The sequence below is a fragment of the Pan paniscus genome, chromosome 16, assembly GCF_029289425.2.
Source record: "Pan paniscus chromosome 16, NHGRI_mPanPan1-v2.0_pri, whole genome shotgun sequence".
NCBI lineage: Eukaryota > Metazoa > Chordata > Mammalia > Primates > Hominidae > Pan > Pan paniscus.
Genome location: NC_073265.2, coordinates 82,105,398 through 82,167,520, shown reverse-complemented (window position 1 = coordinate 82,167,520; position 62,123 = coordinate 82,105,398). Strand labels below are relative to the sequence as shown.

The window sequence follows — 62,123 nt, the reverse complement described above, 5'->3', positions numbered from 1 at the left end:
TCCTCCCTGAGGAGCTACTGCTGTGCTCTGTCTTCTCTACAACTGTAGCAGTGACTAAGGTTCTCCAGGGTAGCTCTTTCTCCAAACAGCTGCGTGGGAAGCCAGCCCTGGAGAGTGGGTTTCCCCATCATCTCAGGCTTCTCAGAGAGTGTCCTCCGCTGAGCACCCATCCTGTCAGGTTGGCTCGTTCAGATGCCCGGGGACAAGCCAGCCTGATGGGGAGGAGGGTGTTTAGGCGTCCGCGGCAGTCTCTGCGTGGCGGAGGGTCAGCGGGTACCGCAACTTGCCTTTTGGTTTTGAAGATTCTGTTGAGGCGCCATCCTCACCTTGACCTCTACAAAATCTGTCTCCCCTTCTGTGCCGTGGAGCACCTACGGGAAGCCAGGAAGTTAAAGTCCGAAGATCAAAGCCCCTCCCTCTACTGCCTGCATCTCCTGTCATAAAAGCCTGAATTGTATGGTTATTCTTACACCCTGTGGGGTTGGGGGATGCTTTATACGGACATGGCACATTATCCTCAAAGGGCCCTGGATGCAGCCGTAAGTTTGTGTCCCGTGCTTGCCCCCTTTGGTGAAATTCTTGGGTGTCGGTGTCATTTTAAGGAAATCAGGGGAAATTACCCAGAAGATCAGGGTCTGTAGGAGAAGGAGGGGTAGGGGATGCATCAGTGACCCAAACTTGCTGGTGAGATTTGGCAGCTGAAGCCATTTAAAGAGATTGGCGGTTGGGCGTGGTGGCTCATGCCTGTAATCCAGCACTTTGGGAGGCGGGTAGATCACCTGAGGTCAGGAGTTCAAGACCAGCCTGGCCAACATGGCGAAACCCCCTTCTCTACTAACAATATAAAAATTAGCCTGGTGTGGTGGCAGGTGCCTGTAATCCCAGCTACTCGGGGAACTGAGGCAGAAGAATCACCTGAACCTGGGAGGCGAAGGTTGCAGTGAGCTGAGATCATGCCACTGCACTCCACCCTGGGCAACAAGAGTGAAATTCCGTCTCAAAAAAAAAAAAAAGATTGGCACCTTGGTGTTGCCAGTTTCTGAAGAGAGGAGAGGAGGGTTATGTTACAAGCATCACCAACAAAGAGCATTGTGACTCAGCAGAGGGGAGAGCAGTAGTAAAGACTTTGGGGATGATGCTGGGCTGCCTCCCCAGCCACCCACCTTCCTTGCACACGCTTCTTGTGGCAGCATCATGAGTTTGCAGGTCCAGATGTTGCTTGCATTGTAACCACGGCTCCCTGTGCCCCCCAGTGCCTGCTGTATTTGGGTTAGATATTTTCTTATAAATAAATGATTTAATCTTTTCAGGGTGAGGGGCGAGCCCTGGGGATCTGGAAGGTGTTCACTCCAGCACCACTAGTTCAGGAAAAGGGTCTGCCCCATAAGGCCCCCAGGCTGCTCGTATTGACACGTGCGAGCCGGCGCTTCCCTCCAGCCCCGTGGTGCCACAGTTGCTTGTGGTTTTTATTTATCAGAGAATTCAAGAACACCTGATGTGGACTCAGTGTACACAGCATACCACTTGCGAAAACCGAGTTTGTTTTCCATTATTTTCGAGAACTAAATAGACGTGACTCTTCTGGGCGGCTGTCATGAGCCACTCCCTGCCTTGCTACCTGAGTCTTCTTGGGTCCAACAAGTACCTGGGTGTGACTCTCCTGGTAAAGTGCCTCAAAATTTGCTGTTATTTCTTGTTACGCTTAGTTAGTTGGTTTATCAGCAAGCTCGTTTTCCCTGGGATGGGTTTTTGATGAGCTGAGTTGATGTGGACGGGAACACAAGGTGCTCTTGTGTGTCTGTTGGCATAGCAGGTGGCCCACAGTCTCTAGTATAAATGTCTCAATGGCTGATCTGGCCTGGGGTGCTGTGAACAGGCTTCCTGCTGTGAGCAGGTAAGAGTGTTGTGAATGAATCATCCCCAGAGTCTGCAAGACAACTGGCGAGGTGGTGCTGAGTGTGGCAGGAAGAGGAATCGGATGCAGACAGACAGGCATGTGTTTCCTGGCCTCACTGCTCACTCATGAAGCCTGTGACCTTGGTCCCACTTTTTCCATCTGCGCTATAGGAACGCACCTCTTTGGTTACTGTGATCATTAAATTACGTAATTTAGCCAAATACCTGCTGCAGGTGCCTGGCACCACCAGCACCACCAGGAATGGTCGCCACCAGCACCACCACCTCCACCATGAATAGTTTTTGCGGTCTTCCTGGGTGCCAGGTGCCTTTGCACACACACACACTTATTCAGTGCTTAACAGCATCCTTTAGGTAGGTATTATTCCTGGAACAGACTGATCATTTCCATAGGCCCAGGGCTGTTTCCCCTGAATCATATTTACCTCCCTGGCTCTCCATAAGAAAACAGCCATTTGCTTGGCACTTTGTCATCCTTTGAGTCCTGCCAACAAGGTGGCGAGGTAGGTATTTGTCTTCATTTTGTACACACAGGGCCGGGTCTAGGAAGGTCAGTCACGGCACAGGGTCACATGGTTTCTAAGGGGTAGGTCTCAAACCACCAGTCTCCTGCCCTCTTCAGCACTTTTCCCTGAAAGGAAGACGAGGGGACTTTTCTTCTGAGACCAAAACGGCTCACACTTGGGATAGCAGAAGATGTCATCTCTGGGCCAAAGAGATAAGGTCACATGTTCCAAGAGGCACCCACTCTGGCTGTGGCTCCCTAAAGGGGAAAGAGGTCTGCAGGGCAAAGGGACATGTCCCCTGGACCCCCAGATCCTTCCTTTTCTATAATTCTCTGCCCAAATGCTCCTTTGCTAGCTGCCAGGGCCTGCACTGAGTTCATCTTCCCTAGGGCCACTTGTGTGCCCATGCCTTGGCTGAGAATGGCCAGCTGTGGCTGAGAATGGCCAGCTGTGGCTGAGATGTGGACAAGGTTGGAGCTCAGACTTGCAGCCCCGGGTGTCCACACTCATGTGTGAGGCCCCTTGTTACAATGACCAGATGGGGATGGCAAGAGAAGGGGAATGGGCCGCAGACCAGGGGCCTCCACCGATATTCTGGCCTGAGCCCAGCAGGCATTAGGAGCAGGTCAGCTAACCTGGGACCTGACTGGGGCTGTGTGTTTGATTTCCATTTCCATTTTCAGTTCTGCTCTCATCACCAAAGAGCCCACTCCTGGTGCCTGTGATGTTATGACAGACCATAAGCCAAACTGGAGTCTGGTTCTGGGGGATTTTCTACGTCTCCTCTTTTTTCTTATCAAGATGTAGAGATGTGCTTTGAGGTCACCGCTGTTCCAAGATCACATTGTTTTTTTTTTTTGATGATTCTGTTTCCTACATTGTACGGTTTTGAGGCCGTTTCTTGATTGGGCCAGCCTTGACGTCAGCTCTCATTATGTGATGCTCTCACTTTCCCTCTTAGTCCCCTCAAGGTCTTGGTCAACGTCAGTGTACTTTTCTCTCTTTCCTTTAGTTGGAATCACCATCCATGGAAAATACTTCCTGGAAACGTTTTGGAATAGAAGGTGAAGAAGACCACAGTTATGTAAGCACCACATAAAGTAACCAATGACATGGAATAAATAATCTCTGTTTCATTTGAAGTCCGCTCCAGGGCAGTCTCTACTGCCTGGCAAATCAATCTCTTTTTATCCACTGTTCACCCCACACTGGTGGAGTGGCAGTGTCCCTTTGCCGAGATGCTGAAACACCCAGCTTGCCCATGAGGCAGTGGGAGGGTTGAATGAGATAAGGCACACACAGTGGGTGCTGGATAAATGGGTGTCATCTTATTATACATCCAGCAGGTTTTCAGAGATCCACAAGGCATGATGCTGGGCCCTGCTGGACTGCAAAGGTGGACGAGACAGGCACACTCCTGACTCATAAAGGAGGGAGATGAGGTTTGTGCACAGCACAGGGTGGCCGCCATCTGCTTTACTGAGGCATCCCAGCAACCAAGAGCATCAGCTACTATTTACTGAGCTTTTAATATGTTCCTGGCATTGCGCTGAGAACTTCACATGCTTTGTAAAGACACTCATTTGCATGGTAAGACTAGCTTGGACTCTGGAGCCAGACTGCCTGGGCTGGAATCCTGGTTCTACCATTTACCACTTGTGTGGCCTTAGGCACATCTGTTAACCTCTCTATGATATCCTCTCTCTATCTGTAAAAGAGAAATAACAGCAGTACCTACCTCATCTGGATATTATGAATTGGATGTTTTAATGTCTTTAAAGCACTGCCAGGCGCATAGCACTAATGCGTTAATGTGACCAGCAACACTACAAAGTAGCTTCTCTGTTGGGATGTTTACTTGTCAAGCTAGGAAACCAAGGCTTTGGTAATAAACGCATCCAGATCCCTTGCCAGCAGTGGTCTCTCTGCTGCTTGGAGGCCTGGGTGCTACCCACAGTGCTACATTGCCACCCAGTGCTGGGACTTGGCCTAAGGTCAGGGCCAGCCTTGCAGAAGGGTGGGCACTGATCCCAACCAGGTCCCTCAGCTCTAGGCCCTGTGAGAGCTACAAAGTTGTGTGAGATTGCAGAGGCCCAGAGAGAGTGCTAAGGCATGGGGGTCCCCTGAGGCTGTTCTCTTGCTTAGGGGTAAGAGGTTGGTGGTGACTGGTGCTTGGGGGAGTGGGGCCCATGGATGTATCTCTGGCTAGAGGAGAGGAGGAGGATAAAGGTGGAGAGGAGGCCGCAGAAGGGCTTTTCTGTTTACCTGCATAGTCCAGTCCCTCCATTTCTTTTCTTTTTAATTGGGAGAAAAGATCTTGCTCTGCCACCCAGTGGCATGATCATGGCTCACTGCAGCCTCAACCTGCTGGGCTCAAGCGATCCTCCCGCCTCAGCCTCCCAAGTAGCTGGGGCTACAGTCTCGTGTCACTACATCCAGCTAATTTTTTAATTTTTTTTAGAGACAGGATCTTACTGTGTTACCCAGGCAGGCCTCACAGTCCTGGGCTCAAGTGATCCTCTCTCTTGCCTCAGCTTCCCAAAGTGTTGGGGTTACAGGTGTGAGCCCCAAGGCCGGTGACAATATCCATTTCTTAAAAGCAGAATGAATTCAGCTTCAGGGAAGCAAAGTCGGGCTGGATGGAATATTATACTCAGTAGAACGTCTGAGATCTCCCTCTGAGATGTCCCTCTTGCCACCTTTATTATGGGCACTTTAGAGGTGGCAACTTTGGGTGACACAGGCCACCATCTTAAGGGTTACTGTCCACGTCCCCAATGCAGCTGTCATCTTCCCTAAGGGCAGGACCTGTGCTCCCCTTTGTCCTTAGATGTGGGGGTCTTGTTTAGATTTGTGGGGCACCTTGATTCCAAATAGTCCCATTTCTTTAATGAGCATTTAGGAAACTGTCAGATCATGTGTCCCAATGTTGGTTCAAGACTTGACACTTTGATAGACATGAACTAATTCCAGTGTCTTCTAGATTCATTAGTTAAAAATAGGACTTGGAGTTATGATAAACCATTTCAGATGGATTTAAATCAAATAGCAGAGTTTTGATAAAAAGTATATTTATTATAAAAGTGATCTTTTAACTGGTGAAAACTTGGAAGACAGGTAATTATAAAGAAGATAAAATAAGGTATCTAGATCATAACCCTGATTAGCATTTTGGTAGGTTTCTCTCTGAACTTTTCCCCTCCCTCCCTCCCTCCCTTTGTCTCTTCCTCCCTCCCTCCCTTCCTCCCTCCCTTTGTCTCTTCCTCCCTCCCTTCCTCCCTCCCTTCCTCCCTTTGTCTCTTCCTCCCTCCCTCCCTTCCTCCCTCCCTTCCTCCCTCCCTCCCTTTGTCTCTTCCTCCCTCCCTTCCTCCCTCCCTCCCTTTGTCTCTTCCTCCCTCCCTTCCTCCCTCCCTCCCTTTGTCTCTTCCTCCCTCCCTCCCTTTGTCTCTTCCTCCCTCCCTTCCTCCCTCCCTCCCTTTGTCTCTTCCTCCCTCCCTTCCTCCCTCCCTCCCTTTGTCTCTTCCTCCCTTCCTCCTTCCCTTCCTCCCTCCCTCCCTTTGTCTCTTCCTCCCTTCCTCCCTCCCTTTGTCTCTTCCTCCCTTCCTCCCTCCCTCCCTCCCTTTGTCTCTTCCTCCCTTCCTCCCTCCCTCCCTTCCCTCCTTTCTTCCTTCTCCCCTTTCCCCACTTCCCTCCCTCACTCTCTCCCTCCCGCTTCCCTCCCTCCCTTCCTTCCTTCTCCTCTCTCCTCACCTTCCCTCTCTCCCTCTCCCTCCCTCTCCCTTCCTCCTCCCTCCTTCCTCCCTTCTCCCCTCTTCCTCTTTCTCTCCCTCCCTCTCTCCCTCTCCATTCTCTCTCTCCTCCCCTCCTTCCCACCCACCCACCCATCCATCCTTCACTCACTCATTTGCAAACATGTATTGAACTCCTATTGTACCAGGCACTGTGCTAATTGGAAGGCTCAATAAAGTGAATCTGGGGAGGACCAGGATACATCACTGCCAGGGATGACAGAGAATAAAGTGCTGTGATAGGGACATGGGGCATCCGATGCCTGACAAGAGAGGGACCGACTCTACCTGGACAAAGAGTGACCTCTGGCCTTGTGTGTGCCTTGCCATTGTTTCCTCTACAAAAGTGGGTCATCTGACCTGATTTTTTCAGTTAATTTTATGAGCATTTCCCCATGACCATTAATATTTAAAATGGCCTTTTAAGAGACAGCCTTCCCATTGTCTTTTGTGGGATCGCACTACTGAGCGACCCGTCTCCAACCTGTATTGGCAAAAGCTATGGACGAGAGAGGCCTCATGGAAAAGTACAAAGGGAGAGGCCTTGGGGTCTGACCTGGCTCCCAAGAGCTCAGATTCCGGGTAGTCTCCTTTCCTCCCCCTTGTTCCTCGCCTTGGACCCCCTTTCACTCTTTCAGTCTGAACCTTAAGAGAAGGATTCAGCCCACCTAGGTGCTGGGCCCCACTTGCTGTGACCCATCATTGTTTCTGCATGGCGACCAGGGAGCACCTGCTCCCTGCCAAGCCCAGCGATCAGGACCAGAGTATGTGCAGTTCTGACCTGTGTTCTCCCCTCCCCTGGCAGAGAGAAGCTCAGTGACTGTCCTTGCGTCATTTGAGCAGAGCCCACAAAAGGCAGCTGCTGCCCACGGGGAGCCTGTCAAACGAGGGCCCAGTGGGCAATGTGAGCTGAAGTTCCTTGACCACAACAAGCCTACCAAACCCCACTGGCTTTCCCCCAACCACTGCAGGCTACAAGTCCCCCAGTGACCCTGATGTGCAATGAGTCTTCCTGAACCCTGTCCCTGAAGCAGCCATCACGTGGGGTATGGATTCAATTTTATTTGCTCGCAGGTGTCTGTTTAATTGGCCCAGCACCACTGCCTTTGGATGCCGCTTGTGTCTGAGTCTACATCATTTGTCAGAGTTTTATCTATCTTTTTTCTGAGGTAGTAATAGTCATCCTCTGGACGAGATCCTAGAGCCTGGAAAGTTCCAACCTGAAAGTCTGTACCCAGGGACAGGACCCTGTTGGGCAGGATGACAACGAGGAAGTTTCTAGAGTGGGCGTTCACCCTGGAGGGGCCCTTGGAGATCAAGGAGTTCAGCGTCCTTTTTCCATACCCAAGGACACATGGGCTTGGAGAGTTCATATGAATTGCAACCATTTTCTCCACGGGAGGGAACACCGTCTCTGAGGCTGCTCATCTGTCCTGGAGCCCTAAGCAAGTGTCTGTGGGAGGGCACTGGCTTCTTCTCCCTGCAGTTCTTCCTTCTATACCTGTGTCTCGTGGCTTTCCTGCCCGCCTCAGAGGAGGATATCTGGGGCATATCAGGTATACACAGTCACCCACATTCAGACTATGAAGGGCGTGGCCACTGCATGCAGGACCAGAGAACGGATTTGGACACGTCTGTAAATAAGCCGCAGGTTCACAGCACAGTGCCTTTCAAGGGAAGCACTGTAAGCTCACTGAGCAAGGGACCCAAGAGTCAAACCCTGAAACGTCACCCTGAGGGGGACCGGGAAACATTGTGTAGGGCGGTGACCCCAACTGGATGGTCAGACCCAGTGTGGCCTCTGCCATGGGGGTTCAGCTGCGTGTTTCTCGGTCTGGAGGCCCCAGCAGGGCCTACCCAAGCTGCGGGGAGGAGGCTCCCCTGCTGGGGGTTCTTTGACAGGGTGTTGGGTGTCAGAGGCCCAGGGCCAGAGCACCAGGGGCCCCAGTGGGAGGAGCCAGGTGTAGGGATGCCACCAACCAGCCCAGCAGCGACTGCAGGAGGCCCGCGGAGCCTAAGTTAAGGTAGTGTGGAAACGTCTGGGAAGTCACCTCGGGAGCCTGGATGGAACATGCCATGTTCTGATTCAGTGGATCTGCTGTCTGAGACGCTGCATTTCCAACAAGTTCCCAGGAGTTGCTGGTGCCACTGCGCTAGGAAGCACATCTTAAAGAGTGACACTTTTAGGCTACTTTTTTTTTCTACACCCTACTTCCAGCTTCTGATTTCTAGCCCTGGAGGTGTAGGCCACAGCCCTGAGTAGCCCCTGCCCTACCTGCTTCTCTCCAGGGTTCCCCAGCCCTCCACTCTTCTCCCAGGGTCATTCACATCATCTTTGATTCGGGGTTTTGTCTGTCCCCCAATCCCCCTCTCTTCTGCAGCACCTCTCAGATAACCCCTGTATTAAAATCACAGTGACCAGACACACATGCCCTGGCTGGGGGATCACACATGCGAACCTGCAGACAATTCCAGATACCCAAGGCCAGGAAGGCCCACGTGAGGATGTCACCCACCCTGGAGGAGACTTGGATGGGGTGGCAAATTTCTATTTGGAGGAAGAGGGTTTCCAGGATGGCAGATGCCAGAAGATGGTCCTGATGTCTGAGGAAGGGCCACCTAGTTTGATAGGATGGTAAGTCGTAAGCCCACTCAGATATTTGGCTGGGTCTTTCTGATGAGTGGAAGAGACTTCAAAAAGTACTACAGAGTGTCCTTTCTTTCTCAGCAGCCAACAGGTGAAAAAACAGCTTTATTCCGAAAGAAAATGGTCTAGCCATTGAGGAGGACGGAGTGTATCCTGCAGGGCCTGCCTGGTCTTGCAGGACAGATTGGCAGAGAGGAAGTCTTGCCATGATGTCCTGCCTGTCAAGTGTGATGGGTAGGTCCCAGGGAAAACAGGCACTGCTGGGCTCCCCAGCAGCCAGTGCATCAAGGAAAGACCAGGGCCCAGGGGGAAGTTAACACACATAGAAAGATGCTGCATGTACTCATGTGTGAGATTGGGGTTCACTCTCGGCTATAGAAAGATGAGCTTTAGGCCAAATAATCACTCTCTATACAGGGGAATGATGGCAGTGGCGCACTGTATTTGGAAACTAGCTGGGCAGTGACAGAAATTGGCCCAAGAGAGGTATAGATGCAGAGGAGAGGAAGAAAAGTATTCTGAAACCCTCGAGTGCAATGTCCACAAAGCAACAAGTTCAAACTTTCCAAGTCGATGCAAAGAGTCCTGAGACGGGTGCATGAGAACAGTAGACCTGCAGTTGGGGGATTGCAGATGCCATGAGGAATTGCAGACTTTTGTCCATTGGATTCTTGAGATGTGTAAGGTTCCTTTTGTATGTGGGGCTCTACATAGTATATGAGAAAAGGTAAATGGGTAGATGGGCAGCTGAGTGGATTCTCAGAAGGTCAGGAGGACAGCAGGGTGGTCCTTAGTCTGACCCCAAGGAAGAGCCAGCAAAGAGGACGGGCGGCAGGTGGGAGCTGCCTGGCTCAGGTCCCCTCATAAGTGCTCTAAGTCAGGGGGTATGGGGATGGTTGCCGAGGGAGCATTTTCATGTGCCCCATATCACTGTCCAATGAGACACACAGAGACCTCTCTTAGCCCAAAGCAACAAGGCATGGCACTTCTGAACACTTGAGAGGACAGAGGAAATTTGCACTCTAGAAAAGCAGCGTGAAAGTCAAGAGATCCTCCTGCCTCTCTTCCCAAAGGGCTTTTCTGGCAGATTTCCCTACCAGCTGACATATCCCAAGCCCCGCCTGCTTCTCTCCAGGGCTCCCCAGCCCTCCAATCTCCTCCCAGCATCATTTGCATCATCTTTGATTCAGGATTTTGCCTGTCCTCTCCTCTCCTCTCCTTCCACAGTGAGAGGCTCACAGGTTCCCATCACTTCTCCAGCCATTCCAAGTCTTAGTCCTTCCTTTCCCCCCGACAGCCCCTGTTTCTGTCCAGGCCCTGAGATCCTGCAGTTTCCTAACTGGTCTCTTGGCCTCTAGGCACTCTTTGCTCTGCTCTAGGGCCCCTCAGACACCTCTTTGGGGGCATTTTTCTCAAGCACTAATTTGGCCCAGGTCAAACAAACCTTTGGTGGTTCCCAGTTGCCAACAGGTTGAAAGTCCAAACTCTTTAACTTAGCTTTGCGGTTCTCTGAACCCTGCTCCCGGCTCTTCTTGCCTCTTCCTGCACTGGTTTCCGGCACAGCCATTGCGTTTCTGCCTAGCTAACTTCTTCAATTCATCCTGAACGCACCATGCTTCCCCCTCTGATCTCCCAATGCATGGATCTTTCCAGCCGAGTTCCATTTCAGCTTCCAAATCAAGTTCCACTTTTAAGTGGTGACATTGCCTATTGGGTGCCAGGCTCCCTTGGGATTTAAGGTCTGGGGAATTCAGATGCAATTCCACTTTGCATGCTTTCCTCAGAGGCTTGTGACTGTGTGGCCGTCACAGCCTCCTGGTTTCTGCCTTCTGTACATCTGTCTGCTCTGTTTACCCCATCATCTGGGTGTAAGATGCAGTCAAAACTCAGCTACACGAAATACTTAGGGGTCGTGTTTTGGTATTGTGGAGAACTGGGGATTTTCTGGAGAAACCCAGCCTTGTATATGGCAAACATACGCGCACACACAAATATTTTTAAAAACATTCTTCCTGCCCCCTTGCCACTGGAATGTTCTCTTAGCCCCAGGTTGGCATCCGGCCTCAAACTTTTGCTGCCGTGGCTCTTTTTGCTCACACTCTTCGACCTCTCACTCAATGACTCCTCCCACCCCTTCTCCCAAGCCAACCCTCTGTACCCCCCACCGCCCCCCGAGAAAGAAAAATCAAAATCCATCTGCTTGTCTCATGCAGTTTAGTTCACCCTCTCCTCTGAGCCTTGGAATAGATCGCATTAGAACTGTGGGACCTCACCTTCTGCCATATGCTCTGGTCAAACTCTCCCACCCCCACCCAGGCAAATAGCATTCTTTAAGAAGGCACCAGCTATTCAGACATGCCCCATGTACTTGGTTATGCCTGTGCAACATCACTCCATGGCTCCCTGGTTCAGCCTTTCCTGGGGTGGCCCAGTTTCAGGACGGGCCCAGACCAGACTGTTAATTCTCTTTGTGCCAAGCCTTACGTCTTGCACTTGGGCAGTGGGGCAGTGACCACTTTTGATAGGGACAATGATGGTAGTATGAGGGCCCACCGCTGAGTCACTCTGGGAGCTTTTTTTGAGAGGAAGATAGAGTCCACTACCTCTTTAAGAGTACTCTAAAAGTGCCAGATGGCTCAGGTGCCTGAAAAGTCTCCTACAAAAGGAGGACACACAAGAAGATGAAAACGCAGCCAGATAAGGAGAGGGGCTCCCAGGATCGCTGGAAGAAAGGGAAGTCCATCACTGCAGATATAGTAGGGGGAAGCCCTGGGGCTGCCTGTCCCAAGTTTCATTCATTCATTCAAAAATGTGTGTCTGAGTCCTACTCTGTGTCAGGAACAATTCTAGAAACTGGGAACACACCAGTGGACAAGACAGACTTGGTTTCTGCTTCCTTGGCGGTTATACTAAGGGTCCTCCCTTAAATCAGGAGACCACCCGTCATATTGTCTTATGCCCAATTTCTGCCTCCAAAGAAGTAAAAACTAAAAGGCAGAAATGAAATCCACAAGCAGACAGCCTGGCACCACACCCTGTGCCTGGTAGTTAAAGATCGACCCCTGACCTAATTGGTTATTTGCATAAAAAAGCGCCGTGAAGATCCCTGTCCTGTCCTGTTCTAATTACCCGTGTATGCATCCCCCAGTCACATACCCCCTGCTTGATCACGACCCTCTCATGTGGACCCCCTTAGAGTTGTGAGCCCTTAAAAGGGACAGGAATTGCTCACTCGGGGAGCTTGGCCCTTGAGACAGGAGTCTTGCTAAAGCTCCCAGCCGAAGAAACCCCTTCCTTCTTTAACTCAGTGTCTGAGGAGTTTTGTCTGCGGCTCTTCCTGCTACAATACTAACCAAAAGACAGACATCAAGCAAATAAAAATCTTGTGGTTGTGCCGAGAGCTCTAAGGGACAATGGAGGGATTGCCCAGTGTAACCCACAAGCTCAGGCCGTAGTCAGTACTGAATCAAATTCACAGGGACAGGAAGGGATGTGGGTGGGGCCAGGGATGACCAGGAGGGAGGCTCAGGAGAAATGGCCAAGAGGTGATATGTGTCCCAAGTCCATCATGAGGGAAACCTTACTAACAAAGAGCCTGGAGCCAATTCCCCAGGGCTAGATACCCTCTCTGGGACTGGACTAAATGATTGCTAAGAGATTCTTAAAGCTTCTTGCAAAGAAATGCAGGCAGGAAAGATGATGAGTTTTAATGGTTCTAATTTGTATTTTTTGCTTATTTCACTTAGCAGGAAGAGGCTTCTGGCATGGAAACAACTGATTTCATAGAGAACCCGCAGCTGGATTCAAGTTCAACCCAGAAAAATAGACAGTGAGGGCTACCTGAAGTTTGGGGAGGGATTGCATTTGTTCCAGCCTCATGAGTCACACAATATTACACCATCCTTGTGGGACAACTTCCATAAGTCTTTTTGGGGCAGTTACCTGCCAGAGTTTCTTGTGGGGAAGGGCTTAGAGTATGGCTCTTTCTTCGTAGGAATAATTTGAAGCCTGGGATGCTGCTATCATTTTTACAGAGACTTTTTTTTTCTTCTGACAGACGCTGCTGGCAGTACCAGCCTGGGACACCATAATCCAAGTTCACAGCTTGAGTTTCCCTGGATCAACCTGACAACACGAAGCTAAGTTCCAAGTCCATGGAGGGTTGGTTTACTTCAGGCTCACCCTTATTCTGAAAGTATAGCCCTTCAGAGTTAGCATAAAGGAGATGAGGGGACCTATTTGGGTCCCCAACTTTGGTGGCGCTGGGCCGTGACTTTTGTCTGTGAGCCATCAGACGGGCAGTGCATTTATGAGCACATTCATTTGGATCCACCAGTGGCCTCAAGGCGACAGTGGCTTTGAGCGCTGGGCTTACTGTCCTGCATTCTCTTCTCTGTGACTGACTCTGCCCTGTCATTCTTCACTGTCTTGTTATTCTTGTTATCTCTTAGATGTCTTTAAGAAGACTGTTCTTTTTTTTTTTTCTTTTGAGAAATGTGGCTTTGCTTTGTTGCCCAGGCTCCTGTGCTCAAGCGATCCTCCTGTCTCAGCCTCCCAAAGTGCTGGGATTACAGGCATGAGCCACCGCGCCTGGCATTTATTTATTTATTTATTTATTTTCAATATCCCACCCTGCTTTCATAACTGTCCTCAGAGGATAGTTCCAATGACCTTGTGGGCCATTTCGAGAAGGGGAAATCTTAGCTACTTTTCTCCACCTTTCCTTGTGGTGGGGCTTCTTGCCAGGCTGGGGAAAGTGGAGTGCAGCAGAGCCTGGGGGAGGGGAAAGGGCAGAGGGGAATGTGGCTGTGCCCTAGGGTGTGAGCGGAGGAGGTGGGTGCTTCTGGTCTACCCAGAAGAGCCTCCAGAACCGGCATCTACATTCATCTGCCACGGAGTCCATATTTCTTGAGGGGCTTGGCAGATAGGGACAGCCCAGAAAGAGAGAGGAAGAGTCACGAATGCCAGAGTGGCCTGCAGAACTCAGAGGATCAGAGAGCGGGGGGGGGTCAAGCACCAGGGAGGCCCCTCTGCAGACCATGCTGATGGCCTGTGGGACAGAAGTCTTTCTTTCTTTGGTAACGATTACCTTGGCCTTAGACTTTTACCATTTTTGGATGCCAAAGAAAATCAGGCTTCTGAGCTTGCGAAGGCTGAGTGGAGTTCCATGTGTCTCCTCTGGCCTTCATATGGCTTCCAGGAAGAAGCATCCCCTTTAACTTCATAATTCCACAGGTCTTCTGTCAGTTTGTAAGAAATCTGTCTATTCACTTATTCATTCATTTCACAAATATTTACTGAGCACCTGCTATGTGCCAAGTCCTATTCTGGGCACTGAGGACATACCAGCCTCCAAAACAGACAGTAAGAAAAAGCCAGCCCATGTAGATTTCACATTCTCAGGAATGTTTTCCTGCATGAGGATATGTTTAGAAATCTTTCACCCACCTAAGTCATCAGGGTAAGAGTTTGCTCTGCTAGTACTACAGATTCCACAACTGCCTGCCAGGTTTACTTGCTTTTGTGCAAGGAAGATTTTCTCTCCAGGACTCGTATTTTCCAACAGCCCGAGGTCCATGGAGTTTCTTTAGCTTCTATCACTAGCCTTCTGGGAGTGGGCAGATCCCTCTGCCAAGTTTACACCTGTAGGGTGAGGCGGGTTGCATAGCAAACCAGAGCTCAGTGTTGGAGCCCACAAGGCTTCCATCAAGGGAAGAATGCTGGTGGAGGGTGACGGGTGGGTCTCTCTAGATGTTCAGAGGGGCCTGTGGCTTATTGCCTGGGTGGGCCAAAATGTCAGCTAAGGGAACTACAGCAGAAGGTCATTTAGCTGGAATGTTAGGATCTGAGACCAGGTAATGACTTTGCTGGAGTTTAGATGTCTGTCTAACTTCACAGGAGTACAGAGATTGAAAAAACACTTGATCCAGTCACAATATCTTCTGGATACATTCATTTGCATTCTCTTTCTCTTACACAGATTAAGAAATGGGATGCATAACATATTTGCATGATTGCAATTTATCACTTCCCCAGGGAGCAGGGAGGGGCTGCCTCAGTTCTAGTGAAGCCCCTGTGCCCCAGCATTAGAGGTAGATGGGTGAGGCAAGGGCGATTTCATGCCTTCCTTGAGGCAAGATGTCCTCTTCTAGACAAGAGGGCAGCTTGTGTGTCTTGAGGGCCATGCTTCTCCACCTACCCCCATAAATAAAGCAGTTAGTGGGGGTCCCCCGGGTGTGGCTATTTTTGGGGATTATTTTAACAGGAATGCAGAGAGGCTATAGATCAGGTTCGACAATTTGCTGCCTGCCAACACACACTTTACTTGTGTTTTCAAATGTAAGCTCTGGAAACATCCTATGGGGTTCACAAGGATGCCTTAGCAGCTGACTGAAGGAAGTGTCTTTCTCCAGCCCAGGTAGCATTTCTGCCAGTCATGGCTGGTGCTGGGCTGACAACAGTAGTTTTCTTTCTAAGACCCAGTTCCCCTCTGGAAGGAGAATTCTAAAGGTGGAGGAAAAGCATCATCTCTTCTAGAACCTCTTTGTTTTTATCTTTCTTATACCACATTAGCATGGTGGTATTCTCCAAGGATCTTGGCAGGCAAGAACTGGTTTGGTTACTGTATTTGATTGCTTTTGTGGAGTCCAATAAAGAGGACTATTGTTTCTAGAAGGTCACTGGAAACATGCATCTGGCTCTTTGGTAAGCACATTAAGACCAGTGTGAGGCTGAGGGTGTCCTGAAGCCCTGCTCTGAGATAAGAAGACTTCTGTTCACGATTTCAGTAAGAATCAAACAAGGTATGCCCAGAGCTGAGACACAGCTGAGCCAAGCAGGAAGAGAGGGCCGTGTCCTACAATAAACTGCTGATATGTATCTCTCTACCATGTGCTGAATTCATTAGGGCAAGGGCTGGGTTCTTCTCCAGCATTCGTATCCCATCCCTTTCCAGTAGCTGGACTACTTAGGACACTCTCAGTAAGTTTTTGTGAACTAAATTGTATCCTCAGATACCTCCTTAGAATTTCCAAATCTGTCTTCAAATTCAAATGGAGATACACATAGCAGAGGCTGACACCTCCAAAAGAGTTTGGAGGAAGTTTACCTAAATATGTTACCTTCGTTTGCATTTCCACCTTATTCTCTCTTTCCCGCAGTTATTAGTACTCAGAATTGTAAGTGCTCGGGTGTCTAGTCACTCAGTTGACTGATAGAAGAAAACTCAGTTCTTTGAGATTATGTCAGGGTGGACCAAACTGCGGTAACAAATAGACCCAAAATATAATGGTTCAAACACAAGAGATGTTTATTTCTTTCTCACATAATATTCCAAGGCAGACATTCCAGATTGTTGGAGTAGGCGCAGGGAGAAAGTTCGGCTCTATGCGTTCCCTCAGGAAACAGGCTGATAGTGGCTTTGCCATATTCCAATATTAACTGGCTTCCAAAGTTGCTATCACCATTGTCATTATCAGTATAGCTCATGGGACCTGGGGAAGAACACAGAGGAGAACATCTGGGAGGTCTTATGGCCACTTGGAAGTGGCGTGCACCTCTTCTGCTCACGTGGGAAAGAACATAGTCAGACACACTCAAACATCCTGACTGGGAAGTGGGGGAGTGTACCTAGCCACCTTGGAAATGGAGGAAAATTTGGGTGGAAGTAGAGAGACTCAGGTTCTTGGATTTGGAAGAGATCTTAACTGTGAACGCATCCAATGGCCAACCCAGGATAAGCACTGGCCTTCCTGCTGGATTGCTCCCTGCCCCCATCATGTATCTCGGCTGACTTTCTGATCTAGGAATACTAAGCATCAATCAGTGGAAGGAAAGCAGGAAGGGTCTCTTCTTTCAAATACATTCTTTGCCACTTGATAAAAAATGATGATACAGAAGAAGGAGAAAATAAATCCAGAGAAGCTGCCTGCATGGGGAAACTCATTCTTTGTGGCCCTGTGAGGCTGAGATTGTGCCTCACAGAAGGGGCTACGTCACTGATGATGTTACAGGATCTCTAAAAACCACAGTTACTGCTTGAATCATAACTGCTGCTTCCAGTTGGCTGTGGTTGCATTTCTAGAAGGATAACTACTTTTTGTCATTTTGGAGACAAGCCAACATCAACCCACACATGACTTTAGAACGCTTTTCCACGTCCTAATTGCCTACCTCCTGAATAGGCTTTCTTTTAAGCTTGGTTGGCTTGACTTCTCCCATCCATCCCATTTCTACACACCCTCTCCATACCCCCACTATAACTTTCTCAGGCAAACCCTGCAGTCCTGACTCGCTGGTATCTGTTGATTGTGTTTGGACTCTCATGTCCTGCCACTGCCCTTGAGCTCTTATTTCACCTTGTGCAGACCACCCCAGTCATCTCACCCTCTCTCTAGGTCACTTGTGGGCACTTATCCATTGCCTGGATTATTGCATATGTTTGTTCAATATTAATCATGTCTTCTCTGTGATGTTGTATACTCCTTGAGCATTTGGGACTTTCTCAGGCTTGAGCGTGGTGCAGTGAGCGTTCTGTACACATTTCTGGACAGTGCAGTCTTGTGAGAATCTGGGAGACTCTGCAGTGACTTGAGCCGGAGATGCAGATGAATGTAATTGGTGGATGGTGGGGATTGATAAAACTTCTCTTACTGGTGGCTAGGAGCAGAAGAGGAGACTCAGCAGCAGGAGAGAACAACAAGAGGAAGGGCTCCCAACTACACTCAGCATCAGTGAACCCCACCGTAGCTGGATCATATCTGAATTGGCCACACTCTGGGGCCTTAGACTGTCTGGGCAATGGCAGGGTGCTGGCAGTTGGAGGGATGCTGCTAGAGGCTGACAGTGTTCTTACTGGAAACACTCAGCTCAATGGATAGGACAACAGCTTCCCAAGGAGATTGGGGAGCAAGGCCAAGCGAGGAAAGCAGGACTTGCGGAGGGCTTTGGGCCGCCTCACCTACTTTCCCTGCTTCTTCGCCCCAGGGGCCTTGCAGACAGTGCTTCTTGCCCAGAGAGAGTAAAGGGTGGGATGGGGAGAGGGCATCATTCATTTCTTGTGTCTGAGGTGAACGAGTGTGAGATGAGCTGCGGCTCACTCTCTTCAAGCTGGAACTTAAAGGACTCCCAGCTGCCCCTACACTCCAGTCATTCATGGAGTGAGTGCCAAGCTCATCTCTATTTGAAACTCAGGGTCTGTCTGGGAGCCCAGAATTCCTGAGCAATTGTTTTATGAGGTGTAAAGTGTTTCTTCAGCAGGGAGGATGATGCGGGGCAAGGCGAAGGCTTAGAAAAGACAGTTCTACTGTGCAAATTGACTACAGACCTGGATAGGAAATAGGGAAACAAGCCACATGCCTCATAGCAGGTTCCCTGGGAAATTCCCTCCTCTCCTAATGTCTTTCCTACAGGCACCCCCCATCCTGGTGAGCTATGAGATTTTGCCCCCTCAACCTGAGAACTGACAGGGGGTAATCAGGGTGAGCGCTGGAGAAGCACAAGTGAGATTCTGAAGAAGCGCAAGTGAGACTCTGGAGACCTCTGTAGCGTGAACTCTCTGCTGAGACCGTTCAACTTGTGCCTTTCTTATGGCCCAAGTTCCAGCAGCACATTTTCCAGTGTGGGATCCCACACTGGAAATCTGGCACACCCAGCTCTGCCAGAGCCCTGGGTGTTTACTGTGACACACCATAGAGAAACGGGGAAGGAAGTCAAGTCCATCATGACATGTCTTAGTTCTGGCCATTTCTAACACCTAAGAAGAGGCTGACAGAGTGCCCGAGGGCCCCAGGGACACCACCCATCTCCCAAGGGGGTGCTTTTTAGAGTTCTCCTTGCCACCCAGCTGTGAGGTATGAAATAATTTAGTAGGCCTTGCACCATTGAGAATAAAAGGAGAATAGACAATTTCAGCACGCCTGGCACATAGCAGGGTAAGTATTGTTTGGTGAAACTTACATTTCCTCTTTAGGTACACCAATAGGTGCAACGCGTACCCACATAAGATGTATTTCTTATTGTGGTCCTGGTTAAAAAAAGCGTCTAAGTGGTTCTATTACAGCATCTCAGCTGATTCCAAGTATTCAGGGAATGAGGGTGGAGCACAGAATGGGAGTGGGGAGGAAGGTCCCAAAGAACGGGTTGAACTTTGCTGCCTCCTGAGCTAAACGTAGTCTCCCCACCTCCTTGAGGATTTAAGGGCCTTTGACTCAGCCTTTTGGGACCTGAGAGACCACCATAAGCCTTGTGCGTTGAATACTTCTTGCAGCAGGCCCTGCCAAAAGTACCTGGATGGGAAGGGCTGCCCTTTAAGAACTTGAATTTAAAGGACTTCAGTGGTTAGTTGTAAAAGTAAATGACGTACCAAGGGCTTTTATTTATCCCTAGAACTCCTGTAATTTCCAAGATGCATAGACTGGAAGAAGATAGCCCTGCTACTCATACTTGAAAGAAAGGAGGAGAGGAGAGGTTGGCCCACCTCCCTCCTGCTCTCCCTCCCTTTCCCAGGCCTCCTTCTCTCTCTTTGCCTTGTCCCTAGCAGGGAAGGAGATTGGAACAGGCAGCCTTTGGGGACTGTGGGACCCTCTTCCTTATAGGTCAGATCCACAGTGGCCCAGGAAGGCCCTACCTGGACAGCGAATAGTGTCTCTAGGGGGAGGGAAGTTTCCTCCAGGTGGGACCTTTGGTCACATGGCCTCACATGGTTTATGTCTCAGAGTGACAGGTGTTGCTTGTTATAAGACACAAGAGTAAAAAGCAAAGAAGAGCAGACAAAGGCAGGTCCTCAAGGGAGGTGGGCTCTGCAGGATTTCCTAAGAGCCAAAAAGGCACAACAAGGGAGCCCAGTGGCACTGGTAGGCTTCTGAGCATAGGCATTCCAGGGCTTTGTTATTATTTTTTCCAAATGAAAACCTCTTTAGAAGATCAACTGTCATAATTTGCCCAAGCTACAAGCTCAAACATGGCTAAGAAACATTGCTCAAGGTCATTTCCAAAAGCACGTTCTTCCAGCTTTTCAAGGTCGGGGTGGGGATTTGTGTTCTGTTCTCATTTTTGCTTGTGTCTTTGCCCATGGTTGAACTGAAGAGGTCTCTCCAGGCCCAGTGTTCACCGGAAGAAGGGGAGATGGAAACTATTCCCAGCCACTCTTCTCTCAAGAACTGATGGGGAGTCATGGGTCCCTGCCCCACTTGTCCATGTGAGAGGGAAGCAGGTGTGCTTTTACCAGAAAGAGTTCTCGAGGGGTTAGCACCCCAGGAATGCATCTATGCTGACTCTGCTTATCATGACTCCCCACCTTCAAAATACATCTTAGGGTCACCGCACATCCCAGAAAGTGGCAACACAGGGGCACCCCTCGATGTGCCGAGTATCCAGAGTCATGTTCTTGGAATGCGTGACCAGCGTGTAATTTAAGCAAATGGAACCTTTCCCAAATGTCTTCTTTTACAACTGAAAAAACAAATTAAGCAACAGAAGAAAAACAAATCCAGAGAAATAGCCTCTTCCAGGGAAGTCTGACCTCCCTGTCTAGAAGGTGAGGACAGTGCTGCAGCCGTGTTTCTGCTGGCTCTGGCCCGAGGCTGTCTCCCAGACAGCTGCTGTCCCACTGAGTTAGGTTCAAGCGAACATGGCCATTGAGATCCAAAGTATTTCTGGCTGGTTCGGGCATGGGTCCTTTCTCTAGATGAATAATTTAATGTGGGAATTCAGAGGAAAGCTATGGGGAAGGCAGTGTTGGTCAACTGACGACGCTAAAGAAACACCTTCGGTGGTTGTCACGGTGAGTTTGGCACTGAAGGCTCTTTGCTGTTCTGACCTGAAGCTCTCTGTTAGGACTTCCTGCTGTTTTTCTCACAAGCCCTCATTCTCGCTGACAGTTCAGATCATGCCCTGTGCATATCCAGTTTCCCCGGTAGGCACGGCTCCTCCTTTCACCTCAGTGCCCCCCTTTCCGCTCGGCCCACACTGGACTCTTGCTACCTCTTGTTTTGGCTTATGTTTAATCTTACTTTTTTAAGGCAACATCTTCTGATTGTGAAATAATTTATACTTTTTTTTTGCAGAGAATGTGGAAAATACAGAAAAGTATAAGCAGAAGCATAAAAATTATTCACAGTTGCACCCTTGGAGGGAGCTGTCCTATAAATCTTGGTGAATTTGCTGCCCTTCTTTTTTCTGTGGATCTATCTATTACATGTGATAGTTTTTAAAGCTGATGTCATGTTATTGATGTATTTTTGCTTCTTGCTTTATCCATTGAAGATTATAATGTGAGAAATTTCCTCGCTGGGGCTCTTGCCAAACCTGATATTTACTGACCACACCAATATTCTATTGAATGAGGGAGTGTCATAATTCAATCACTTATAGTTTCCAGAAACGTTGTGCTCATTTACATTTTCCTTAGCAGCATATGAGGGTGCATGAATCCCATCATCACAACGCAATGGAATTAGGGAGAAATGCCAGTGAAAGATGAAGAGAGATGAGGCAGGACTAGCAGGAGCGCCTCAGACCCTCATTTCTGCAGGCAAGAAAGGAAAGGATCCTGTGGAAGGGTCTCCCACTGCTGTGTGATTCTAAAAGCTTTGGGCAGGGGATAGGGAGTCTCCAAACCAAAGCCTGGTGGCCATTCTGTGACAGGCAGGAGTGGGCTGCTATGAGGACCCTGGTCATGTTGAAGCTTTGGCTGGGGGTCACCAAGAGGTGGATAGCTGGAGCTGTCAGTCAACTCTGCTTCCCAGGGGCAGATTCTCTCAAAACAGACCAGAACTATGTAGCCCTTGCTCCCCCATGCCCACCCCACTTCACCTGATAAACAGGAAATATAATTAAAACATATAATTATGAACTGTGAAAATGGTCTAATTTTGCTGGTTTTCATTCTTCTGATTAACCTTGATGTCAAACATTTCTCATGAATTTTGTTACATACTTGTACTTCTAAGAATTGCGTGCCTGGGTTCTCTGTTTGCCCGTGATTGTTTTCTTTATTGATGTTTTAAGAGGATTTGCGGCCTTAAACCTGTTAACTCTTTCTCCATTCTCTTTCATATTTTAACCAATTTATCACTTCTCTTTATATTTTATGTAGGATGTTTGGATGGTTTAGAATAACTCACTCTTCTGTTAAGATCACTTTTATTTACTTCATGTTCAGAAAATTCTTGCTCATCCAGGCTCTAGTTAAATATATGCCAGTATTTTATTCTAGATACTTTTGGATTCTTTTTTTTACATTTAATACACTGGGGTTTTATTTCAGTGTATGGTATTAGGGAGGGATCAAACTTGATTATTTCCCCCCCTTTTAGCCACATTTTCCAATTTTACTTTCAGATAATTTAACCATTAACCATTTCTTCCTGGTGATTCCTTTCTGAGATTTAAGTTTTTAAAATATGTATGATAGATCTCAGGACTATCTGTTTCTACTTCATTGGATGATCTACAGAATCTTGTACCACCAGCACCACACTATTTTAATTATTGTGTCAAGAATAATACAGTTAGATATCTCTTAGGGACAGTATCTCCTTGATATTCTTTAAGCAGTTCTTAACTCTTCTCATCCTTTTTTTCCCTTCCAGATGGACTTTCATCAAATTCAAAGAAAAAAAAAAAGATTCCACTGGGATTTAATTCAGATTGCATTTCACCGAAAAATTACAAGGATTAACAACAAGGATTAACAGCATTGCTGCATTCAATATTGCAACCCAAGGTTATGTCTCTCTATTGACTATTCTCTTTAATTAATCTCTGTAAAAAGTTTGCATTTTTAATATAGGTCTTGGATATTTCTTATTAGTGTTCTTTATATTTTTTTCCAATACTCTTAAGAATGCATTTTTCTCCCTATATTTTCTGCTTGTTGTTAGAATAGAAACAGTATTTATTTTGGAGATTTTTGTATTTTTATCTTGTATCTGACCCCTTCCCTAATTTTTATTAATACTAAGAATTTTACAGTCAGTACTTTTATATTATCTTGGTGCATAATCGTACTATAGTCTGTAAGTAACAAACATTTTGTTTCCTTCTTTCTATTGTAGAATTTGAGAAGTCGTCAGTGTGTAGTCCTGTTACCTTAATTGTTTCTGAGTTATGGGTTGAATTTATTTTGAAATTTCAAAAAACTTCAAAGGGTAGTATGTTATTTTTGTGTTAATCAAAATGAACAATGGGTTTAAAAAGCTTGAACAACGTCATCTTGGGAGTGCCAGATGAATAGGATGGCCTGTATGTCAGGAGCATGCCCACATTTTTCTTGATAGGGTGAGTTTATTGTCCCGGATGAATCCCAGGAGTACTAGTCCATGATGCTCTTATTCCCTGGTGCTTTAACATGAAGTGCAGCCGGAGTCGGCCTGAACTTTAGGAAATGAGGTCGTAAGTCGAAAGAACAGGGAATTGAGAAAGCACACAGAAGCAGCCAGGGCCAACATTTTCCCCTAAACAAGCCAATCAACAAAAAGCAATGCCAAACAAGCCCCTCTGAAACTTTCAAAGTCCTCATCCTAGTACCTTCCTAGCACTCTAGGAGACATCTTTCAGCTGTTGATTTATGAACGCTGAGAGGCACGTGGAGGAATTAATGGAGGTAAATATCTAACTTAAAAAATCTTCAGTAGGCATTTTTAGACAATCCTCCTTGAAAGAAAAGTGTGGATGCTCTGTGCGTGTATTGACTGCACCTGCAGGGGTATAGCTGGAGAACACCCAGTGAGCATCTTCAGGAGCCAAGTCACGCAGGGGCTTAGCTCTCAGTCCATTGCGACAGTTCCATGATGCCTTCTGACCACTAAACACTCTGAACTCTTTTCTCTCATCCTCTGTTATTCGCTTTGGACCCATAACAGACTCATTAGTTAAAAATAAGAAGCAAAGGTAATCCTGATGTTGAATTACAAGTTAATGCAGAGCACAGACATGAAAATAATTCTATGGGTTTGCTGTAGCATAATCCTTGCCAGATCTCCAAGTTCCATTCATCTAATGAAAAGCCTTAGTTTGAAGAACATTTTGGAGAACTCTTACATCAAGAGGTCTCCAGTACCTCAAAAACCAGTGTTCAAAAGGAAAATGCACACGCATTTCAGGGAGGTGGGAATAAAAGCCTTCCTTTGCGCAGCGTGTTACATGTGGAAATGTGGAACACACACGATCATTCTTACTGTTAAAAAACCCCACAAAGATTATAAAAATATGTCAGTTTTTTTTTGGTGCAAAAACTCACACGATTAAAAATATTATACTATGAAAGCAGCTTTGATCTATTCTTCAGTCATTTCTGTGACGTGTGGTTAAATTTTAATCTGTTTAAATTTTTTATTTGATTCTTCCAAACCAAACACAATATCTCATTTTAAAACGTATCTGCTGACAGTGGTTTTTCTTCTCGCCTGAATCATTCTGAGAACAGGTGTAACCAGATGTCCTCTTAGCCTACAAACACATTTCAGAAAATCATTATAAGATGCTCAATTAACTTTGAGCAAAGTAGTTTCCTGTATCCTTCAAAGAAAGACATGTTTTCAAAATGTCACTGCAGTAAATAAAAGTGTTGACATGCTGTGTAGGGCTATTAGTTATGGGGCCAGAATTCAAAATAGCTGATTGGAAGTAGGGCCAGTTGTCTATCAAAGTATTTCTAATTTATGGCAACGAAATCATGTTATCTGCATAGAACAGAACTCAGCTCTCCCTACTTCTCTGTGATGGGGGATCTATACTGTATCTGGCTCATCTAAAAGTGGTTCCAAATCACTAACAAATATGAATGGGTGTTAGACTATGCTCCTATTCACCCCCACTGGAAAATCTTATCGGATAAAAGACAGTTTTGATGTCCTTTGCTTTGATGTTAAAGTATGGGCTTCCTGAATACATCAATACAGGGGTCTGAACTGATCTTAGTACATTTCAAAGCATTTCTTGTCAATGGGAGTCAAAACTCAATGCAAGCTACAGCCTCATGTTATTCCTAAAAGATTTATCTTTGGAGTAATAAACAGTAAGCCAATTGTCCTTAAGACCACTACACTTAAATCCTTGGTTCTCGTATACAACATTAGCTCCAGACAGCTATAACTGGATGTAATCAAGAAAGAAATGGTGTTAAAAGTTAAAAAAATTTAGAATTATAAAAGCATGAAAATAGCTGCTTACTATAAAAATGTTAAATACGAGACTCTACATAATAAAAAGTGAAAGCTGTAATTTACCTGCTCCCCATCTCTCCTTCTCCCCAGTGCAACTCTCCTCCCTGGGTCTGCAGGACAAACTCTGGTCCTCCAGCAAGGATTTATTTTATCTGAAGTTTATTTATGGCAAAGAGATTTTTATAATTAATACTGTGATAAGACATGGTACTCTTTGACCAGGAATATTTTTTGGGGTGTGGGGGTGGGGGTTAGGACTCGAGTTCTTATGAAACAGTCACAAGGAGTTTAATTAGAAGGCACAATCACTTGCTAGGTAGCAAGAGAAAAAATCCTGCCCCTCACTGTTTCCTGGAGATTGCTGTCGAGGGTCTGTGAGAAATCCACACACGGCCACTATGGCTTGGCATACTTACTTTCCTAATCATCCAAATCAACTATTGCAAACACCTAAAAAAGAGTGAGAAATGGAGCCAAATGTGATATAATCTATGATCTTGGCCCCAGAGTAGAAATGAGGTTGGTTTTTTTCAGATTTATGCCATGTACCACATTGAATGTTATCAATACTGTACATGAATACAAGGGTTGAGGGTTTTTGTTTCCATTAAGAATCTGTTTCCAGGAGAACAGCCCATGGGAAAGTATTGTCCTTTTTCAACTACAAATATGGAGGGCCCCGTTGCCTATGTTAAAAAAAAATCTCAGAATTTTGGCTTAGGCAATAAACTCTTTAGTGGAACATACAGAGTAAATAAAAGATCTCTAAAGGGAGACCACAGGCCCCAAGCAGACAGAATGGACCAAACATACAGAAGGAATGTAAATATAGCTGACTTCAGTTTTATTTTATTTGTAAATTGAGATAAGCTAATTTCTTCCCTTGAAAAACCCACTTGAGCATACCTCTTAGTTATGCAGAAACAGAGTAAGCACTCATTATATTTTATGGATTTAAAGTGCTCCAGAACCTTCTGAGACTTGCCCTGAATCTCCTGAATGCAAAGCTAATTATATGAGGAGGTGGGCCTACTTACATAGGAGCTAGTGTCTTCTGGGAAGGACTCCAGCCCCTAGGTCCTGGTGTCCAATGCTCCAAAGTCTTTTGGAATGGATAAGAGTGGACCAGATTAAGGCACAAAATAACAGCTTGAGAAAAGACTGGTGACCCAGGCTTACTGTACAAGGAAGGTGTAAGTTGGATGAAAGGGTGGGATTCTAGTACAAAATGTGGTAGAGATGGATGCAACCCCCTAACCCGGTGACACAGGCATACTGGATGTGCTTTGGAAATAGTAACTGTGTGTGTGTGTGCTCAACGGAGCACCATGTATTGAGTTTAATGCCATGGAAGTCAAAATACCATCTTCCTTTGAAGCCTGTGGCCTGCACAGGGCCATGCAAAATCGTCACTGCTGGATGAGCAGGAGTCCAGGGGACTGCACAGGGTCATGTGTGTTCAACAGCGACACCATGTGGCAGCGAGACCCAACAAGGAGACAGAAGCTGTTGGAATGCAGGCCTCTTTCCCTGTGACATTTGAAAGCATCAACACAGTCTTCGCACGGGAGTCCAATCTGCCAGAGAAGGGCAAAGCAAATCGGGCCTTATATTAAATTCCTGGAAGTCAAACTTCCTGGTCCAATGAGGAACTTCTCAAGGGCCTTTGCTGGAGAAAGGATGTTCAGCAAGAATGAAGGACAGCTTCGTTCAGATGGATGAGCTTAGTGCATCCTGAGCGGTGAGCTGACCGGGGCCCAGGTAAGCTGCTCAACAGATTCTGCTGGGGGATATCAGGGCAAATGCCCACTTAGATCCACCCCAGGGAGCATTGCCTTCTTGTTCTAAATTAACCTTAGATTAGGTAGGAATAATTCTAGTTGTACAGTCACAGGGGTGTACAAGCTGTAAATTGGACACCATTTTGGACCTCAACTCTCTGGAGGGATTTCTGAGCACCTCCTACTTAGAGAGGAAGGCCTGGGAAGAAGACACAAGCCAGCTTAGTAAAGGGCCAGGGGCAGGTAAAATGTGAGTAAAGTTTTTAGAATTAGGGTCAAAGTCAGCTAGGCCTTTTCAAAAATAAGCCATAGAAATGTAGGGCAGAGAAGGGCCAAAAATGGAATAAAAATCGAGGGACCCAAGCTTTCTGCATTTGCAAGGTTGTTGGATGTTCTTGTCATGTGGTTGCTCCGTTTCCCATTAGCCTGGAGGCCACAGATGTGGGACCTTGAAGTGGTCTTGGGACACAGGAAGCCCCAGTTACCATCCCAACCCTAAAGGCTGCTTTTGGATGGAGTAAACCTGAATGTTACTTGCAGGAGATCCCCATTATCTCACGTTTTGGAAGGCAGCTGGGAAGAAACCATCATTCACCAACCAGCACAGCTGTTGAGGAATCACGTTGAGCTGGAAAAGAGAGAACTAGAATTTTCTGGAACCCCTTTCTCTAGTTTCTTCTAGAGATCTGGAATATCTCAGATCACCATGGCCATTTTCCTCCCAGCACTTATCATAATTAATACCGCTTTGGGTGATTACTTGATTAATGTCTGTCTCATCCCTCCAGACTATTAGTTTCCTGAGGACAGGGATCCTGTCTGTTTGCTCATCACTTTATCCTTGTGCGTTAGCACAAGAGATTGAAGTGTGTGTCAATGTGTGTAAGATTTTGGGGAAAGAACCACCTGTCAGCCTTTTAGGTTGCAAGGTTGGGAGGGATATGGCATCAAAGGTTGGGACCAGGCAGGAAGAGGGGCTGGTTCACCTCACAGCGGAAGGACAGAGATCCTGACCACAGCAGCTGGTGAGGTGATGTCTGGGAGCTGTGAGAGGCCATTATATTTCAGGTCATTGGGCTGCTCAGGCTGGTACATGCTCAAAGTTAAAAGTCCATCTGTGGGAAGAGCTGCCACACTGGTCCTCCAGCTGACACATATCATGTTCATTTTAGACTCCAGTGTTTCTATGCCTTCTTTGTCAAGATGACTGGGGCAGGTGGATAGAAAGGAAGAAAGGTGAGGGTCTCCCAGGCTGCAGGAAGGTTAGGGTGAGTGAGATGAGCAGTTGCTGTGGCTTAAAAATGTCGCCCAAAAAGTTGGGTTGGTATTCTGTTGGGAGGGAAGCTGGCTGCAGAGGAGGAGGGCAAAGAAAAAAGGAGAAATGAACACTTTCTTAGGAGAGCCTGGAGTGGACGCTCGCCCCAATGGGTGGACATTTCTGCCACTGTCTCTCAGGTCTCCCCCCAGTTTCCACAGTGCAGAGAGCCCCGTCATCTCTACCCCCAGGAAAGGGCTGCTCAGATAAGGCGGCCCCTTTCACCTGGAGCTGGGATCCCACGTGCCCATCAGGAAATGGACTGGGGTGGCTAATCCCCTGAACTCAGTTCCAGGAAGGAAGAATAAGTGTACATCAGCCATATTTTTAAAAGTTTCATAAAATCAAAAGATTCCATTCACCTCCACACCAAAAACAGCAAAACAAACAAGCAAACAAAAACCCTCAAACAATAGCAACAACAAAAACAGAGAAAGCTCCAAAGCATAAAATAAAAGCAAACGGGGTGTAGACACTATCAAGTTGAACAAGGAGGAACATCATAACCTTCCTTGCCCCACGGTGGATTTAAAATCCTTCATCCCATGCTACTGTGGGAGAGCACGGGGGCTTGGGTCTGGCCCCAGTTCTTCAGTGAAGGCTACCTAATTTAGAGCCTGTTCCTTCTACGGAGCTGTGAGTGTCTGGGGGTGGGTGTGTTCACGTTGCATCCACTGGGCGGGTACTAGGTACCCACCAGATGCATTCAATTGAAGTTCAGGGAATGAAAAGTGCTCTCAGAGTGGGAGGGCTTCTAGCGCCATCGCGTAGCCTCTATTCTGGCAAACGTGACCACAATTTTGATGCGATCATCAGGACATGGAGCTGGGCTTCTTTGTGTGGCCTCCTCCTTGCCTTCTTGATATTTAGGAGGCAGGACAAATTGAATTGGGGTGAAGAAGGAACAGCTGACAGGGCCCCGGAAAATGTGGGACTGCTAGTGCTGGAGGGTCATGTACAGCCCACTGGAGTCCAAAGACCTCATTTTAGATCTGAGACGACTGTGGCCAGGGCAGGGGGTGGGGTGAGGGGGATGTGAGCTTTTTTAGTTTTTTTTTTTTTTTGCCCTGCCTTTATGAGGCTAGGTCTAGTGAGCATTCACAGCTGGTGTAGCCTGGGGTGGTGATCCCTGAGACTAGTCGGGCTCAGCCTAAGGTGACTTCTGTGGCTAGGGCTGCTTGCCCTGCCTGCCAGCCCCTGATGGAGCAAAGGAAGATTTTAACCCTGAAGTCCTAGGCATGAAGGACTTGAGACCCAGTATCACCAGAGGGCAGCTTATCTTTGGAGACCTGAGGGTTGCCTTAAGGCCAAAGTACAGCAGGAAAGACAGCAGGACTTACTACAGAATACTTTACCCTCCAATGAACATGTGCTGGGCTGCGGGGAGAGCCCCCTGAGGTTGGGCTGGACTTCCCCTCTCAGGTCATCGCTTGGAGCAGCCCCTACCTGCTTCCACCCTTGCTGACTGCCACAAAGCCTGCTCTCCCACATAGGCGGTACCGGGGTCCAGAATGCTGGGAGAGAAGTCCCAAGTGCCCACCGCAAACGCTATTCCAGAGGCAGAGGCAGAGGCAGAGGCCGAGGCAGAGGGCTTTGAGATGCAGCAGACACAAAGCAGGAAAGAAACCCAAGGACCTTCCGCCGTTCAGTGTGATTAGAAATGACACCTCAGAGGAAAACCTGATCACCAAGAGTGGTTCCTTGATCTCTAAGCAAAAGAAGACTTTGTTTTGTGTGTTGAGAGGAACAAGAATAGGCAGAAGATCAGACCATGGGGAAATAGGATTGGCCTCATTCCAGAGCATAACACACTTTGTTGCAGAGGCCCCTGTTGCTCTCAGCAACCTGCTGATCAAGGAGGACAGCTTGAAGCACAAGGAAGTGAAGCTGCGGGGCTTCCTGCTGATACTTACAGAAAGAAAGAGAAATGGCCTTGCTGTTTCCCAAGGACAGGTCAGTTCAGGGCCCAGTGGGGCTCCAGGCAGCACCCCTCCCCTGTGCCCCGTGAGCTACCGGACCCCGCTGTGTCAGGCGTGGATCCACCTCTGCCTAAGCCACTAGGCATGTGGGGTGGTTGCTTGCAAATCTGTCAACTGAGAGAAATAATAGTATTTTGCAGTGCAGAATGATGCCCGAGCTCCAGAGGCAAGTTCTGTGATGCCCGAAGAGAGGAGGAAGAGTTGAGAGGAGGAAAAAATAAGTAAAGACGCAGATTCATCCCTTGGGTGGGATTTCTGTGCTAGTCCGTCAAGGATGAAGAATTTTCCTATGATGCCGTGGCCCAGGGCTCCAGCAAAGGATTTCTTTTGACTGTGCTCTCAAATAATGTCTGACCCTCACTGTGTCATGGGGCCCAGTTCTCCCAAACCAGAAACTTGAATGTCACCTTTGACCCCAGCACACTCAACACATCCTTCCCCCAGCCTCTGCAGGGGGTTGTCCACCCACACATGCACTCTCATGTCATGGCCTTCAGATCAGCCAGATGTGGGAGGCCAGGCACTGGGGTGTCTGCACAGATTCCTGACTGGCCTCCCTGTTTCCAGGCTCCAGCCTTCTTGTCCTTTCCATTCTCCCCTCACCGTGGAGCACCTGGGGCTCCCCAGCTCACAGAACCTCCCACAGCTTCCCGTTGCCCACAAGTCCTAACTCTGTGACCTGAGGTGGAGGACCAGACCCTCCGAGGCCTCTGCTCCCTCCTGCTCTGTACCCCACTTTCTTCTGCACACCTTCCAATTCCGTGCCTAAAAACTGACTCAATTGTTTCAAAACACTTCGAGTGCACCCCCACCTCCTTTGACCTGCTAGGTAAGGTGTTCTCCCATTGAGAATCAGATTTCATTCAGATTCCAACTTAACTTCCTCTCCATAATTGGGGGTCCCTCCCCTGGACTGAAGCTGAAGATGCTCCTACCTACCAGGCCTTCTATACAGAGCTTACAAACGGGTTAGTTTCCTCTTGCTGCCTTGTATGTGTGCCTAGATGTGTGCTTTTTTCCAAAGACACTGTAAATTCCTTGAGGGCATGGATTGCGTTTTGGGGTTCCCTGAAGCCTCAGCTTTGCACAAAGGGCCTGAAGACGGGGTGCTTGCTGCTGGCTTGTGGGCTTAAGATTCTCCTATGACCCCCGAGAATTATAACCTTCAACTGGAGGGCCGCATACTCAAAAACAATGTCCACTTTGGATGGAAAGAAACCTGGGCTGAGATGAAGTGAGCGGGGAGAAACGGAGAGAGGAAAGAAGACAGCTGAGAAGTGGCGCCTCGTATTCTTGAGGGAGAAGGGAAGCTCTTTGTACTCATCCACAGGGAATAGCAACCCAGCCCCAGCCCCAGAGCAGCCTGAGTGGGAATCACGATCGCTGTGCAGAATGTTGGTGGCACCAAGACAGGCTTCGAGGACAAGTCTAGGGGCCAGATGAGCTGGCTGCAGGTCAGTGAGGAAGCAGGCAGTGCTGGAAATCATGTCCCAACACAACAAATATCATCCGTTTAAGCTAAGTGAATGCCTGAAGCCAACACAGAGCAACTTTCATCATCCAGAGAAGGGTGGAGCAAAGAACGTGTGTGCGGGTGTGTACCTGCCTTCAGGTCCTCGTATTCTCTCCTATTCTGCTCACCCAGGGGGTGGCGAGGATGTGGGGAGGGCCAGAGGACAGGAAGTTTCTTTGATCAAACTAAAAGACTCCCTCCTCAAGTGATTCCCAGGATCTCACCCTCCTCAAATGCCATCTCAAGTGTCCCCAGACCCCAGCCATTTGGAGGTGTGGGTGACAACCCACCTTCCACTTGAATCTCAGGGCCAGGGATGGTCCCTGCTAGGTAAAGGTTTTCTGAGTGGAGAAAAGAAGAGTGGGATCTGAAAGACGATGGGGCCCTCTGCCTGGCAGGGGAGAGGTGGGCAAAGGCTGGTGCCCAGGTCTGTGCAGGTTGCAGTGGCTGGCTGGCACTGTCCCCAGGGGCAGTGCCAGCTCCACACAGCAGCACTCAACCTTCCCTTTCTTTCTTGTGGGCCATCTTCTCCATGCCCATTCTCTTCTCAGCTCAGCTGACATTCACTCCTTAATCTTGTAAACCACAAGGAGAGAGAGTAAGTGGATGGAAGAGTACTAGGCACACATACAGAGAGGACAGCTATGAAAAGGGATGTGGGCTCAGCCCTGTGCATGCCAAGCCTGATCTCCCCCAGGCTTTTCTGGGAGCAAAACCTCCCTACGCAGCTGAGCAGCTAGCCTGCTGGAAGTCATGGTAGGTGGAGAGGAGCCTCTTGGATCAGTTCAAATTTGGAACTTTCCTTAGTATCCCTGGAGAATAAACTGTTTCTGGAGTGTAAGGCCAAAGAAAACACCACCTATTTCATACAGCAGAGTTTCATCCCGTGGGTCGCACACCATTAGTGGGTTGTGAAATCAACTTAGTGGTTTACTGCCAGCGTTGTAAAACAATAGATTAGAAACAAAAATCTCAGGGTATCACAAAAAGGGTAAGTATTTTTTTCCCAGTGTTTATACATCTATCCATACCTATGCCTATACCTATATTATATCTAAATATCTCTGTGGGGAGGCAATGCAAAGTTTGTTAAATGTATTTCTTACTGTGATTTTGTGGTCAAGAAAGTTCAACTAACATTAGCCTGGACAAAGTCGTTGCTGATAGGATCATCTGGCCCTGGAGGAGCCAGAAAGAAGCAAGCCCATGTGGAGAAAAGTCAGAACTGAGGCTCTGGCCCGTTTTGGCCTCCTGGACCTGACAGCCCTTTTGGGCCCCTCCCAGAATTAGGCGAGCACCTCATTGGTCCTTGGGTGGGAAGGGCTGTTGTGGGAAACCTTCTTTAGAGGCCCCTATGCGTATTCTGGTTGTCTAAATGCCATGGCTCTTCACTGCTCTGGGTCCTCACGTTAGCTTCTGAATCATGCAGATTGCTAAAAGAGAGCCCTGCAGAACTTGGGAGAACTGGATAGCGCTAAGGTACAATGAGAAAACAGCAATTGGTCAGCAAATGTCAGCGGTCTTCTGGGGTGTGGTGCTGTTTGAGGTCGGGGCTGAGTACTTGCCCTTGCTAAAGGATGAAATCCAAGAGCCCCTGGAAGACTGAGAGGGGCCGGGTTTGGGGACCCTCTTCCTGGAAGATCATTAGGGAAAGCACGGGGGTCTGGGGAGAGGCAGGCCCTGCTGGATGCCTCAAAACAGTCACCTCTGATAGCTGCAAGTTCTTTTCTTGTTCGAGAAAAAGAGTGCAAGGCTTTTTATCATTCCTCGCCGGGATGCTCCACAAATCACCGAGGATTTGAGAATAGCATCCAGAATGCTGAGAGAGGAGAAAGAATATGAATGTGTGTGCACACACACAGGATGCTCCCGCGTGCTGCTGGGTGGCGGGGCACTGACTGACTACTGGGGTGCACTGCCGAAGCCATTCCTGAGTTGGGCTGGTAGGGGTGCTACACAGGGAGATGTCATTTTTTTTTTTAACTAAGAAATTACAGAGTATCTAGCACACTGCCTGGAATATACTACATGCTTAATTTAGAGGGGTGATTTTCCTAAAGATTTCAGAATGATTTGTCCTTGTTAATCACTGTGGAATCCAGGAAGAGTGCTGTTCAAAGGTGTCTGTTCCTGTGGTGTGGACAGCATGCAGAAATAACTGAAATTAGGATTCTCCTGTTAAAGGGAAGCTCCAGCTTTTAAAGCCTTCATTATTCTTTGCTTCTTTCAAAATCCCTTTTATCCCCACTGATGGTCAGCCCTCTCCCTTTCCCTCCCCCATCCCTTGTTCTCTCATTCTCCTCCCTCTCCCTCTCAGGGCTACCTGCATCTCTCTGGCCTTCAATACACCACCAAGAGGGGAGGAAAATTAACTGGGCAAAGAAAAGTTATGGATTCTGACGTTAGAGCTAGGGCTAAGTCAATAGTCTAGGCTACTTCTCAGACCTGAGACTCAACTGCTTTGAATTTCAGTTTACTTATTGCCATTTGGGAATAACAAGAAATGATCCCAACTCAGGGATTCACTCCTGTGCTCATATGAGAGAGCAAAGACCATCTGTACCTTGTTATTGTCATTGCCATGATCTCTGAGCACACCCTTAAGCAGCAGGGACTGCCCATTAGCGACCATTTCGAAACAGTTGAGGGTATTGGCTAGGGGGTGTGTCGTCAACAACTGTTTCTGCAAGCACTTGCTGAACACTTGTTCATTAGCTGGCACTGTGCCTGGGTGAGGGGCTCTGGGAAGAATTGAGACCAGAAACTTTGGCCTCTACGAGGTTCTAATCTTGTCAGGGAAAGCATGGAAACAGAGACACGGAATAGAGGACAGTGATGGCTTGGATGAGATTCAGTGAAACTATCTGAAATGGGTCTTCACTGCTATTTGTTTCTACAAAATGGGGTGCATCTTGCAGCTTTAACTTCTGTGTTTATGGGGAAAAAACGGAACCCCTTGGAAGCATCCTTCAATCATTCAACTTTCTTTTTTTTTTTTTTGACGGAGTTTCACTCTTGTTGACCAGGCTGGAGTGCAATGACGCGATCTCGGCTCACGGCAACCTCCGCCTCCCAGGTTCAAGCGATTCTCCTGCCTCAGCATCCCGAGTAGCTGGGATTACAGGCATGTGCCACCATGCCTGGCTAATTTTTGTATTTTTAGTAGAGACGGGATTTCTCCATGTTGGTCAGGCTGGTCTCGAACTCCCAACCTCAGGTGATCTGCCTGTCTTGGCCTCCCAAAGTGCTGGGATTACAGGCATGAACCACTGTGCCCAGCCCAATCATTCAATTTTCATAGCGTGGACTTGAGTCAGATTATTCTTCATGGACAAAGATTTCTGAGAAGGCTGGTTAGTATATAGCTGGAGAAATAAAGCAACTCAGAAACTCCATTGGCTCTTTTAAACAAATTTTACTCTATTAAAATTGGAGACAAACATGTCTGCCATCTCTCACTTTGGTAGTAGGGAGTAAGGGGTGCCGTACTCAACCAGGGTTCCTAATCCACAGTTTGTGGTTCTCAAATTTTGCACTGATATGTCGCTAGGACACTGCAGCAAGCTCACAGAACTGCCAAAGAATATTTAAAAAATTTCAAAGTGGCAACAGTGGCATCTGTCAGATACCAGGTGTTGAGTTGTTTGGACCTAACTATGTATTAACAGAACTACTAGTTATTTCTTTTAGTTTAGGGGCACTGCAAAGCATTACTGAGATCCCAAAGGCATCCTGAATGGGAAATGTTTGGCCGGCTCTCTGGGGCTCAGTGCACCATCACCAGGTCCACAATTGGATGGCCACGCGGAAGCACACCTGTGCACAGACATCTCTTCTACACACCCACACCTTGGTCTTATCTTTGGCCAGCTCCTTTGGACTTGGCAGTTGCTGATTTGCTTCTTTAAAAAATGTGTGAGTTTGTCATGAATTTGGTCTTGATTCACAGTGTCCACCGTTCAGCACCAGAGGCAGCCGTAACTCCTGCCTTTGGGGTAGGAGAGAGGTGGTTAGCTCAAAGGCTGTGAGTTTTCAACACTGGGAAGCCTCCAAACTGACACCCAGGCTGGCAGAATTTGCCTCTAGAGCCATTGGGTAGCGGGTGGCCTCATCTTCTCCTTCCTGACTTTGTCCCCTTCTTCGTGGAAGGCCTCCAGCCCAGATCCCTGCTTACCCTTTCCCTCCCATCAGCTTTCCCCTGCACGCCCTCATAGCGCTGATGCCACCTCTGCACCCCTCCCAGGTCTGTGTGCTCTGCTGCCTGTGGGCTTCGCTGCTCCACCGTTGCTCTCAACTGCCATCGGAATTTTCTCTCCTGAAGATTCTCAGCGGTTGGTGCCCAGGTTCTGCAGCCAGGTGGACTATGAGGCTCCAAGGCTGTTGGGATTCAGACCCGCTGTGGGGACCTGGCAGCTAGTATACCAGAAATGCGCAGTGAATATGTGATGAATCAACGTAATAGCTTAATTCCCAGCGAGAGTTTCAGGGCAGCTACAGTCGCGTGTGAGAGCCCCCGGTCACTGCTTCTCATTTTCCAGAGGCTCTTTCTGCCTTAGCTGAAGAAAAACCTGATGGGGGAGCCCAGGCAGGCCCAGCAGAGGGGGTCTGTGGCTGGGGGACATCGGCCCTCCCGTGGCCCTTCTCTTTCCTGCTGCTCTTGCTCATCCTTTGCCGTGGCTCTCGTGTCCTTCCAGGCAGGTGGCTGAGTGCATGCAGCCTGCGTAGACGGGGCAGGGCTGTGTGGGGATTTAGGTGCTGGATTTAATAAATGTTTTTATCTTTGCATGGCAACAGGGAGAGGAGACTAATGTCTCCAAGGCTGAGGCGCACACCTCACCTTCTCGCTCTGGCGGGCCGGGCCTCTGGCAGCTCCTGGCTCTGCTTCACAGGGTTGCTGGGCCCTGCTGTCCTGACGCCTTGCAGCGGGAGGTGGGAGGGACGGGGAGGGGAGCTGGAGGAAAGACTGCCCCACCTTTGACATCCCCAGGCTTCCCAGTGTTGCCGCCTCTCCTGTATCAGCTCTTGAGACCATTTTAGAGGTGGAAAGAAGCTCTGCTTTTTAGCACACAGAAAAATACCCTGGCCAGGTGGGACCTCACTGGAGATGAGCCTATGGTTTAAGGCCTTTTAAGAATGAAGGTTCAGGACTCAGGGCCCTTCTGGTGCTCTGCTCGCCAACCCCCCATGTTAGGTTTGGGCAGGCTTGGAGGGGATCTCCTGCCAGAAGACCCCCAGCCCCACTCTCCTGGTGGACCAAGGCCTTGCAGATCAACTCTGGGCCCCTGGGAAGAGAAGTAGAGCCTGGTCTGGGCTCCTTGCTGCGTCTGGCTGAGCCACAGGCAGAGGGACACACGGGAGCAGCCCTGGAAACTGGGGTGTCCGGGACCTCAGCTACTAGAGGGGCAAAGGAACATCTATGAACAGCTCCCACTGGGCCTGCCATGCTTTCAGACGCAAGAAATAGCTCCACTGCCTGGGCCAACGTTCTGCTGGCTCCTCCTTTGATAGTAGCAGTCAGGTCTTGTGCTGAGAGCTGGGCCTACAGGGGTTTATTATCCAGAACAGCTGCTCTAGAGGGGCGGGTAGTTGATTTGGAGAAAAAGCACACATGCATTTGTCACCTCAGTGTAACAGGGCTCTGTTCTGGCAGTGACAGGATCACAGAGGAGGGCTCCCCATCCAGGGCCCCTGTCCTTGGGAAGGTTTTGGAGCATGGAGAGCCTGAGCTGAATCCTGATGAAGAGAGCGCTTAAGTCATGCCAAGAGTGGGATGTGGGGGAATCCAGGGGTGGGGTGGGTATGGGGACCCCAGCGTGGGGAAGGCACTGATGTGTGACATAGCAAGGGTGAGGACACTGGGGGAACTGAGTATTGAGGAAACCAGTGGATGGTAGGATTGCAGAAGGAATGATGGGCAAGGGATGACAGGCTTGTTGGGCCTGGATTTTATTCTGTGAATTCTTCTGGGAAGAAGGACAGCCAGAGGGCCAGATGGGCATTTTGGATGGAGCTTGCTGGCTGCAGTGTGCAGGGGACAGACAGACCTAAGTGAAGTCAAGAGTTGGGGCACAAGGGGTGGCCACTGCAATGAATGAGGCAGGAGATGAAAAGCCCCAGTGAGGGTGGGAGAGGGGCAGGAGGGCTAGTGGGGAGGAGGGAAGGGGTTGCAGGTTCTGGGTGGCCTTGGGTAGATGCCACCAACTAAAAAAGGAACAGAGTTGGGAGATAGGGGTGTTGATGACATTCGGTCTCTGTGGCCTCAAGGGAGATGGAAGTGGAGGTGTCCATTGCTCCTGGCCAGGCTGGGCGGTTGGGTATCAACATTCACAGGCTTCCTAAACCAGAGTCAATGAGATAGCGCCAGAAGTGTGAGGGGAACAGTAGGCAGGGACATATTCTTAAGGATAGATTATAAGGGGCAGGTGGAGAAGCAAGACAGGGGCAGAGGAGGCTGGGGCTGGAGGGCTGGGGAGTGTGATGCTGCTGAATAAGAGGGCTGTTCCTCACAGGCTTTGGGGGTCTTCACCCACTCTCTCCTCTCCCACCAGTCTATGAACGGGTTGCTGAGGGGAGTGACCAGTCTTAAGGGCTAACACTATGTTTGACATACGCTTGGTGCTGAATTAATGTTAGTGAAATCCACTGAACACAAACGTGGCACAGAGGCCGGTGAGAGGAGGACTGGAAACATTGGTGGCTTTGGCAATGGTCAGGGGGATGGTGTGCTATTTGGTAGGCGAGTTTGGGGGACAGGAGAAGCGGGGGTGGAAGCTAGACTTCAGCAGGCTGAGGAGGCAGTTTTTTGGGTGGAGTTGGGTGGGGGTGATGAGGAAGTGGAAGAGAGTGAGTGTCTCCATTCCTCATAAGAGTTTGTCTGAGACAGGAAGGAGAGAAAGTGCCGAGCTCACATTTTGCGACTAGAGCATTTGAAATTTGTTACTCCTCTTTCTCCTCGAAACACAGCATGTTCCTTGTAGCAAAGTTAGAAAAATACATAGAAGAAGAAAAAAAACTTCTGTAATTCCGTCCATTAGAAACATATCCTGTTCAACCTCAGAGTAATTTCCTTTTGGACTTCTTCCGGCTTTGTGTTTTAGTAGAAATGGTATCACTCAGGGCATTATTTTGCAGCGTATCTGTTTCTCTTAATAGTTCATGAATACCTTTCTCTTGTCGATGCTACTCTTCTTCCAAAACATCCTTTAAACTTTTATTGACCTCTCTATCTCGTATCTGGGATTCAAATGCTTTGAAATCCAACAGGTGCAAAGGCGCGTTCAGGGGAAGGTTGCCCCTTTTATTTTTTGCCTTGGAGCTCACTCTTTTTCGCTCCCTGGAGGCAACTGACACTCCTTTACAAGCAGCAAATTTAGTAGTTAGTTCATATTCCATTGCATTAATGTTCCGATATTTATTCATTTTTTAATTTTATTTTTTTTGAGACAGGGTCTCCCTCTCCAATATTTAGTAAAATAGCTTTCTGTCTTGAGTATTTGGATGTTACTGTTTTATTTTGCTATTATACATAAGGTTATGATGAATGTCCTTCTGGCTAAATCTTTGCATACATACTTCATTTTGTTAGAATAGATTTTTAGAAGCAGAATTTCTGGGTCAGAAGGTATGACAAACTAAAATCCAATATCAGATTTTTACCTCCAAAACAAGCTGTATCGATTGACATCCCCTAGCGATGCATGAGAATGTTTGTATCCCCACCTAGGCCCTCCACCTGTGTTACTAAAATTCACTTCCTCAAACTGTGCCAACTTAGTGGGTGAAAGGTGCATGTGAGGGCCTCTAATCCTCATTGCGAACTGCACTTTTAAAGGGTGCAAGTAGCATCTTGGGGAAACATAGGAGAGTAGGTGATGGCTCCAGGGAGGTCAGCTCTGAGCCCCCAGGGAGGGCTGACCTGTGAGAAGAGCAGAGGAGACAATCTAGCATGGCTTGAGGTGGCTGCACTGCCAGTGGGTACAAAGCCCAGGGACAGGATTCTTCATTTTTTCAGAAACCCCCAGGTGGAAGGGGGAGGGCCCCAGGCCACGAGAAGCGAGAAGGCCATGAACGATTCAGAACCTGAGGTCGAGGGACCACTGGCACGCACGCAGGATTTTTGTTTTTCCCCCTCAAAGAGACTATGGCGATCTTTTTCTGACAACTTACTGGTTCACTAAAAGGGGTTCCTGGAATAGGGTTGGGGGTGCTGGTGGTGAATGCTCTTGGGTGATCAAAATGCGCCTCTCTCTTAGAGTTTGCCCCGTGCACAGGCTTGGGGTAGGAGCCTGTGTCCTTGTGTCCTCTGATACTGGGCTGTGCTGCTTGGGGAAGGGAGAATAAAGACTGCTTTCGTGCAACCAGCTGAGAGTTGGGGCAAGGGACACCAAGGGCTCCCTTATTCATAAACGCCAGATTTTAGAAAGTTTGTACTGAAGGGTGAACCTGGACATTGGGAAGAGCAGGATATTCCCTCAACGTTCACCTACGCTTTAGGTTTCTGTAAACAATTCCTGCTTTTACCACGTCAGCCTCAAGGGCCAGCTCCTTCTCTTTGATTTTTCTGCACTGCTGTAGACAGGGCTAGTCTCTAGACAACTTAGTTTCTTAAAAACTGTAGGACAAAAAGGAGAAATAAACAAGATAATTTGACTTCCAATACGTAGTCACATGTCTTTGGGTTAGGGTTGCAAGATGTCTCCCTGGATTGTTTCCAGTCTGACTCTCAAGTTTGGGAATCCAAATTTCAGCCCTACCCCTCAGGGGCACCTACAAGGAACATAAGCTTCCTTGACGTTCACCTTAGAGAGCTGGCACCAGAGTGAAATGAGCAGCTCCAGTCCACTCTCTGTGAATTTAGAGCCATACCTTGCTCTTACAGTTTGCTTGTCCCCCAGCTATTATTTCCTGTTGATTATGATTTTCAAATACGGTTTTATCCAAGGCATAGTTTTGGGCCCAGGTGACATTTCCCCATCCTGCACTCCAGCTGGATTCTTCATTAGCCTCTGCATTCATTCCCTAGGGCTGCTGTGAAAGATGACCACAAACTAGGTGGCTTAAAACAACAAAAATTTATTCTCTCACAGTTCTGGAGGCCATAAGTTTGAAATCAAGGTGCCAGCAGGGTTGGTTCCTTCTGGAGCCTATGAAAGAGGCTTCCGTTCTTTTCTTCTTTGCATGTCTTCCCTTCTTAGGAAGACACCAGCCACTGGATTCAGAGTCTACCCCAATCCGGTATGACCGCATGTTAAGTGGGAACATTAGCAAAGACTCCATTTCCAAATAAGGTTACATTCTGAGGTGCTGGGTGGACATGAATTATTTCGGGCAACCATTCAGCCCATTGCGGTCTCTCTGCCTTCGGACTCCTCTTTCTACCTGTCCATGCCACGGACCCTGTGGGAGTCACTTTTTTTAACCTTCCTGTAGTGGAACCACCCCACCCCTGCTTTCAAGCCCTTCAAAGACTCCCCACTGCCAACAGAATAAAGTCTTATCTCTTTAGCTCAACTTAAGGAGACTCACCATAGTCTGGCCCCTATGATCTTTTCTACATTCCATTTCTCCATTTCTCCTACACACTCCCTACCATCCCTGGGAAAGGTCTTCTATGTTGTTGAACATGCTGTGGATGCTCTTTTCTCCTTCCTCCTTCTGTCTATTGCTGAGACGCTCTTTTTCTCAAACACCCGTGTCATATATCTTTCCTTGTTCATGAGGACGTTTCTAGCCAGCCCATGTCAAAGGGCTCACGTCTCTCCACAGACCAACCCTAGCCCCCACGGTGCACCATTCCTCAGTCTGTAGTGTGGCTGTCCTCTACTGGTGACATTTCCATTTTCCATTTCCATTTTACCCAGGGGCAAGCCTGTGTGCTATACTTCTTTGGGTCCTTGGTTTTGACAATGGTGTTCGGAACAGGTGGCTTCATGGTCAATGATTTTGTATGCTGCTGCTGGTGTGAGCATGCTGAATTGCTCCATGCCTGCAGCTCCCTCTAAAGCTGATGGAGAGCCCTGTGCTGAGATGAAATGGGGGGAAAGGAGAAATTTGTTGCCACTTTGAGAGTCAAAGGCAGTGGTCTTTCCAAGGAAGAGTGAACTAGCAGAATCACTGCAGGAGAAGCAAATTCTGGAGGCTGGATGCCAAGAGGTGCTGTAAGAAAAGTTGTAAAGATATATGTGGGGGAAACCACTGCTCCCATCCCCCTTGGGAGACAATTGGTAAACAATATAGTTGGCAAAGGATAGGGACTGGGAGGGAAGTAAAAGAGGAGACAGAGTACAATGAACAGAATAGATGCCAATGGCCTTATCAGCTTTAACAGATGATCTGAAAACTTTAAAGTAACAAGGAAGTTTTTATTCCCATAATTGTTAGTACTGTCTTTTGCTAGCTCCTCCGATGTGACAGTGATTGACCATTGGCAGCTGGGTCTTCAAACTCTCTTCTAAAATGTTGCATCTCTATGGGGACACATGAGGAACTTAGTTCTTCTATCTGGAAGTAGGTGTCCTCTAAGATTTCTTGTGTTGTGTACTCTGTAGCCTTTTTTTTTTTTTGGACTATGTCTCAGTTGCATCAAAGCCCCATTAACATTGCCCTTTGGGATCAAAAAGTAGTCCACCCGAGAAGAAAGAGTAGAGTTTTAGAGAACTGGGGTGAGAATTCTGGGTAGATGGCCAAGGTGTGGGCTCCAGGCTGAGCTTGCTGACACATGACATTGTCTGTTTCAGGTACTGGGACAAGTTTTCAATGTCAAAATCTTTGAAGCCACCAGGGCCTTTTTTGTTTTTGTTTTTTGGCTAGGTCTTGGCAGTACTCCTTCATATAGTAGTAGGTTCAGAAACTCAGGCTAAGGAAAGCATCCAGAAAACATTGTCTGCCTCTGCAACAGTTTGTGGATAGCTTGTAATTGTAGTTCTGATCTTGTCAATCTGTCTTATAACTCTAAATGTGTGGTCTCACCTGGCTAGATACAGAAAATACCTATCTTCTTATAGAAGCAGGCAATCCTCAACCCCATTAAAAAAGTATGGTTTCTTGGACATTCCATCTAATAGGAATGCCAGTTTGCCTCCTGATATGTTGCCAGTCTGGCCATTTCAGCAGTCACTGTTCAGCACTAGAGGAGGACTTCAGTAAAAGTTCCTTTGTCAGTAAGTCTTCCACGCAACATATTTGTTTCCAGGTCCTAATGGCAATTCCTCAGGATCTGGAGGAAAAAAAAAAAAAAAAAAAAAGAAAAGGATCAACTCTCACGTTTGAGTTTGTCCCATTCATTTACATAAAGACTATCCATCAGTTTGAAGTGTCTTTTTGAGAATCAGAAAGGGGAGAGGACATAGAGGGCAAAGGATGTATTCTTTGAGATCCTGCTCTTAAGCAGTGATTCTTCTCTAGCACTCCTTATTTCTAGAATTTTCCAGCCATCTCTAACAAAAGCAAAGTGCAAAGAGCATTTAATACAAACCAAAACGTGAAATGATCTTTTAATAGTTCAGTGTTGTGGCTGTGACTTGGAATTTTTCACTACATAAAAAAAAAAAAAAGCCACATATGCCCGGGTAGTCTCTGCATCAAGTCTGATACCATTGCTCCGACGTTATGAGGCTGAAGCAGTTGTGGCTGATTGATGTCACTCTTCTAGCCATTTCCTTTTTCCACAGAGAGAGGCCGGGTTAATCCAACTCCAGTCTAACTTCGGAGGCATCAAGGATTCTAGGCAGCGTCTCCCGTGTTTCTTTTTCCAAGTGAATTCCTGGAGGAAAACAATGAGGTCCATGTGTCTTTCCATCCCCAGGGACCAGCTCAGTAATGGGCATGTAAGAACACGCTGAAAAAAATTGTTTTGTTTTTGAATGACAGCGATTTAAGAGTAGTAAGGTCCTCGTAAATATAGGACATTGTACTTGTGTTTTTCTTCCGAGCATACAAATATTTGCAATGAGGTTGCATCGCAAACTCCACAGCCATTGTGGCACCTGGGGCTCTGTGACTTGGAGGCAGAGGAGATGGAATGCCGGTGAAAAGAAGGAGATTGTGGTGTGAATGTGAGGGATGAGGGTGAATTAGTTTCCTACGGCGGCTGTTACAAATTTACCACAAAATGAATGAGTTAAAACAGTACAGATTTATTATCTCACAGTTCTGGAAGACAGAAGTTCAAACTACTGGCAAAGTTCAAAGTGTTGGCAAGGCTGTGCTCCTCAGGAGGCTCTAGAGGAGAACCTTTTTCTTGCCTTTTCCTGTTTCTAGGGGCCACCTGCATCCTTCGGCTCATGGCCTCTTCCTCCATCTTAAAAGCCAGCTTCTGCAAATTCGTCTCTAATTCTGACTCTACTTCTCTTGCCTCCCTCTCTCACTTATAGGGGTCCCTGTGATGACAGTGAGCTCACCCTGATAATCGAGGCTAATCTCCCCATCTTAGGGTTAGCCTATTAGCAACCTAAATTCCACCGGCAACTTTAATTCCCCCCTTGCCATGCACCGTGACATATTCACAGGTTCTGGGGAGGAGGGCATGAGCATCTTTGTCGGGGCATTGTTCTGTCCATCACAGAGAAGCACTCAGAGATTCCGGACTCCAGTATCCTCATTGTACACTTGAGGAAGCTTGGGCTCAGAGGCTTTATGATAATTCCAACAGTTTTTGCAACAGGAGGAGGAGAATATCTGTCCAGGAGCCCTAATCAAGACTCAGCAGGAGGCTGGTGGCTTCCTTTCCTTCCTTCTTTTGCTTCCTTCCTGTTCTTCCTGTGCTTCCTTTCAGTTCTTCCTTCTACATATGGGGCCCATCGCATTCCCACTGACTCAGATGCTGAGGGGCCAGACTGAAGGGACAGTGGCCATTGCATCAAGTCAGAGAACGGATCTGACCCATCTAGTAGAAGCTTATTGTTTTGGCAGAAGCACAAGCTCTTAGAGGTGCAGCTGCAGGGTGTGACCTGTTGGGGACATTGAGCTCAGTGACCATGGGCCCTGAGAGTCTGAAATCCTGGAATTTCTCCCAAAATGAAGTCCATGTAGGGAAGCCAAAGTGTGAGTCTTACCCGGCTGGTTTACAACTGACTGACATTTGCTGCCTGGGCAGCTGCTGTGGGTGTCTGGAAACCCTACTGGACTAGGACTGGCCCCAGCAAAAAACAAGTGTTATAGCTGCCCAGTGTCCTCTGAGTGGATGCTGGTGATTCTGGTATGGAGCCCAGATGTAAGGCAGCAGGTGGTCCAGAAGGCACCAGAAGAGGTCTCCTGTCAAAGTCAGGGCCAGAGAAGAAGGCACAGGGAACCTACTGCACGAGACTTTCACTTGCAACGAGCAACCCATGATGAGGAGGGAGGATTCCTGGGGGCATTGAGTCCCCCAGACACAAGGACCCAAGACCTTCTTGCTTGGAAAGTGAATTACTCAGAATTCCGAGATGATGCCAGTCTTGGAGGAAGATGACATGAGGACCCAAAACCTTCTTGCTTGGAAAGTGAATTCCTGAGAATTCCGAGATGATGCCAGTCTTGGAGAAAGATGACATGAAGACCCAAAACCTTCTTGCTTGGAAAGTGAATTCCTGAGAATTCCGAGATGATGCCAGTCTTGGAGAAAGATGACATGAGGACCCAAAACCTTCTTGCTTGGAAAGTGAATTCCTCAGAACTCCACGAAGACTCCAGTCTTGGAGGAAGATGACATGAGGACCCAAAACCTTCTTGCTTGGAAAGTGAATTCCTCAGAACTCCACGAAGACTCCAGTCTTGGAGGAAGACGAGGTGTTGAGAGATAGCTGGGATCCCTGAGGAAGGCAGCCCCAGTCTCCGGTGGAGAATTAAGAGGGGCCCAAGCAGATGGTTGGTGGTGGAAACGTCACCTCAGTATAGTACTATGGAGTTTCCTTTCACCCCCAACAGCTGGTGGTTTCCAGGGGTGAAGAGTGAAAATTGAAGCAAGGTGTCTACTGTCCAGGTGAGAGCCACATCCTATGGCTGAGGGCCTGGGGGCATTGGGGACCACCAAGAATGAATACTTTTCCAATTAAGTGAAGTCTTTTGCACAATATTCCTGACCAATAGCTAATGTTCTCTGAGAGAGTCAGAGCTTCAGCCCGTGAAAGAGCGAGGGAACTTGTAGGAAGATGTATGTGAGTACAAATGTGAGGAGAACATGCTGAAGTAGCCCAGGGGCTCAGTTGAAGCTGAGGACTGGTGGTTCTGGTGGCTGTGCTGGGGGTGGGGGTGGCAGTGTGAGATGGAAGTGAGTGAGCAGGTTGGGTGGGAAAGAGGAAGAAACCTAGGCTGTTGTGTTTCCGAAGAGACCCCGTATCAAGGAAGAATGGGGGGATTTATCAGCCGGGGGGATATTTATTTTGTGGAAATGACCCCTAAGTGGGTAGGGCTAAAACCCTGCTGGCTCGGGGGAGAAGAGAAGCCTAATACACTTTGTCTAAACCCACAGCTGTAGACAAGGAGGCAGTGCGCCTGCCATCCCCAAGGAAGAGTCAGTTCAGAAGCACAGCAGCTGCTGGAAACCCAGGAGGTTTCCAGTTCGTTCCTGCTGGGACCTGGCAAGAACTGCACTGTCAAGGCTGCAAGAGGTGAGCCCCCTAGGGCACAGCGGAAAGGGCATCATGAAAAGGGGAGCCTGCTGGCTGTTGAATGGCTGGATAGGATGTTGTTCTGCGGCCACGTGGGGCTCTAATGCCTCTTAATTCTCTCAGAGGCTGGGCAGCAGCTGCCATGCATTTTGTTGGGACCTGGGCTCTTCTGCTAGGAGTTCCTGGGGGCAGGAAGGCTGCAAGTTGAGGTTTTCTTTTAGGAATTCATTGTTCATTTGGAAAATGTAAAACGACTCACCATGGCTCTTTCTTCTTCTCTTGAGGCTCCTGACGGCTTCTGACATGTACAGAATGGAATAAGAGAACCTAGCAGAAATGGAAGCAGAGGCAAGAGGTAAGGCTTTTGGCCTGAAAGAAGACTGGGGAAGCAGCCTCTAAGACCTTCTTCCTGGTAAATAAGAAGGGAAGTGCTCTGGGGAGCCCATCCTAGAAGCTTATGATTCCTGGGGAGTCTGGGGAAGAAGAGGCCCCTGAGTGACTGATGAGCTCATCTGTACTAGGCCAGGTTTGTGCTTCTTAGAGAGACCCTGGCGACCTCTCTCTGTGTTATTGTGAGAGGAATGAAGACTAGATCATGAAAATAGAAAGTACTTCAGGCTCTGGAACAAGGAGAGTCCCTAAAAATACATGGTCAGTCCAGCATTTCTGGGAGCTGGAGAGGACCTGGCTGAAAAATCCCAGCAGTCAGCACTGCATTATCAAGTTACTTCTGGTTTACTGGAAACCAAGAACTTAAGACAAAATTGAATCCATTTGTCTTAGTCAACTGAAGCTGCTACAACAAATACCATAGATCAGGTAGCTTAAAATCAACAGAAATTTCTTTCTCCTAGTTCTAGAGGCTGTGAGTCTGAGATCAGGGTGCCTGCATGATCGGGTTCTGGTGAGGGCTCTCACAGTTTGCAGACTGCTAACTTCTTGTATCCTCACATAATGGGGAAAGGGTGAGGGAGCTCTCTGGGATCCCTCATAAAATGGCACTAATCCCATTCATGAGGGCTCTACCTTCGCGACCTAATCACCTCCCAAAGGCCCCACATCCTAATACCATAACATTAGAGACTAAGCTTCAGTGTATGAATTCTGGGAAGGCACAAACATTCAGTCCATAGCACAGTTTCTAGGTTTCTGTCCTAAACCACCAGTTAGGTTTCTGATTTTAATCCAGTTAGCACAGGCTTTTGATAATGACTGCTAGGTAAGGTGTTTGTGTTTGAAAATGTGGTGTGACATCTTTTTTTTTTTTTTTCTGGAGACAAGGTCTGGCTCTGTCGCCCAGGCTGGAGTGCAGTGGTGTGATCATGTGATCATAACTCACTGCAGCCTCAAACTCCTGGGCTCAAGTGATTCTCCTGCTTCAGCCTCCCGAGTAGCTAGGCATGTGCCTCTATGCTTGGCTAATTAAAAAAAAAAAAGTAAAGAGATGGTTTCACTATGTTGCCAGAGCTGGTCTCAAACTCCTGGGCTTAAGGGCTCCTCCCGCCTTGGGCTCCCAAAGTGCTGGGACTACAGGCGCGAGCCACCATGCCTGGCTCATCATTATTTTAAAGTTATATGATATATCGAATTGACTATTATTCTAGAAGAATTTGAATATGATTTGTTAAGGTCTATAATGTAGCCTGTTACTACCTTAAACCTATGGACTCACTTAGGAAGTGAAGTCGTCATTGTTGGACCTATTCTTTTGATTAACAGAGGTATGTGTGAAGGGCAGGAGAGGACAATGGTTAAGGGCGTAGACCATGGAGGCCTGCTTCTGGGGTGAGGGGGTCTCTATTTTGCCTCTTAAGTGTGACTTGGGCAAGCTCCTTAGCTCTTCTGTCCCTTACTTCCCTCATATGCAAAATGGGGATAGAAATACTGTCTTCCTCATCAGGTTATTGTGAAGATTGAATGAGTTAATAGATGTACAATATACTGAACAGTGGTTGGCCTCAAATATTAGCTATTTTTATCTCTTACTTCACTTCTTAAAAATGTATTACATCAATGTGGATTTTGCAATTATTTTTTGAAGAAAAATTTAGTTATTTTCCCGTTCTGATAGCATGCCTAGGAAACAAGATGGTTTCTGTTTTGGGACAGATGATTCTGGAAAGATGTTAGAAATATAGTACATTGAAACAAAATCTTCCAGTATCATTAACCTACACCTAGTGTTAAGCCCTGTCTTTTTTACAATGTTGCGGTCTCAGTAAATGTTTGATAAATAACTTCAGTACATTCACCAAGTTATTTTTGGTTGTTTCTAGGTCTGGAGGCCAGGAAAATGTCAATGGAAAGCAGCTAGCATGAAGACCCCACAGTGTTCCTCCCTCTAGTAGTCTGGTATTATTTGGAGCTGAGATGCTCCCAATATGGTTGGGACATTTGTCCCCTCCAAATCTCATGTGAGAATTTGATCCCCCGTTTTGGGGATGGGGTCTAATGGGAGGAGTTTGGGTCATGATGGGGGACCCCTCATGAATGGCTTTGTGCCCTGCTCACCAGGAATGAATGAGCTCTCACTCTACTAGTTCACTGGAGAGCTGGTTGTTTAAAGAGCCTGGCATCTCCCCCACTTTCTCTCTTGCTCCCCCTTCTCACTGTGTGATATACCTGCTCCCCTTTGCCATCCATCATGAGTGGAAGCTTCTTGAAGCCTCCACCTAAAGCAGATGCCGACACTATGCTTCCTGCACAGCCTGCCATACCATGAGCCAATAAACCTGTTTTCTTTGTAAATTACCCGGCCTCAAGTATTCATTTGTAACAATGCAAAATGGACAAACAGAAAATTGGTACTGAGGAGTGGGGCTTTGCTATAAAGATAGCTAAACATGTGGAAGCAGCTTTGGAAATGAGTAAATTGGCAGATATTGGAAGAATTTGGAGGGCTTAGAAGAAGACAGGAAGATGAGGGAAAATTTGAAACTGTCAACGAAAGGATGATGGGGTTCATAAATGTGGAAAGGAGAGCTGTATTTCTTATAAATGGTTGCAGCCTGCAGGGTGGCCATTCTGAGTGTCTGGGAAGCATAGCCTCTGGCCAGAAGCCAGAAACAGGCACTTGGAGTGTCAGAAGACTAAAACAAGGATTTGTGCTGAATGAGGTGGCCAAATATATATTCAGCAAGTTATAGGAGGAGCCATGAATATTTACGAAAGAAGAAACACATGTGCAGTTGACCTCCCAGCCCCTTCATGGGTTCGCATGTTAAAAAAAATGGTAGTATTAGCAAGATGTGAGGGGGAAGTTTTTGGGTCTCTGACTTCAAAAGATGAAGCAGTGGACACAAAACCCGTCAGTCAGCGCACAGCCTCCCTAGACTGACTAGAACCTCTCAGTGGTTGGTGGTCTCTTATCAGGAAGGAATGCTGGTTGGTTGTTCTGTTGAAACTGCACAAGGGAGGGCCAGCATCAGGTGGTTGGTTGAAATCGGTGGTGAGGTGACTCTTTTGAAAGGGCTGGTTCCAACCCAAATGCTCATCAATGATAGACTGGATAAAGAAAATGTGGCACATATATACCATACTATGCAGCCATAAAAAAGAGTAAGTTCATGTCCTTTGCAGGGACATGGATGAAGCTGGAAACCATCATCCTCAGCAAACTAACACAGGAACAGAAAACCGAACACCACATATTCTCAAAAATGGGAGTTGAGCAATGACAACACATGGACACAGGGAGAGGAACATCACACACTGGGGCCTGTTGTGGGGTGAGGGGAAAGGGGAGGGAGAGCATTAGGACAAATGCCTGAAAACGTAGATGTCAGATTGATGGGTGCAGCAAACCACCGTGGCACATGTATACCTATGTAACAAACCTGCACGTTCAGCACATGTATCCCAGAACTTAAAGTAAAATAAATTAATTTTAAAAAAGAGAAAGGGCTGGTTCCTGCTTAGCCTTTAGAGAAGAAAGCCTAGTGGTGGTTAGCAAGGGAGGGGCTCTAACGAGGCATGTTTGACCTCCCATTGCATCAGGGCTGGGACTCAGTTTTAAGGTTTTTTTGGGGTCCCCTTGGCCAAGAGGGGGGTCCATTCAGTAGTCTGGGTGGGGGGAAGGGCTTAGGGTTTCATTTTTATTTCTCAGAATGTATTGGAGACTGGCTAAATGATTATGACCAAAATGCTGATAGAAATATGGGTGGTGAAGGCCAGGTTGATGAGGTCTCAGATGAAAATGAGGAATTTATTGGGAGTTGGAGCACAGGTCACCCTTGTTACACCTTAGCAAAGAACTTGGCTGCATTGTGTCAATGTCTTAGGGCTTTGTAGAAGGCTGAGCTTCAGAGTGATGACTGAGGGTATCTGGAGGAAAAAAAAATTCTATGCAGCCAAGTATTCAAGAAGTGGCAAGGCTGCTTCTACCAATCTAAGATCAGATATGGGGAAAAGGAATGACTTAAAGCTGGGACTTACAATTTAAAGGGAAGTAGAGTGTAAAAATTTGGAAAATCTGCAGCCTGGCTCATGGTGGAGAAGGATAAGAATCCAAGAGGCATGAGGAACAACCACTTGCTAGAGAGATTAGCATGAAAGAAAGGGAAGCAGGTGCTACTAGTCAAGACAATGAGAAAAAGGCCTCAAAGGCACTTCAGAAATCTTGCAGGCTGCTCCTCCCATCGCAAGCCCAGAGGCCTAAGAGGACAGACTGGTTTCAGGGACGAGGCCAGGGGCATTGCTACTCGGTGCTGCCTTGGGTTGCTGCTTCCCTTATCCCAGCCAGAGGATGGGAACATCCCAGGTTAGTTACAAGGGAAAATGTGGGGTTGGAGTCCCCACAGAGAGCCCCCACCAGGGCACTACCTAGTGGAGCAGTGGGAATGAGGCCACTACCCTCCAGACTCCAGAATGGTAGAACCACTAGCAACTTGCACCTTAGCCTAGAAAAGCCACAGTTACTCAACTCCAACCTGTGAGAGCAAGAACAGCAGCTGTACCTTGCAAAGCAGGCACAGAGGCAGGGCTGCCTAAGCCCTTGAGAGCCCATCCCACACAATCATGTATCCAGGATTTGGGACATGGGGTCAAGGGAGATTATATTGAAGCTTTAAGATTTAATGTCTTCCCTGCTGGGTTTCAGACTTGCAGAGGCTTGTTGCCTCTTTCTTGTGGCCAATTTCTCTCTTCTGGGATGGGAATATTCACTCAATGTCTGTGTCACCATTGTATCAATATACTGGGAGTAAACAACTTGTTTTTGATCTTACGGGCTCATAGGTGGAAGGAAATTGCCTTGAGTCTCAGATGAGACTTTGGACTTTTGAGTTGATGCTGGAATGAGTTAGAACTTTTGGAGACTATTGGGGAAGGATGACTGTATTTTCCAATGTGAGAAGGACATGAATTTGGGGGGCAAGGAATGGAATAATATAGTTTGGATTTTTGTCCCCTCCAAATCACATGTTGAAATCTGGTCCCTCATGTTGGAGGTGGGGCCTGGTGGGAGGTGTTTGGGTCATGGGGGTGAATCCTCCATGAATGGCTTGGTGACCTCTTCATGGTAGTGAGTGAGTTCTCACTCCATTAGTTCATGTGATAGCTGGTTGTTTAAAGAACCTGGACCTCCTCCCTTCCCTCTTGCTCCCTCTCTCACCATGTGACACACCTGCTTGCCCTTTACCTTCCACCACAAATGGTAGCTTCCTGAGGCCTCAGCAGAAGCAGATGCTGGCACCGTGCTTCTTACATGGTCTGCAGAATGGTGACGCAAATAAACTTCTTTTCTTTATACACTGCCCAGCCCCAGGTATTCCTTTATGGCAATGCAAAATGAACTAACACACTGGTGTTTTTTTGTTTGTTTGTTTGTTTTTTGTTTTTTGTTTTTTTAGACAGAGTCTTGCTCTGTTGCTAGGCTGGAGTGCAGTGGCACAATCTTGGCTCACTGCAACCTCCGTTTCCCGGGTTCAAGTGATTTTCCCGCCTCAGCCTCCCGAGTAGCTTGGACTACAGGCGCCCGCCACCACGCCCAGCTAGTTTTGGTATTTTTAGTAGAGACTGGGTTTTGCTGTGTTGGCCAGGATTGTCTCTTGACCTCATGATCCGCCCGCCTGGACCTCCCAAAGTGCTGGGATTACAGGCGTGAGCCACTGTGCCCAGCCGGTGTTTTTTTAAAATCAAACTTTTAAAGCTGCAATGGACTGTTTCCTGTTTCTTTCAAAATCTTATTCACATCCTCTCTGGTAGAGGCCCTTCCACTTTCCTGTTGACTCTAGAGGGTCCATCCCAGCCTGTGGTTTTCGCCTTCCTAGATAGCTGGGTGATTTCAGCCAAGACACTTAATATCCGTTAAAAGGCAAAACGCATCATAGCAATCTCACTGGTTATTTCTTGCAATGAATGGGAGAGTGTATATGAACAGGTTTTTTAAAGAAAAGTAGGAGAAGTGGCAAATTGACCTCCATGATAAATAAAACGACATCACTTATTCTAAAAGTTAATATTTCAAGGAATAAGGTAATCTTTAGTGTTTTATTTCCCGGGACAAATGCTGTGTTGCATTTATACATCTTAAATGTTTTACTGGGGTCAGTGCTGTGATCTTAGATGGGCCGTTAAAACTAGCAAGGAACCTTTCATTGATATCCAGCGTTTAATATATTTGCATCTAGTGACTCCTTGTATCTCAGCTTCTGAGGGTGGGGCACATAGTGGAGCAGGTGACCCTCAAGTTCCAAACCCTGGGTCTCAACCTGTTACAACTGCCCCCACCCCCACCATTCCCGCTCCCTGACAACCCTGGGTTGCTAAGGTGCTCCTTTGAATGGGGTGTGTGTATGTCAGGAGATACAGCTCCTGAGTCGTTGATGGTTGGAGGGTGGAATGACCTCAGGGTTGTGTTCAAACACTCACCAAAAGCCCAGTCTGGCATAGGATCTTTCTTTGAGGCAATGGCAAGAAGGATGCCCCAGCAGTGGCTGACCCAATTAATTCACTCCACTGCAGGACATGTGGGCTCTGCTTCTCCAGCATCCCAGATAGAGTGTGGGCCGGCAGCTGAGAAGATAGCAGTTGTAGCAACTCTTAACCCCCAGCTCCTGGGGTTGCCTTGGACAGAAGCCAAAGGAAGGAGAGGAAAATACACAGGAGGTGTGCTTTGCACATTTTTTTTTCCCCTTGAGAGAGGGGGAAGATTGTTAGGGAGAACAAAAAGTCTGTGGAAAAGGAAAGCCTTGCTTATTTATTTCAAAGGAGACTAGAGGAGGACAAAACACCATGACCTTGGGGAGAATATTGTCTGTTGTATTTGGGTGCTCATTATCTACGTGGCACTGGCTAAGTACTCCAACTGGGTATAGATTTGTCAACCCCAAGCCCCAGTGTGCATGAAATCCTTTCTGTAACTTCATTTCTATCCAGGACTCTCATTTCATCCCACAGTAGAAACTTAATTCAAGATCATTCAGCCAATCTGAGTTTTGTCTGTCTGTTTGTTTGTTTGTTTGTTTTTTGCATGCTTGGAATTTGGCACCTTTTTGCTTTCATCCCCCATCTTTCCTTCCCCAGGACTTGCACTGAAATCTGGGGGCCTCAACATATCCCATCAAGACATTGGGGGTGGGGACAGTGAGAGGGTGAGTGGTGGCACACAGGTCCTGGGTGCTGGTTCTTTTGGGTGCTGAGTATGAGGCCTTCTCCCAGGCACTTCCGCCTGTGCCATCTCAGCTTCACTGTCCAGAACCCCCATGAGACTGCAGGCCCGCTAGCCTCACTTCAGGCCCTGGAAATTTCTGCTTTGCTGCTGCCTTCGCCGACAGGCCTATGAGCAAAAGCCCAACCCTCGCCACTTTCCTGCGTCCCTCTGAATAGCTCCAGCCTTGGGGCTGCTCTGCCAGATCTAACTGTCTTGCTTTCCTCCCAGCTTGGGAGCTCACCTTGCCCTGCCTGCGGTCCAGCCCTGGCGCCATCTCCCTCTCCAGGGTGTCCAAGCAGCAGGGCAGGAACAGGGAACTTTCAACAAGTCTTCTTCCAAGCCAAGCTTGGCTTTCCAATCCTCTCCAAAAACACTGCTTTCTTTCTCTGCATTTCATCTCTTACTGCTCACCCAGGGCAGCAAGTAGACACTGCTGGGCAAAGTGGAGTAGTTGAGACTCATAGATGTTACTGCACTTGACCCGTCTTTAAAAAAAGACTCATGGATGTGTATTTTAAAATCTTGTTTGTTGCTTGCACAGTCTCACTGCTTCAACTGTTTTGAAATATGTGCTGAATCCTACTCTGTGGATTTCTGAAAAATTTCTCTCTGGCAAAGCATCTGAGAAAATGTGATATTTTATTATTTTAGCCTGAGAATTTGGCTCCTGTAATAGTAGGTCCTACTGAAAAAATATAGGCATAGCATTTCTATAACAGGATGGTAAAGACAAGCAGATTACCGGGAATGGACACCCAGCACTGGGTTTCTTTATTTTATGATATTCATGTTTATTTCCTTTTTGTAAGGTTTACCTTAATCTGCGGTTATTTGCATATGTGTCATAAGAAAGACCAAAAGGATTGAATGAATCTGGGCCCCTTAATGGTAGGTAAGATAACTACTAATCTACTAATGGTAGATAAGTTACTACTTTCAGCAAGCAGACAGGCCACGCTGCAGGCCATTGTGTCTCTGAGGCCTATGAGGCGATTATGGCTGATGAGTGAGGGGTCTGAGATGGCAGGAAGGACTGGAAGCAGGCTCAGTGGAGGTGACGTGACCCAAAGGCAGTTTGCATTTTTTCCCCCAAGACTGGGGAATGAGACCAGGGTTATATGGCAAGACCAGTGCCCTACTGGTTGGACACCAGTATCTGTCCACCTGTGGAAAGTCTAGGCTAGTTTGGGATTTCACAGACTTCTCCAAAATTGCAAGGGCACTGAATACTCTTGATGGGTGTATGTCACCAAATTCTTTCTTCCCCCATATCCCAAATTGGTTGTAGTAGACACTCTTGGTGCCCTGTCCTATATGCTGGGATGCTTTTGACCCTTTCTGTGCCTCTTCCACATGTCTTGTGGCTTTGAGGTGCCTGGGAGTTTGCATTCCCCTCCCAGCCAAGGTCTGGCCTGATCTCTCACCTTTTTTTCGTAAAGCACCAACCAGGGATTTATAGAAATACAACTAGCATCAAAAAATTCAAAACTTTACATAAACCCTAACCAGGATGCCAAGTGGTTGAGGCCAAGGGCAGAATGTTTGACTCTTCCACTTAGCCAGCTGCCAAGTGAAAACCAACAAAGATGATGAATCAAGAAAATGAGAAACAAAGATTCACGCAAACCTGCAGGAGTGGAGTTGGAGAAACATGTCCGTGTTACACCGGGAATAGCCAAGGGAGACCACGGGGGCAGATCAGACCAGGTGCTGGGAGGGCTTCACCCAATGTAAGAGCCTAGCTCCTTTGCCTGCTGTTGGGACACCCCTATATGGAACTTATACTCCAGAATAGCCCTGCTGAAAGCTACGCTCTGTGAGCTTGGCTTCTTCCCAATCTTTTTTCTGCTTACCTCATTCTCTTAGGTTTTTTTGGGGGAGCTCTTTTTAAATACATCATCTTCACACAGATCTTTGTCTCAGGGTCTGCTTCTGGGGAACTGGACCTCAGTCATTGGTTCTTCTTGGATCTGAGCCACCGTGGAGGGTGTGCTAATAGTTAGATCCTGCCTGCCTCCAGGTCCACAGATACAAAGCTGGAAGATCCACTTCTGAGATGGCTCACTCACATGGCTGTCAAGTTGGCATGACATCTTGACTCCTCTCCACAGGGACCTCCATAGGGCAGCATGGGCTTCCTCACAGCGTGGCATCTGGGTTCTAAGAGTGAGTATTCCAAGAGTCAGCAAGTGGAAGCTGACAGTTTTGTAAGGCCAGAGCCTGGAAACTGACACAACATCACTTCTGCTGTATTTTACTGCTTAAACAGTCACAAAGCCCAGATGCTAATGGGGAGGTTGAAGATGTTGCCTATAAATGAGAGCGTATCAGCATATTTTGAAGCCATGTTTTAAAACCCCCAGAAGCATTTTCCATCAAGTTGAGGCAGCTGGAAACCTGAGAGCAGGTTCATTCATTCCGTCTTGTCTCTTCCCCCTACTCCTTCCCTACCAGCCCCTGACGACGACAAATCTGCCTTCTGTCTCTATGGATTTTCCTATTCTGGATATTTCAAAGGAATGAAATCATACAATATGTGGCCTTTTGTGTATGCCTTCTTTCACTTTGCATAATGTTTTCAAGGCTTACCCATGTTGTAACGTGTATCAGTACTTCAGTTTTTATGGCTGAATAATAGTCTATCGTGGCACATACCACATTTTGTTTACCCATTTACCAATTGATGAACACTGGAGTTCTTTCCATCCTTTGGCTATTGGAAATAGTGCTGCTAAAAATATTTGTAAACAAATTTTTGTCTGAACTCCTGATTCTAATTCCTTTCATGATATTCCCAGGAGTGAAATTGCTGGGTGGTATGGTAAGTCTATGTTTAACTTATTAAAGGGCCACAGTACTATTTCCCACAGTGGCTGTACCATTTCAGATTACCACCAGTAATGCTTGAGGATTCCAATTTCTCCACATTTTCACCAATAATTGTCATTTTCCATAGTGGGTGTAAAGTGGCAAGTCTTTGTGATTTTTTTTTTCATTTTTCCATTAACTCATAATGTCATGCATCGTTTCATGTGCTTCATGGCCATTTGTATATCTTATTTGGAGAAATGTCTATTCAAGTTTTTTGCCCATTTGATTTTATTTTTAGAGATAGGGTCTTGCTGAGTTGCCCAGGCTAGAGTGCAGTGGCACGATCATAGCTCACTGTAATTTCAAACTCCTGGGCTCAAGTGATCCTCCAATCCTCCTGCTTCAGGCTCACAAGTAGCTGGAACTACAGGCGTACCACCACACCTAGGGTTTTTTTTGGTGGTGGTAGTGGGGGGTGTATAAATGAGATCTTGCTATGTTGACCAGGCTGGTCTCAAACTCCTGGCCTCAAATGATCCTCCTGCCTTGACCTTCCAAAGTGCTGGGATTGCAGGTGTGAACCACTGCACCCAGCCCTGTTTGCCCATTTTTAAATTGAGCTGTTGTCTTTTTGTTGTTGAACTTTAAGTGTTGATTATGTATTCTGGACACCAGATACTTATCAGATATGTATATAATTTAAAAATATTTTCTCCTATTCTGTGGTTGTCTTTTTACTCTCACTGTAATGTTCTTTGAGGCACAAAAATTTTTAATTTTGATAAAGTCTAATTTATTTTTTCTTTTGTTAATTATGCTTCTGGTGTCATATCTAAGAATTGATTGCCAAATCTAAGATGATGAAGATTTGCTACTTCTAAGAGTTTTATAATTTCAGCTCTTATTTTTAGGTCTTCGAAGTTTTTTGAGTTAAATATGGTGTGAGGCAGGGGTCCAACTTCATTCTTTCACATGTGCATATCCAGTTGTTCCAGCACTGCTTGTTGAAAAGATGATTCTTTCCTCATAAATTGGTCTTGGCACCCTTGTCAGAAATCAATTGGCCATAGATGTATGGGTTTATTTCTGGACTCTTAATTCTATTCCATTGATCTTTATGGGTATTGTTATTCCAGTACCACACTGGGGTTTTCTTTTTTTCTGTTACCTCAAATATTTATTATTTCTTTGTGGCAAGAACATTTAAAATCCTCCCTTTTAGCTATTTAGAAATATATAATACATTATTATTAACTATAGTCAACATGTTGTGCAGTAGAACACCAGAAATTATTCCAACTGGAACTTTGCATTCATTTACCAACATCTCCCCTTTGTCCACCTCTTCCCTACTTCTACCATTCTACCCTCTATTTCTATGAATTTGACTTTTCTAAACTCCACATATAGCTGAGAACATACTAAATTTATCTCTCTGTGCCTAGCTTATTTGACTTAACGTAATGTCCTCTAGTTTCATCCATGTTGTTGCAAATGACAGAATTTCCTGCTTTTTAAAAGTTTGAATAGTATTCTGTTGTGTATATCTACCTCATTTTTAAAATCCCTTCATCTGTTGATGGACACTTCATTTGTTTTCCTATCTTGGATATTGTGAATAATGCTGCAGTGAACATGGGAGTGCAGACATCTCTTTGGCATGCTGATTTCAATTTTTTTTTGTGTGGCAAATATCCAATAGTAGGATTGATGGATCATATGGTAATTCTATTTTTACTTTTTTGGGGAAACTCTTCTGTTTCCAAAATGGTTGTGCTAATTTACAATATTATCCATAGTGTATAACAGTTCCCTTTTCTCCACATTCTCGTCAACACTTGTTATCTTTTGTCTTTTTGTTAATAGCCAATCTAACATATGTAAAATGATGTCTCATTGTAGTTTTAAATGTGCATTTCTCTGATGATCAGAGATACGGACTTTTTTTCATATATATGTTGACCATTTTCATGTCTTCTTCTGAGAAATGTCTACTCAAGCCCTTTGCCTTTTTTTTTTTTTTTGAGACGGAGTCTCGCTCTGTTGCCCAGGCTGGAGTGCAGTGGCATGATCTCGGCTCACTGCAAGCTCTGCATCTCAGGTTCATGCCATTCTTCTGCCTCAGCCTCCCGAGTAGCTGGGACTACAGGTGCCTGCTACCATGCGCCTGCCACCACGCCTGGCTAATTTTTTGTATTTTTAGTAGAGATGGGGTTTCACCATGTTAGCCAGGATGGTCTCAATCTCCTGACCTCGTGATCCGCCTGCCTCAGCCTCCCAAAGTGCTGGGATTACAGGCGTGAGCCACCACACCCGGCCGCCCTTTGCCCATTTTTAAATAGGGTTATGTTTTCTTGTTATTGAGTATTTTGAGTTCCTTGCATATTTTGTATATTAGCCTCTTATCTGATGTATGATTTGTAAATATTTTCTCCCAATCTGTAGGGTTGTCTCTTAATTCTATTGTTTCCTTTGCTCTGCAGAAGCTTTTTAATTTGTTATAGCACCATTTTTTTTTAATTTTTACTTTTGTTGCCTGGGCTTTTGGAGTCATATCCAAAAAAATTTCTCCTCAGACCAATGTCATGGAGCTCCTCCCCCATGTTTATTTTCTAGTAGTTTTATAGTTTCAGGTCTTACAATTAAGTCTTTAATCATTTTTTGAATTGATTCTTTTATAAAGGGTGAGATAAGGGTCCATTTTTATTATTTCACATGTGGATATATAGTTTTCCCAACACCATTTATTGCAGAAACTGCCCTTTACCCATTGTGTGTTCTTGGCACCTTTGTCAAAACTCAATTGACTGTAGATGTGTGGGTTTATTTCTGGGCTCTCTATCCTATTTCTCTGGTCAACATGTCTGTTTTTATGCCAGTACTTGCTGTTTTGATTATGATAGCTTTGTAACCAAATCTTTGTATATTTTGAAATCCCATAGTTTTGTGCTCCAACTTTGTTCTTTTTTGGTCAAGATTGCTTTGGTTATTTGGGATCTTTGTGGTTTTATGTAAATTTTAGGATTTTAAAAAATTTCTCAGAAGAATGACGTTGGATTTTTGATAGAAATTGCATTGAATCTGTAGATTACTTTGGGTAGTATGAACATTTAAACAATAATAATTCTTCTAATCAATGAACATGAGATATCTTTCCATTTATTTGTGTCATCTTCAATTTCTTTTATCAATGCTTTATAGTTTTTATAATACAGATCTTTTATTTGGTTAAATTTACTTCTATGTGCTTTTTTGTAGCTATTGTAAATTGAATTGTTTTATTGATATATTTTTCAGACATTTCATTGTTATTATATTGAAATGCTACTGATTTTTGTATATTGATTTTGTATCCTGCAAATTTACTAATTTTTTTTATGAGTTCTGTCCATTTCTTTGTGGAGTCTTTGGGATTTTCTACATATAAAATCATGTTGTTAATAAACAGAGAAAACTTTATTTCATTCTTTCCTATTTGAATGCTTTTTATTTCTTTCTCTTGACTAATTGCTCTGGCTAGGACTTCCAGGACCGTGTTGAACAGAAGTGGTGAGAGTGGACATTTTTGCCTTGATTCTAATCTTAGAGGAAATGCGCTCAACTTTTCATCAATAAATATGATGCTAACTGTGGACCTGTCACATATGGCCTTTATTGTGTTCAGGAATATTTCTTCTGTTCCTCAGTTGTTGAGAGTTTTTAATCATGAAAGATTATTGAATTTTGTCAAATGCTCTTTCGGCATCAATTGAAATGATCATATGATTTCTGTTCTTTATTTTGTTAATATGTTGAATCACATTTATTTATTTACACTTCTTGAACCAACCTTGAGCTAAAGGAGTAAATCTCACTTGATCATGGCGAATATCCTTAAAATGTACTGTTAAATATAGATTGCTGGTATTTTGTTGAAGATTTTTACATCTATGTTCATCAGTGGTATTGACCTGTAGTTTTCTTTTCTTGTAGTATCTTTGTCTGGGTTTGGTATCTGGGTAAAGCTGGCTTTGAAAAATGAATGTGGAAGTATTTCCTGTTCTTCAGTTTTTTGGAAGAGTTTGAAAAGGATTTGGTATAACTTATTCTTTAAATGAATATAAAGAATTCATCCACGAAGCCATCTGGTCTTGGGCTTTCCTTTGATGGAAGACAATTACTGATTCAGTCTCCTTATTCATTATTGATCTGTTCAGATTTCCAATTTCTTCATGATTCGGTCTTGGTAGGTTATATGTTTCTAGGATAGTAGTTTCCTACCTTTGTATTTTTGTGTTATCAGTTGTACTATTTCCTCTTTCATTTCTGATTTTATTTAAATGGAATCTTCCCCCCTTTTTTAGTTTAGCTAAGTGTTTATCAGCTTTGTTTAATTTCCTAAAATACAACTGTTAGTTTCATTGATCTTTTCTATTGTTTTTCCAGTCACCATTTCATGTATTTCTGTTCAAATCTGTTATTTTCTTCTTTTTGCTAACTTTAGGCTTGGTGTTTTCTTCTTTTTCTAGTTCATTCAGGTGTAATGTTAAATCACTTATTTGAGATCTTTCTTCTTTTGTGATGTAGGCATTTGCTGCCCTTGTAGAACTTCTTTTGCTGTGTTCCATAAGTTTTGGTAGTTGGGTCTTTTAAAAAAATACATTCAGCCACTGTATTCCTTTTGACTGGAGAATTTAATCTATTACATTTGAAGTAATTATTGATGGGTAAAGATGTACTAGTGCCATGTTATTGTTTTCTGATTGTTTTGTAGATCATATGTTCCTTTCTTTCCCTGTTGCTTTCTTCTTTTGTGGTTTGATATCTTTCTGTAGTGGTATGTTTTGAATTTTGTCTTTATATCTTTTGTGTATCTATTATAGGCTTTCGCTTTATGGTTGGCCTGAGGGTTTACATAAAAATCTTATACGTATAACCAGTACCAAACTGTTTTGATTAGCATTGCACTAAGCATTGTACTAAGTTTTAAAATAGGAAAGTGTGTGTTCTTCAATTTTGTTTTTCTTTTTCAACACTGTTTTGGCTATTTGGGGCCCCTTGTAATTTCATGTATTTCATTTACTAGTGAAACCATCTAGTCCTGGGCTTTTATTGTTGCTGTTGTTGAGAGGTTTCTGAATACTGACTTAATTTCCTTACTTATTATAGATCGACTCAGATTTTCTATTTCTTCTTAAGTCAGTTTTGGTAGTTTGCATGTTTCTAGGAATTTGTCCATTTAATCTAGGTTATCTAAGTTGTTTGTAATAAAATTTTTCATAGTGTTCTCATAATTTTTAATACTTCTGGAAAGTCAGTAGTAATGTCACCACTTTAATTTCCGTTTTTAGTAATTAGAGTATTCTCTTTTTCTTTCCTGGTCAGTATAGCTACAGGTTTGTCAAATTTGTTGATCTTCTCAAAGAATCAACTTTTGGTTTTGTTAATTCTCTACTGTTTTCCTATTCTCTATTTTATTTATCTC

The 62,123-nt window shown here is 46.4% G+C and overlaps 1 long non-coding RNA gene across 4 annotated transcripts; it reads left to right on the top strand.

Annotated features, from left to right (window-relative positions):
- The first annotated feature begins 6,776 nt into the window (after positions 1 to 6,776).
- Positions 6,777 to 48,947, top strand: LOC103785801 (uncharacterized). 4 transcript variants are annotated; one of them, XR_008621034.2, is made up of 9 exons: positions 6,777 to 9,092; positions 12,605 to 12,687; positions 12,916 to 13,019; positions 22,451 to 22,584; positions 26,403 to 26,785; positions 44,385 to 45,569; positions 46,059 to 46,197; positions 46,482 to 46,552; positions 48,474 to 48,942. It is a non-coding gene; the product is annotated as an uncharacterized LOC103785801 (long non-coding RNA). The 4 variants fall into 4 exon arrangements; XR_010110079.1 differs by lacking the exon at positions 6,777 to 9,092 and having other exon boundaries at positions 12,360 to 13,019; XR_010110080.1 differs by lacking the exons at positions 6,777 to 9,092; positions 12,605 to 12,687; positions 12,916 to 13,019 and adding an exon at positions 13,030 to 21,011.
- Positions 48,948 to 62,123: the final 13,176 nt, after the last annotated feature.